We start from the raw sequence: 71,734 nt of genomic DNA, 5'->3' as shown, positions 1-71,734 counted from the left end.
AACCTTCTGATTCGTAATCTTTTCTTTGATCGGGTGAATCATTCAGATCCCACATTCTTTCTTTTAAGGGAAAATAAACCTTCACACAAGCATTAATCTTAGAAAGAAGAAAAAAATAAAGACAAGTAAGTTAGTACATAGATTTTTGATTTTGATTCACACTATATATAAAGCATGTGTCTGTTTTTGTTGTTCCCTCTTGACCGTACCTCTGTTTTGAAGAAAATATAATTGGAAATTTATAAAGAAAGGTTTATGATGTTGCTGTGGTTGTGAAATGAGAGAAGAAGAAAATAAAAAATCAAAGCTACGAGGTAGGTATTGAATTGAAAGAAAGAAAGAAAAGGTAATAAAAGAAAGAGAGAAGTTGAAAGATCTTTGTATTTCCTTTAACTGCCTAATACAGCATAGACGAGGGCCAGTTTGAGCAAACTTAGCTGAAACCACTCACTTTCTCTCTCTAAAACAACACCACTTGTTTGTTTCTTTATCTCTCTTTCTATCTATTTATTTAGCTTTTTTTATAACTTCATTCATTCACTGAAAAAATTGAACAATTAATTACAATCTATTTTTGTTTTGCTTCTAGCAAGAGGAAAGTCCTTCTTTTATTGCGTTATTATTATTGTTTCAAGAATCACTGTACTATGCCTACTAGTATTTAATTTATTTATTTCCATTTTTATATGTTTATTCAATGAAATTTTAAATACAAGTGGTAAAATTGGGGAAAGGAAGAACCATCTCTTTCTTGAACAACTTTCCCACGTTAACCAAATCGAAAAGCATCTATCTATCTAAAAAAAATCTAGTAATATCGTTTGTCCTTTCTCGCTCATCTCATATATATTTATTTATTTTCTCGCTCTACAATTAGATTAGATTACCCATTATTGGAAATAGACAATGGAAGGAGTCCAAAAGATTGATAATTATACAAAATTACCTTTAGTTAACTTAATGATTCGTTTCATAATTTAACTTACTACCAATAGGATCCACGCCTCCAACTATTTTTATCTTTTTAGGATTATGACTAAGTTTTACCATGTGGATGACACAGGGGTTAAAAGAGGAAAGTAATTAGGGATGGTGGTCGAGGGTATTTTGGGGAATAAGGTGTTGTGTAAAGAGAGAGAGTGTGTGTGTTTGGCATGAGAAAAAAGGAAATGAGAATAATGAGAAGTAAAAGGAAACAATTTCCAGAAAAGTCCAATCCAAGAGTACGGGAAGAGGGCCACCTTTGCCTATTTCGTTTCTTAAGCGACCAATACCCTTCTTACGCTGTACCTCGTATTTATGACCTTTTCCTATTACCTCACTCTCCTCAAACTATGCGTGTTGTCCCAACATTTCTTTTGCTTTTCTATATTTTTTTTAAAACAAAATACCTCGTTCAATAAAGCAGATCAAGACCTCAACTGGCCCAGATCTGAATAGTACAGCAAGCCCAAAATTGGGTGGGATTTCTTCAATCCAAACCCCTTCAAGATGTAGGGTTTTTCTTCTCTTTCGAGGTTTTTGAGAAGACTTTGGAGAGAAAATAAGCTTTTCAGAATTTACCAAAACAAATCTAGCAAGAGTATAGGCCAACATATAGGCCTGTCTATTGGTATGATTGAACGTAAAGATCTAAAACTTAATCCTATATTTTAACGCTCATGAAGGCACTAATCAACATAAACCTCAAAACAATTTTGTTTTTTGGTTAAACCCACAATATAAGATTTCCATGTCTATTTTAATTCCGTGTATAGCTCTTTTATTCATGTGTTTTATGTCGTACTGAGATGAAATCACACAATGTAATAAGTGACATGTCAATTAAAAGTGTATTGTGTTATTTATGAAAATTTAAATGGATAATTGTTTTTACCGTAAAAAATGACAACCAAATACATTATTTCGTATAGTACAATTAAAATTTAAAAAAAAAAACATGAAAAATCATATAAGACTATCTTCGTATAGTCTATACCATATTTTAATTTTTTTTTTTTTAATATATTCATCCACACATATGATCCTAACATAAGCTTTGAGTTGGATATGTTCACCCTCGATCCTCACTTGGTTTCCTATATGCCCCTCGATCCTCACTTGGTTTCCTATATGAGGAGTGTGACTACATATGACCATTAAAAAACCATATTTGTAGATATTCATCTGAAATTGTCACGATTTAGGCGCGTAGATAACCCCCGCTTTGATTGGATGTGGGTTATTTTACCGAAATTAAAATTCAGACGTGGAGATGGTTTTGAAGGTGTTGATATCAATCCCACACACACTAGTAATATTATTGTCATTTTTAAAAGGCGTGGAGAAGGTGTTGAAGGTGTTAATCATAATAATTATGACTTTTATATATATGAATGAGTGCGGGTGTAGATGCAGAAACCATAATGCCGCAACGCGAGGATGATGACTTGAATTTCACATATGATTAAATTTGGGGGGTGTAGATTTTCTCCGACTAGTAGTTTGCGGAGGTGGGGAGGCAAAACCTTCCGGTTGTCATTCCTTAGTGTGACTCAACCTCTACTAGGTTATTTTGCACCACTTTTCATAGTGTTCCAATTGTTTCAACCTCAAATTTGTAGCACCACGTCTTTGAGATATTGTCTGTTTTGGATCTACCGTGATCATTCACGGTTTTATCCTTTATGAAAAGACACCCCAGTGATTTGAGTAGTGTTAGAGTTGTTTATAAACTATCCTTAGTCTCGATTACCAAGCAATGTAGAACTTTTTAGTGTAACCAGAACAATACCTTTCCAGTCGAGGTCAAGGGGCTAAAGGGTCTATCAGTTATGTGGCAGATTGTAGAAACACACATGAGTTTGTTCCCGATTTGAGTAGTGTTAGTTATTAATGTAGACAAATCGAAGGGATACCGATTTTTGGGTCGTTGCAACTAGGTTTAGCCGTTGAGAATTGGGAACCCTAACAGTTCGTTGCAGGTTAAGATATTAGGTTAGATTAGTGTGAGAAATTAAATTGAGCTCCGCCTAGTCTAAAACACATCAATTTGTATATTTTGAATTTTAATAAGTCCTCACAAATTTATTATTGGAAAATCCTTGATGAATTGATAAGTTTAATTAGTACCAACAGTTGATACAAATATTTTAATTGTTAACAAAAACAATTTTTTTTTAATATACTGTAATCACATATTAATGTGCAAATATTTATATAGATTATCATTAATGTGATAATCATGATCATGTTACAACAATTTTCTATAAATTTTAAATTTTATTTTTTTAAGTTACAATATTAAATTATTACTGCTACGGAGTAATAAGATACAAATATTATAAGAAGCATATTAAGAACTTATATAACACAATAACATAATGTTAAAATATGATTAAATGTACGTTAAAATTTTGTTACACTAATAATACATATAAGTTAATTTTTTGGAATTTTATTTAAAAGTAAAAGATTAATAGGTAAAGAATTACGTAACGTTTGGATACTTGGAAAGATAAAAGAAAATAAAGCTTATAATTGAAAACAAGTTTTCTCAAAATTATTCCCCTCTTTGATAAATGAGAAAAGATAGAAAGGAAAAAATTAAAAGTGCTTGTGGGGCGTACTCAAAATGTATTTATAACTTTGGAGAGGAAGGAACACCGTGAAATTATAATTATGCCCATATAAAATTGTATTATTCTCATATAAATTTATTTCACTTTTTATTTTATTTTAATATTTTAAATTTATTTTCATCTTATGTAAATATATTTTTTCTTAATTTTATTACAAATAAATTCATAAGATTTTTTCACTAAAAATTAATGAGCTACATATTATTATTATTATTTTTATCTTTAATTAAATAATAATTAAATAGTTGTTAAATAATAATTTTATAAAAAAATTAAATAATTTTAACACAAACTATTAATTTGATAAGATAATTAAATAAAAAACTATTAATTAAATAATAATTTTATAAAAAAAATTATAATCATTTGATAAGATAATAAAATTAATAGTTGTTATTAATTTTCAGTTTAAAATTGATTTACACTTTACACTAACAACTGCATAGTCATTTTTCTATAAAAAAAATAATTGTTTAAAAAGGTACAAAAAGCATTGTTTTATCTTAGAATAATTTTTTGTATTCATGATTTTATTCAATCAATTGAAGTTCCATTCGATTGGCTAATAAAAGAAGGGGACCATTTCATTTTCTTTAAGTGGAGCGTAGAATTTCTTATGAATGAATACAATAATAATATAATTTAAATTCGTTAAATTCAAAAAAGACGAATATGTGAACAAATTCACATCATTTAAGTTAATAGTATAATATGACAAATGTCTATGAAAGTGACAAAATTTATATAACAAAATTAAAGTGTTTAAAATATTCATATATCTGTAATTATAACGTTAAATATGTCAAAATTATTAATTAACTATACAATGTATCAAAGTTTGATCTTGTGTTCTGAATCAAAATAATATTGCAACAAAACAAAAAAACAAATACATTTACAAGATGACCACAAACAAATATCGCACTTAGACAATAAATTTACAAAATAAACAAAACTAAATGTATAAAAACAAACTTTTTAGATTAAAAGAGAAAATAAATCAATTTAAAAAAATAATTTTGAGTAAAAAATATCATAAATCACCTCCTCTTTTAATAGAGAATAAGAAGAACAACAAAAGTGTGACTAAGTTTTGCTTTTTAAACGGTTAATTATTATTTTTAATATTCTCCATCTTATTATGATGACACTTATGTTTTGAATTTTAAAATATAGGCAATACACATTTCGACCATAAATAAAACTCAAATGGTAAAGATGTTGCAGGAGGAAACATTTGATATATTAGTCAAACTTCCAATATGCAATACACATTTGATCTTTATTACGAGAATTTTACCACTAAACTATTTAGATAAATAAATAAATAAATAAAGTCAATACAAAATTTATGAATTAATTTTAAAGAAGTTTATTGTAATAGTAAGTATAGCTCATGTGTCAGCTCCAAAAACATTTTTGATATTCTATAAATCATGTTGGAACTTCAAATATCTATATTTTAACATAATAATAATATACGAGTTTTGTCGCTAAACAACCTAGAATTTGGGTGAGAAAAAAAAAATAGCATTTTTTATTGTTTTATTTGATTTGTTAAAAAGGTCGTACATGAAGAGGATGTCGTGTCAAAACGGAGTCTAGAAACACCCAAAGAAAAAAAAAAGAAAAAAATAGAAACGTGGTGATCCGTCCAATATTAACAGCACAGCACTTATGTCTCTTTCATGAGACCACTCAATGAGTGGAGACGAGAGAGCAAAGAATTCAAAAGTTTTAACCTTCCCGTAATGGAAGTGGGACGAGGCTATCTTTGAAGAGCTATTTTCCCTAAGTGGAAACAGTACCAATTATGTGGGCCCTATTCTCATTCAATTATTCAAGCCCAGGCCCACATCTTTCTCTGATGTTCAGCAAAACGGTACCACAATAGGCCCACTAGCTTTATTATCCTTTACCTATCTATACTATCCGACCTAACTTCTATTCCAACATTTAAAATATTATATATTACCGCACCTAACTTTTGTTTGACTATTTTGGCACCAAGATCATAAAACACATATAACGGTGTCTGCAAAATACAACTCTAAACTACTTAACAAAAATGGATCATTTAGGTTCCTTTCTTTTTTATCTGTCCCGTGCTAAATCAATTGGGGGTCCTCCTCAACTTCCTCAATCCCGTTCATATATATCATTACTTCCACAAACATATAATACATGCCATGTCTTTTTTATTTTTTTTAATTATTAATCTTATTTCAAACACATTAAATAACAAGTTTGTGTAACTCTTCTAACGGCTATTCAAATATTTATTCTCTATATTGTAAGAGTCTAATACTTAATTTCTACTAGAGTTATAGAGTCTAGTATTTAATTTCTATTAGAGTCAATCTCTATTACGATGTATTTGTTTATTTATTAATTTAATTAATTTATTATATATATGAACAAAAATATTTTGATTGATGTCTTCACGATAAATCGTAACTTAAGATAATCGTTAATTGTTTAATGGTAGTCTACATCGAAGATATAAGTTCCTTGTTTGTATGACATGTTTAAAATATTAATTAGGGTCACACTATTACTTAATAAAGAGGTCATTACATCGACAATAAAAATTGAACCATTTTAAAACTAATTTTTTCATTTAATTTTATAAAAACATTTATGTTTTTATTTTTTGAAATGTGTGTATTCTATTTTGATTAAATAATTTTAAAGTGTATAATTGTCGTTAAGAGAAGATGAAATGTAAAGTTAATGAAGATATATCTAAAAAAATATTGAAAATAATTTTTGAATGTTTTTATTATTTTTTAAAATATAAATAATTATTAACTTCAAAAATAATTTAACTCTTATTAATAAACAAAATTAACATATATTTTTAAAAGATAAAAATAGAAAATATCTTCACAAACTAAAATAAACAAATGCACTCTATTGTTTTTATGCTTTTTTCTAGAAAAGTTTTGATTTCATTAAACCCAACGAATTTTACTTCAAAACTCGACTTCTCATCTCTTTTTGACATTTCTTTCATGTTTCATTTAGCTTGTGAAACTACAAAATATAATTCAAGCAAAAGTTAAAATTGATAAATTTTTACTAATTAACTAGTAAACCATATTTTGGGAGTTTTTAAATCTCAAGTCATAAAACAATGACCAATTGAATCTGAATTTTCATGTGGACACCATATATGGGTTCAAGTATACAAAATCTAGATTACTATCAAAAATAGCAATGTGAGCCACAAGGAGTAGAAGGATAAGTTAGCAAAGTTCTTTGTATTTACCTCAAATTAATTATTACTTATTTTTTATAAGCAAAACCCATTACAAAATTACAATTTCATACACTTTGTAAACAAAATTTTATAAATTAATTATAATAAAATTATTCATTTGTTTTTGCAAAGGATAAATCTATTAACTTTTAATATGTTATGATTAATGCACACGGAAGAGAAAGTGCATTGGCTTTGGCAGCATATATCTTATGTTTGGTACAAAAAGCATACTTTTGTGTAATAAGAAAGTAAAAAAAAGAACATATTCAAAATTTCGAATATAGTAATTTGTTCTTTCATTGACATTAACAAATGCGAATATTAATGGAGTGGTAGGTGGTAGCTTGGTAGGCATGGGCTTATGGCTTCATATGTAATTTCTGTATATAGGAAGATAGCCATTTTTCAACCATTAAGTAATTTGACATTTTTAGAAAGGAAACCAACCAACCAAGGAATCCTATGAAATGATAATTATCCCCTTTTGTCATATCTTTACTTCTTCTTGTGTCTGCCTTTGTTATTTGACAAATGTTAAATATAAACTTTTAGTACTGAGATGTTAAAAAGTATTTTATATATCAAAGATAAAAGTATAATAAATAAATTGTAATAATACTTTTGGATTCTTTAAGTCATGCCAATGTTAAGGTTCGGATTTGATGATTCATGAGACACGAGGATGCAAGTTGTAAAATCTTTCCATTATCTATTTATCTACAAGACAGAATATGGACCCGGTTCATATATGATCACAACTCCACAAAGTTTCATCAATCTCATTGACATTAAAATCAAGTATATTAAAAACAAAAAATAAAAATTAGAGGACACAAACTTAAGAAGAAAAAAAAAATTAATCGAATTAAGTAGGTTTGTTGACATTTGAACGAATATTATGCATTAACTGAATTAGATAAGTTAGAATCAAACAATTCATAAATTATATTTTAAGACCATTTGCATTCTATGTAACTTGCACCTCATATTTCCTACGATTAAATATTGAATTTCCTTTTACAACCTCTGTTTTATTTTATTTTAACAAAAATTTAATTTTTTCTATCTTCATAAAGTGTTTTTTTTTTTCAAAATAAAAACAGTATTGTTAATAAATGATAATGAATTTTCTTTCTCTCACCTTTAATCCCAATCAATTAACAAAACATTATAGTCAATTATCAGTAAATTTTAAAACAATCAATTTTTAGAGTTAATTTATAAAATAACTCAGAAGCAAACACTCCAACCAACATACTTTCCTTATATATGTTTTACAAGTTGCATATTTGTAGAATATTTTTTCTTATATTTTCAAGTTTCTATTATTTATGAATTTTTGAATGTTAATTTATTAAATTATTCAAAAAAATTAAAATTAATTTTTTTACATATAGTATAGTTGTAGAACTATTTTATTCTAAATTTGAAATATAATATGTCTGTACTGCAGGGTCTGCAAATAAATCTCTCATGTTGGTGTGGTTATAAGTACAAAATTGAGAAGTCAAATAAAAATTTGGTGATGCTGAAACTTGTGGCAAGTGACGTTTTCTTGTTGTAAAGAAATTGTATATTGTCCACAAATGAAGGGTCGGGTCATTAACTGTTTTGGTCCCATATTGTAATTTTTTCATGTTTTGTTATTTGTTGTTGATGTGGTAACAATACTCTTGTAGAACTTTATATGAGATGTTGACCCAAAAATAAAAAATAAAAAACATGATATGAGTGTTACATTATGGGTGTACGGCTCATACTACTTGTCCTTTGCAATTGCAATACATGTGTGTGACTCATCCTACCATTTCTTATGCTTTGATTGAGGCTTTATCAAATATTTGATTCTTATGAAGAAGCATTGTATCACCCATTGCAAGAATCACTTTTTTTTTTCTTCAATAAATTTTACCTTCTAACTTAGTAACAAACAAATTTATGCTGTATAATATATGTATTATGTAACATTGTTTGATAAAATTGACTTAAATTTTGTGTTGTGAAAAACGTTTTTTTCCTGTCAAAAGTAAAAATAAATAAAAGCGCTATTTACTGTTTTGAAGAAAAACTAATAATTTATATTAGTATGTTAGTAGCACCTATGGCGTGTTCCTCTTTGTATACGTAGAAATTAAAAATAGAAGTCGTGTATTGAAAGAATAATTTTGAAATTTAAAAAGAGTTGAAAATATAAATTTTAATATATTTTTAATTAACTTTTTTATATTTAAGTGTTCTAAAATATTTGTTAACATTTTTCAATTATATAAAAAGATTAAAATAAACAAAAAGGATATATTCATATTGATTTTATGCAAAGCTTGTTCTATAACTGACCTCAATAACTTTTATAAGTAACTCACCAAATTAATATAATTTTCAATTTACGAAAACAAAATAGATGATTTAAAAATGACATACATAGGGCCATCTACTTATATATATTTTCTTTTACTTTTTGACAAAATACTAATTATTATATCTGAAAAGGAATAACAAGTAGAAGTGGGCCAACTCAAATAAAATGATCACATTTTTGTCGGTAAATACCCAATGAATTGGATGAACATCAGAGCCCAACAATTAACTTCTCTATAATTCTAAAGCCCATTTCCATTGCGATAGCATGTTCTTTTATTTGTTATTATTTAAAAACTTAGTATTAAAAAGATGCTGAGTTTTGATTGAAATTATAGAAATTGAAAAAGTGTCACATCACTTAAAATTGTAAAAAAAGAGAGCGTTTAAAATTATATATATAACTATATTTTTATTACAATTTACATCAGTTAGAAATATTTATTTTAAATTATATGTGACTTTTTTCTTTCTATCTTACTTTAGAGTTTTGTGAGTGTAGTTGGATTAAGTGTGTGAGTTATTTAAAAGAAGTTTATGTGTTGTAATTATTTTTATATAGTATTATTCTTTAGTCTTGAATGTTTTTTTAAATTTCTAATTTTTACGTTATCTTTTTGTGTTTTGATTATTATTTCAATTTTTTATTAATTTATTTTATAAAATAAAAATTCAAAAGAAGGAGATATTATACATGTTGAAGGCCTTGTCTATAAAAGTTTCCACTAATTAATGATAGGGATTGAAATCTATATCCTCTTGTCAAAATAAAAATTATTGACTGATTGAAATCTAAAATGAATGGTGTGTTTCTACATTATCCAATCTACAAAAGTTAATGTACTGGATTTGTTAACCTGTAAACCCTACAAAATACAATGTACTGAGACATTCAAGCCATCTTGTAGGTTTTTATGACATATATATGTGTCCTCGGTGGTCCGTACAAGCTAGCTAACTCATTTAAAGTAACTATAACCACACAAACAAGACGTACGGAAAAACATTTTGACATTTATCAATATATATAGTACGACAGTCAAGTCAACATTAAGTGCATGCAACTAACTTGCAAGTTGCAACACAACCTTGTGGCAAGTTGGCACAATGGAGCTTTACATAAATGCATTAGTTTCACACATGCTTTATATCTTTAAATATTGTTCAAGTGGTAGAGGTGACACTCTTGAAAGTTGAAAGAGTTTGAGAACCATGTTTAAGGTTCAATATCTGGCTACTTACATTTTTTACTAATAACCAACACTTACCTATAATTTTTTAATTTATTATATTTATATATTTATTTAGTTCTTGATAAAAAAATGCACCACAAATGCTATCCCTAATTATTAATTCTCTATTCAATCGGATACATAATATATTTAATACTACAAGATTTAAAGTGAAAATATAGTTTATAATTAAACAATTTATACGGTTGTGGGAATATCTAGAATGAAATATGAATAATTCGGTAGTTGTGACTTGATAGTAAGTTCTTCAACGGATTTTAGATAAATTTTAATATTATTTTATAATTTAGGTTGAGTTGAGTCTAACTGATCTATCCTACAAAATCGACTTACAAGGTAAATACAGACTTCACTGAAAACACATTTTTAAACTTTATCTTGTTCAATATAAAATCATTTTTAACAAAATTGTTGAGATTACTAATAATTAACTTTTTGCATGGCTGATAAGCCAAATTTGTTATAGAGATTCTGCAGGGCTATATATGTGAAAGATAGTTAGATAAATTCTTATGTTTTTCTGAAAACGTGATGTATATATATATTATTTTTTTGACGTGAAAACAAAACGTAATGTATATTCACCTGTACTATAAAGTGAATATAATTTATTAATTTTTGAAGTACTTGATTCAACTTGTTATATTTTTTGTCAAAAGAGGTTTCATAAAAGGAAACTGGGCCGAGCAAAAATCAAGCCCATCAACTTGTTAACTGTCACAATCAAGTCAACTTCGGCCCAAACATTATATGGACCTAAACATCGATTCTGGAGTCTGGACCCAGCAGAGTCAACAGATTATGGAGTCTTTTTTGCCAAAAGTATCTTTTGTAAAACAAAAAAAGTGAACCTTGATCCAAGTAACCGACCAAAAATAATAATAATTTGTTCGAAGTAAATGGAATAATTGTTTTCAACAAAAACATATAATTACCAATAAAATAATTATCATACACTAAATTAATCAATAAAAAATATTATATTTTCGATACTAATAATAAAAGGAATACTCATATTTGGTATGACTTATCTTTTCTTTTCAAAACACCTTTTATAAAATTTATTTTATACTCTCGGTTTTATTTTATTTTGTCATTTTTCAATTATTATTTAAAATTCAAAATTAGATAAAAAATATTATTCATAATTAATATATGTTAATGAAAGTAACAGAAAAGCGGACGTGTACAGGAGTGAGAGCATCTACAACGGTGAACTCAATATGGGTTCTTTAGATGGGGTCCACTGTGCCACATCATCTTGAAGCAATTCACTCATTTTTTACTCCAACGGTGAACTCAACATGATTCAAGTTCTACTATGCCACATCACCTTAAATCAACTCATTCATTTTTTACAGTTTAACTTTTAAAAAATCATATTATATTTCATTACTTTAATTTATACATTAATATTTAATTTTATTATAACTTAAAATATTAATTTAAATGGAAAAATAAATAAAAAAGTGTAATTACTTAACTTCTGCTTTGTTGTGGGTTCACCGTTGGAGTTGTGCCAAGGTGTCATCACGGTAGAAGGAACGGTGCTTTTACCTTTTTTTTCTACCTTTTTTTATTTATTAATAATAATAAATTTATCATTTTTTATTAATTTATAGCCGTTAACTTTTTTTAATTTATTAAATAATAATAATTTTGTAACCATTAGTTTTTTTGTAGTTAATATATAACTGTTAGCCTTTTTTTTCCCTTTAATTACGATTGTTAGCTCATTAATAGAAACAATTTATTACTCATACTTTTTCTTCACAATTTTTGTTACAGAAGTTTGTTAAAGTTTTTATTAACGTACTTTTTATTTATTTTTCTATTTAAATTAATATTTTAAGTTATAATAAAATTAAATATTAATATATAAATTAAAGTAATGGAATATAATATGATTTTTTAAAAGTTAAACCGTAAAAAATGAATGAGTTGATTTAGGGTGATGTGGCATAGTAGAACTTGAATCATGTTGATTTCACCGTTGGAGTAGAAAAAGAGTGAATTGCTTCAAGATGATGTGGTACAGGACCCATCTAAAGAACGCATATTGAGTTCACCGTTGGAGATGCTCTTACTAACTAAATAAAAAAATATCCATTGCTATATAACTAATTTAAATTTAGATAAATCTAAATAATAAATTTTTAAAAATGTTACAAACCATATAAATGCTTTTTTTAAAAAATTATATTTTTCTAAAATCAAATAGTTTTTTTTTTATTTTATTTTTCTTCTATTTGATCATTTAATTTATTTTAAGTAATAATTTGATATTTTAGGCCTTAAAATATCAATAATATTATTCTTTTTAATAGAAACTCAAAATTTTTGTCATCATCTTCAAACAAAACGCATAAAATTGATTACAAATTTCAAGAAAATCTTTATATTGATCAAATCTATAACTCAAATATCGAAATAAACTCATATTTTCATTTTAAACAACATAAAATCCATCAAATGAACAATTCGTACTTTAAAATTTGATGTCAAAATTACCGAGACAATATATTCTTCTTCTTACTGCTCTTCTTCAATTCAAAATCTAAACCTAAATCTCAAATTATGAATTTAAAAATATGATTACAAGTTTTTTGAATTTTATTTAAAGACGATAATAATTTTTCTGAATTTTTGAAGAAAAAAAATATTATTGATATTTTAAAATATAAAAAATAAAATTATTATTTTAAATTAAATAAAAAATAAACACAAAATTAATTATTAAATAAAATTAAATTAAGAGATGACAAAAATACTATATATTAAACCCGTTAGTATCCTCGTTAAATATATTTATATTCTTTAACCTTGTCATTTCATCCCTAACCCCCTTTAGCTCAAACCAATTAATCTAGGAAACATTTTGTAAATGATTGATCATAATTAGTTATCCTATCAGCACTGAATTTATTGACGTTACAAACTTTTTTGAACTAGAGTATCAAAGTATTTTAGTACAAACATTTATTGGGTAAAGTGTTGAAATGAGTCGGTTACATTAGGATGCAAGTTGAGTTTTTGACAGTTAGTTAATTAAGGAGGAAATTGGCATTGTGAGGTGTTGTGGTAGATCGACACGCACGAACAAGCAATCAACAATATCTTGCGGATTAGAGTTTGAGAGAGTTTTCTCAAAACCTCCAAAACCCTCTTCAATTCTAATTATTATGAACTCGGTTACTCTTCCTTTCCCTTCACTCCCCTCCGCCACTCATACCCTACTCTCTAATCCACGCGCCACCGTTGGTTTCAGCTGCTTCCTCACCTCCGCTCATCTTCCAAGGCTTCGTGGCTCGCACCTTTTCGCTGCAAACTCCCTCACTGCTAATTCTGTGCCTGTATGTGTTCTCTTATTCTTTAGCTGACAATCATTTAAGAGTTAGGAAACTGTATGTGTCAGTTAAACTGTTAGGATTTCAAATTTATTAATATAACTTTTTTGGATTTAGTCTCTAGCGTTTTTATGCTAATACCTATTTAGTACATAATTTTGTCAAATAACAGCGCTATGGCACCATTGCATAACATAATTTGAATAAATTGTTATTTTCCGCGATCCGTAGTTGACAACACTGTTTTGGATCTAGTGTTGTTATGTGTTAATAGATAAATCACATGTATTAGTTATTTCTATAACAAAAGATAAACCAAAGTGAAACTATTTTCATATACTATCTTGGAGAGCTTATGGAACTAAGCAAAAAGCAATTTGCGAACATGTCATAAGTTGTTTCCATAAGCTCTTTTGAACAGTCTCACAAGTGTTTATCCACTAGACTCTAAATGTATTAACCCTAGTTTGACATAGCATGTGTTTTAACGCAATGTGCAGCCAAAAAATGGAGTGTATACTGTGGGTGACTTTATGACAAAGCAAGATGAATTACAAGTAGTGAAGCCCACAACAACTGTGGATGAAGGTATAATTTATACCTACTTGAACACTCATTTTGCAACATTTTTTCTTTTCTTGTCTTCCCTTATTCTTTCTTTTTATGGTTTGTTTGTTAGTGGACGTGGGGTTCTATGTTTAAATTTCTAACATGTTATTTTGCAACAGCTTTGGAAGCTCTTGTTGAGCACAGAATAACTGGTTTTCCTGTGATTGATGATAACTGGAAGCTAGTGAGTTATGCCTACCCGTTTTTATTTTTGCTCATATTTGTTGATATGTTTATGTCTCTGGTGTACTTTTTCATAAAACTTGTGGTTTCCACCTTCCTTTTGTCTTAAATATATAAAATACACTTACATGTAATTAAAAACCTGCATAATAATGTGGCTTTGGATATTTAAAATCTGGCATCTTCTAATTCATTCCTTTCTTGTCAAACCACCTGCCTAATCATGTAGCTTTGAATTTTTACAAAGGAAAACTTTCAAGACCTTCTAATTCTGATTTGATAAAGAAGATGCCATTTTAAAAAACTGTCAATGCGAAAAAGAAAAGCTTCCTTACTGGAAGTTATGTTGGCTAAAATTCAGTTGAAGCTGATTTTAATGTATCAGAAGATTCTCTATGTATACTGCTTGTTTATTTAACTATAGTATTAATTTGGTACAATAATTAAGAGGTATACTCCCTTAGAAGGAAAATTAGAAATCAGGCCAATAAATATAGTTTACTAGGCAATATATCCTTCTAACAATTGAATCTGATAACTTTAGCCTTTGAATATATTCATTATTGCTTATGGCTTAGTTCGTTCTATTCTTCATTTATATAAAATATTTTGATGCAATTAATTTAGCACAATATTGCTGGATAAATTGTGATGGAAATTATTTCTGAAAGTTCTTTATGCTCTGCAGGTTGGTGTTGTTTCAGATTACGACTTGTTAGCACTGGACTCTATTTCAGGTAATTGATTTAAAAAAAAATATGATCTGTTCTTATTTGTTGGAAGCTTAATTTTCACCACATTGAGAAATTTACAGTAATTGTATTTTCAGAGTTAGGATACTGTGATTCTTTTTTTTCGTGGCAATTTTAATCTGTTCCTATTCCCAAGATGGGGTTCGGAGCTGAAACCAAATGTGCAATGCTTGTATCAGGTCATGGGCGAACAGATAACAGCATGTTTCCAGAAGTTGATAGTACTTGGAAAGTATGTTAAAGCTTCTTTCACTTATAGTTTAAGTTAAAGATTTAATTGATATACACTATCAGTGATTCGGTGTAAAAAGGTTTTACACATGCGTCCAATCATATTTCACTATTATGATACTTTGTTATATTAGTTCCTAAAATAACTTCATGAATATCTATGTGATAAGATATTACTGGATGCATGTGTGAAGTTTTTACACTAGCATTGCATACCAATTATACTCTGTAGTTAATTCATATTTACTATTATATTTTAATATTTTCTGGACTTACAGTGCATATCCACGTTAAGGAGACAGAATTTTGTGTTGTCAGTACTAAAGATTATGGAACAAGTGTAGTGTTACCGGGATTATGTTTTTAAGGGTGCAACGGGTTGGTTTGTTCGATTTTCAGTGGAAAAAATCCAAACCAATCTAATCTACACAAGTTGGTTTGGTTTGGTTGGTTTTGCTCATTTTTTCTAACTGGACTCAAACCAAACTATCCCTATAATATACAAGTTGTTTTGGGTGACCGGTTGAGCTTAAAAAAACTGTGAAAATGCAATTTTTTTACAGAATCCCTGCATCTATCACAACCACAAACCAGAATATTGTCTATAATTTAAAATACATTTATAAACTGACAATACAAACCAACATCAGGGATTTGCAATGCCAATCTAAAATACCAACCAGAATTTAGTCAGTCCTCTAAACCATAAAACTTAATACAATCCAAAATAGGCAGTAGCACTCCAAAATACAAACCAACTTGCAATGCACTCCAAAGTACTCAAATCTTTAACAGAAACCAAAATACTCCAGAATATACAATCTATCTAGTAGAATACAAAACAGTCCCCCTGAATGACTTAATAGTACAAAATACATTTCCAATTTCAAGGCACTACATTGATTTCCATCAGCATCCTGAAATAGATAAATAGTTAGAACTTAGAACATTAAGTTTATTTCCAACTTGAATAGATCAAATTAAATATATCCTTAGATTGTAAAAATCACATCTCTATTTGTACAAATGAAGCAAAACATAGATCAAGCAGTGGTAAAAAAACATAGCCAAACAAGCAAAATAAATGAAAAACAAACCAAATCAAGTAACTAAATGAAGAATAAAGCCAGATCACACAAAACAGCTAAGAACATAGCCAAATCAAGCATAACAATGAATAACTAGTAAAATGAAGAACAATCTAAAAGATCTAATAGAACCCTAAACTAAGAACAATGTTTTCATGAACGAACTCAGACCAAACCCACAAAAAAACTATAAGGTGTGGAGTGGAGACGAAATGAAGAAGGAGAACTGGTGTGGGACGCCTGCGATACAGTGGAATGCAGACTAAGGAGAAATGGACGGCGGCGTGAATGTGTGGGTGAAGGACGACGACTAGACAGAATTCGTGGGTGAAGGAGAACTGGACGACAGCATGAAAGCGAGCTTGAGGCGGTGGTAAAGGGTTTCTAAGTTTGTTTGTTTGGCTAAGAGTGAGTGAGGAGGGAACTTTGGGTTTTTTCTGATAGTGCAAGACTGAAGAAGTTTGGGAACTTGGGCTGGGTCATATACGCGCTGGCTTCAGATTTCTTGATAAAAATACACTTGTAGCATAGTACTCGGATCAGGTGATCGGGTACTCTGGTTTAAAAACTGAAACTTGCCGCCATACCAATTACACTTGGTTCTAGGTGGGTTCAGTTTTGGACCAGAACCAATAAAATACAGATTTTTCATGTTTGATAGGTTCAGTTTATCAGGTTCAATGGATTTACTTGGTCCACTTACACCCCTAGATGTTTTGGTAGTCAGACCTAGTACACTTACAATACAACATATCTTGGTGTTTTACATGTGTTCCAAACAACTTTCTGTAGGAAATTTTGCTCTGTCGTGGTAATCCCTCTCCCTTCCAAAACATAGTAATAGTAAAACTAGTCTGGTCAAGTGCTTGTATATTTTTTAGTGCATATTATATGAATTCAATTTAATTAAAAACACCTCTTTAAAGTAGAAGGAAAATGAAGCTACATGTTAAGCTGACTGACAAGTGCTAAACATTTCAATGTAAATAGTTATTTCTGAAAGTCCATCTTGTTTATTGAGACGTGGGACAAATTATTCGAAACCAATTGATCTACTGCTGCTGTAGGCATGTCACTTCTCCCCCATGTTTGCCTCGTTTGCATTGATTTAACTTGGAGCAATAATAACGGCATTGCTTTGGGTGGAAAGGAAAAACAATAACTGCATTGCACGCTTAACTTAGAAGAATTGATGTTGATATGATATAGTACATGCCATAGGGACACGTTCAACACGGAAAAAGCCTTTTCCTTTTAAATGTTCATGTTTCATAGATGGTAGTGTTTGCATTAAACTAGATGTTCTGCATTGCTTGTAGATATTCTAATTACTTATTAATTCAAGGTCTTAAATGTGAATTTCACCAGTATTATTGTGCCTTGCAGACTTTCAATGAGGTTCAGAGACTTCTGAGTAAGACCAACGGGAAGGTGATTGGTGAATTAATGACCACTGCCCCTATGGTCGTTCGGGAGACCACCAATCTTGAGGACGCTGCTAGGTTCTTCTACACTTTCCCTTAGTGTTTGTTCATTTCAAAAAACATGTTTTCTTTTCAAAACCTGTTGGTTTTATGTGCCTTGTCAATGTTGATTTTTAAATTTTTTGTTTTACTGTCACTAAAAGAGCTGACCTTCGTCTAATATATTTCTTCAGATTGTTGCTGGAAACAAAATTTCGACGCCTTCCAGTTGTAGATGCCGAGGGTAGATTGGTAAGAGACTCCACATTTCTGTTCTCTGTTTTTTTTTCCTTGTTTTTCATGTTTGTGAAAGTTAATGTTTTGAATGTGATAATATCTGAAGGTTGGGATTATAACAAGAGGAAATGTTGTAAGAGCTGCACTTCATATGAAACGAGAGAGCCAAAAGAAAGCATGATATGATAGGGATTTAGAAGATCATTCCAAGAACTTATTGCTTGATTTCAAACAATTATTGGATTGAAGTGTTCACACGAGCTTGCTTGAATTAGAAGTAAAATTTTGGCTTAGGCATGTATATCTTATTATTATATTCTTTTGCCATCACACGAATGTTTGTCATTGAAAATATTTTGAAGAGAAGCAATTATTATTTCCAATGTTCACATTGTAGTATAAGTGATAAGGACCACCTTGGTGATAATGATGTTGAAATGTGAATTTGTTGTATTAATGATATCAATATTCCACGTACTTAGGATAATTCAAGACACAAATGTCGACCGGCATTAATCTTCCCTCTGCCCTACTTGTAAAATCGTTTTAAATCTTTTTTGTGGTTGAGCTGAAAAGATAATGGGTCTTGGGTCATCACGGTTGAGAATAACAGATTGGGGCCTACTGTTTATATTTTATGTTCTCACAATAATTGATTTATATTTTGCGCAGATTGAAAAAAAAAACAAGTGAGTGTCTTAATGTATATGTTAAGAAATTAAATATAAAAATATTATTATTAGAAATTGTGTTTTTAATTTTTAAATTTAAAAATTGTTACTTCCAATAGAAAAAAAAGGAAAATACAAGAAATTTGAAAATCATATATTTTTTAATTAAATTATCTATATCAAATACTCCTACTAATACATTTATTATTATTATTGTAAGAGTTTGATTGATATATATTGTCACGTTTTCTAGTGTGTATTAGTATATCACAACCACAAACGAAGATAGTTTTAAATGTAACTTTATTAAAAGTCAAATATGTTTAATAGTCAATTGTGATTGGTTGATAGTATAAAAATTCTTTATATTTAAATTTATATAAGTAAAAATATTTTTAGCATACTACATGTATAATTAATTAAACATAATTAATATTTTAGTATACTTTTTATATGGTAAATAGATTAATTATATTATTGTGAGAGGGATGGAGTGTAAACTGAGATAATTAAGTGGTTTTGTTTTGAATTGTCTAATATTTCCCAAGTTTTCTCCCTGTAAAAGTTGTTTGTTTGCTACCTTATTCTATTGCCTAATTTGACCATTCATGTTATTTGGTACCCTTTCAGTTTAGAAAAAGAAGAAACTTCTTGATAAACGAGCTTGAGTTTCTTGTCTATTTCACCAAGTTTCCAATTGGACATTTGTCTTTTACCGTAGCCTTGTTACCTTTCCTGTAATTTTTGTTTTTTCTTTTTTGTCCTGTGCAATCGCCGATGAATCTTTTACTATTAAAAAATAAGAGATCAACTTTTAATTAAAAAAAATTTATATTTGGATGTGTCTCAAAGTCACTTATCAATATTTTCTATTACTTAAAATTCATTTATTCTAATAAATTTAAAAAAAATTAAAAGTTGCTTTGTATTAATTTATGGTAGTAAAAATCACTTTTAATAAACTATTTGTTATATAAATACATATATTTTTTAAACTATTAAAAATAGCTTTTTATTTAAAGTAATTTTTAAATTATTTTATATTTACATTTTATAAAAAATTATGACAAATGTGATACAAATTTTGAAAAGTGATTAAATTTTTATAGGAAAAAAAAAAAAAACTGGAACAAGCAGAACTTTAGTAATTAATTGAATAATAGCACACTTAACGTCAAGCACGATGTAATCCACACCACACCACAACGAAAAAAAACACATTAAAATCTCTAAATCTCCGCTAATGATGGATTAATCCTATTCCATAGGTAGATCATAGAAGGGATGATAGATATGATATTATGGAGTACAGCTCAGATGAGACTGAAATCAGAAATTCTGTTTGAGTATTTGTTAATCAAATTTAAAAGCTGTAATTTTGCCTTCACATGGAGACATCATTTTCTTGTCTTTGTTTTTTATATTTGTGTTTATATAGTTTATCGATGTATGAGAATTTGACTAAAATATAAACCGAGACGACAAAACCGATTAAACCGACCCCATTATCCATCGTTATCAAAACAGAAAGAAAGCAGTGGACAGAGCATTTTCCTTACTGGCCCATTCCATTTTCCATTTCACAAAATACTTCAATTAATAATCACAAATGGAAACAGTGTAAAACCAGAAAAATACCTAACTCTCTATCTTATCACTTTTATTACTACTTATTATCACTTTAGTGGTTAGCATGGCTCACTCTCTCCTTTGCACCCAACTGCTTGCCAACGTAGGCCATTCATGTCCCTACCCATTTTTTTATATCTAAATCAAAAATTAGAGACTAATCTTCTCCTTAGTGTAGAGATTATGTCATATAATCTCGGCACTGATCAGTGATCAATCAATTATAGTGACACTCTTCTTTTTTTCTAAAGAGTCCCTACTCATGTCTAATGTTTTTAATTCTCATCATTCTTATTTTGGTGATCCTCAAAAGAATCACCTAACTCATAGTAAACCCATGTTCCAAAATTCATAATTTCCACCGACTTTCTTTACAAGAGAAACAAAAAAGTTGTTTTCCAAAAAAAAAAAATGTAATCAAAATCAAAACGGAATAATAGAAGATATTAGAAATTAATCAATATAGCCCAACAAGAAATGAAGCTAAGTAAAGTGAAAGAAAAAAAAACATTCCAGAGATAGAAAGAAAAAAAAAAACAAAAGAAACATAAAGTTTCTCGTCACTACTAACTAGTAATTAATTTACATTTAACATCTTTACAATGCCAAAATTTCTTCTGTAAAATCTAAAAATAAATAAATAAAAAAAAGCCAAAATAAAAAAGATAGAAAAGAAAATGAAAAGAGAAACAGTACTCTAGTAATCCACAGTCACCAGGAACCAAAAGGCTTCATCAACAACATCACTTTTTGCTTCAGCCGTCGCACAAGCACCACGGCGCATGTTAGCAACCACCCCAACAGAGAAAGAAAAAAAAAAGAATCACTTTTTGTTATTCAATTAACATCCCACTCACAATCCGAATTTTCCGGTTCAGGAATCTTGTTCAAGTCAACCCTCTCCACAAAATCACCAGAGCCACCACCACCGGCAAGTAACTCCGGCGCCGGCATAACACGGTGGTTATGGTTATGGTTATGATTATGATGATGATGAGTAGCTTGAAGAGCATCAACCCTAGCACCAACTTCAGTAGCTTTCTTTCTAATTGAAGCAGCCGACATATCAGAAGCAGCAAGAACGTTGTTGTTTTCTCCGGCGAGTAGCTCCGGGAAGTTAAGACGAGCAGATGGTCCCCGGAGATAGAAAACGGCGGTGTCATAAGCTCTAGCGGCGGCTATAGGGGTAGAATAGGAACCAAGCCAAATTCTTGAACGTTTATTCGGTTCTCTAATTTCCGCAACCCATTTTCCCCACTTTCTCATCCTTATTCCTTTGTATCTTCTCTCTCCTTCAACGACACTTCTCTTTCTCTCTCCTTTTCCACTTTCACCTTCCATCTTCTTCTTCTTTCTCTCTCTCTCTCTCTCTTGTTTTTTTATTTTTTTGTTTGTTAAAGAGAGAGAGAGTGAATCTTCATGAAAATTGAAAGGGTTTGTTGTTATGTTAAATTGGAGAGAGTCTCTCTCCCATTAAGTTTGTCATCTGGGTGAGCTTACACGTTTGTTTGGTTTTTTTCTTTTTTTCTTTTTCAATAACACAAACCCTTTTATATTCTTTTAATGCCAAATCAATTACCAACAAGATAATCATTCTCTTTTTTATTTTTATTTTTTTATCAATTTAATTCACCGACAAAATCACTCTCGCCTTTTTTTTATATTCAAAATAAATATCCTATTTTTGTTATTACCTTTCTCTTTCATTTTTTGGTATTTATGATTTTAATTCCAAGCCGTCCCTTTAACGCAGGTTGCGGAAGTCATATCATTTTTTTTTTAAGATGAAGCTAAATCTGTATTCAAAATTTTATTAAATCTATAAAATATTTTTCTTTTTATTGTTTTATGAGATAATGATTCGAATAACATAAGATTTTTTTTTTTAAAGTCTAACTAGTTGATCTGATATTAATAACTCACTATATTTATTTTTATTAATGTGTTAAATAACTTTTATGTATTAGTTTATGATATGTATTTGATCTATCGTAATTTTTTTTAGTTAATAATTATTAAATTTCTTAAAATGATAAAATTTATTAGTATAAACTTTGGCCTAGAAAATAAAAAAAATGATTAAAATTTAAATTTCTTTTAAATAATTTATTTTAAAATAATTTACTTCTAAATAATATTTATTAAGGAATCTCATCACAAAATTAAAATTCATATCATATATTCCATGTCCACGTCCGCTATGTTTATTTATATCAACTACTTTCTAAGCTCATAGTTTTCTTTAGATACAACTAAATATGTATTTTAATTTTGTATCAAACTTTCCAAACCTATGCATATAATAAATAACACATAAACTTTAATCGGCGAAGGTTCAATGTATTGAAATAAACACCATGTAAAAAATTTCTACATCTTATGCACCGTGTTATATAGCATCTATAATCGTCAAATTTCTAGAATTTTTTCTTCTAGATTTAATGGTTGTAAAAGTCACTATATGGTACAACTAACATTCACTTAATATTTGATCTATTAAATAAGTGGATAGGGTGTTTAATTTGGAGTATAAAATTACATATATTAAGAGAAGTTAATCTAATTTCTATATATTTAAAAAGTTGTAAATAACACTTACGTTTTTCAATTTTATGAGATGATTTATCAATGTAATAGTTTTTATTTTGGTGAAATGGTTTATTAATGTCTGTTGTCAGTATATATGGTTTGAGATGAAAATTGATATATGAATGTTTAAAAAAGAGAGTTGTTGCCGTCAGGCATGATTCTAAAAAAGAAAAACAAGTTGCTGTGTGTTAGTGGCACAATAATAAGATTTAATGAATGCCAATCTGGTGTTATGATGGTGAGCGGTAATGAAGTGGGTTCGTTGGTGTCTTTTGTGGGTTAATAAAATAAGGATATAAAGGACAAATAAAATCAGGAACAAATAAAAACTATACTTTAATTGGTATGTTGCTTAAAAACAAAATTTTCGTGTGTTTCTTTTCTTTTAAAATATAATAAAAATTATTCAAAAATATTTTATATATTTATTTAAAATTTGAATTAAATATTTGAATTTTAAGAGAAAATAATATTTAAATTATATTTATTAAATTATGAATAATATTTAAATTTTATTATAATTATTTATAAAATTTCTTAGTTAATTTAGTATGATTTGTTGACTATAAAAAAAATGACACTAATAAAAAGAAATTGGTATATAAAATATTTGGCATCATTTTCATTATTAATGTATAGTTTGATAATAATTCTGAGTGGGCAGAGAGGTAGGTCGGTGGTCGGTGGATAGATACCGTTAGCAATTGACTTTCCCTTTCCCTCCACGCAATAACGATAGGACTAGATTCCCCATTTTATCCTTTTTTAAACTTTTCTTGTCATGCACTTAGTAGGGGTTTTTTCGATATTTTATATGATATTTTCAATGGCCCATCATCTAAAGTTGTTACCCTCCTATAATCATATTAATGAGCGGTTTAATTTCCTATTAGAAGTTTATGTGCTTGCTCTTTAATTGTTCATTCATTCACAAACTTTACCATTAATTTGGAGTGGGAATAGTTAAGAATTTATATGTGAAAATTGTGTATTTGACATTTTAGAATTGAAAATTTTGAGATTTTTTGCCTAAATTTTTTTTAACACGTAGATACACATTGTTTAGTTGAGGTGAAAGCAAGAGGAAAGAAATTAAGAAAAGGGAAAATTTAAATCTCAATAAATTTTCCATTTTTAATTGTAACAGAAAAATGAGAGGAGAGAAGAATAAAGTTATAGGACCCACAAAAAATCTTTCCCTTATAAATAAAAAAAGCTTAGGAAAGCTGTATTTTTTTTTGCTTAAACGGGTTTTTTAGTACCTTTTTTTCTGCAAATTGTGCCAGTTACTTTTTCACATTATACATTGTGATGTTTTTAGTATAATAATAACATTGTGTGGTCTTTAGTAAAAAAAATTGTGTTGTTTGTATTAATTAATATAATAATAATAATCATAAATTAATGTATATATATTTGATTTTATGGAAGGAAATTTTTATCATTTTATTAAATAAACATCTTTTTTTTTTCTTTCATTGTTGTTCTACTTTCAATTATATCAAACAATTAAAAAATCACTTTACTTTTTTATTCACGTTCCTTTAGTATATTTTTGCTCTTACTTTCTTTCCATTAACAATTCAAATAAAGCATTAATTTTTAATATATTTTTTCCTTCCTTTAATATATTTTTTCTCTTACTTTCTTCCTCAGTCCTCATCCCAGAGTTGTGGCTCGTTTGGATTCCACATTCCCCAAAACTATAAATCCACCAAATACAAACACATTATATACATATTATTTTTAGTGTATTACTCCATCCAGCCTTATATGTAATCAAAAGTGAGTCAATTATATAAATTTAAACTAAATGTATTAATTTTTGTTTATAAATAAAGTTTGAGAGATATTTAATTTTGTTTTTGGAATAGTCAAATTTAATTTCTAACATATTTCGAATCATGATAGAAAATACATAGACCCACAGTTATGTAAAAGTTCAAACTGAAACTTTCCACAGTCAAAACATTGAAACGTGGATAGAAACACTTACTTCGACCATATATAATTAAGTTTTATATAATGTGATATTTATGTCTAGAATTGACTTTGTATTCAAAATTCATTATAACTTTAAATTAGAATTTTAAATTTTTGTTCTACAATTAATTTTTAGTCCATAATTTTTCCAACTCGCTTTATACGAAGATAGATAAATATAAATAATTATATTTAAATCACTTTTAGTCTTTAACAATATTATAAAATCAATGCATTAGCAAGGGTTTGGTCCCTATAAAATATTGATGGGTTTGTTCTTGGCACAAACAGTGAATGCATATGGTAAGTGTAACATCCTCTTTAGCATAAATAATTTATAATAATAATAATAATAATAATAATAATAATAATAATAATAATAAATAAATAAAAGAAAAAGAGAGGGATTACTAAATTATAGGAAAAAGAAGAAAACAAAACAAACCAAAAAAAAGGAAGAAGGGAGGAAGAGAGAAACACAGAAACAGAGAGAGAAAGAGGGAGAGGAAGAAATGGTAAAATAGAGAAGAAGAAAGAGTGAGAGAGAAGAAAATAAGGAGAAGAAGAAAAAAAACATAAAAAATATTGACAAAACCAGAAAAGAGAAAAAAAAAGTGCAATTATTGCTAGAAGTCAAGGTAGAAAGAATTGAGAGTACAATTATCTTCTTCATTCTTTTGGAAGTCAAGAGGTGAGTTTCTCTTTTTCTATTTTTCATTCATGCATGTATGAGATAATGTGTTCCATAGATTAGAGATTTGGGGTTTAAGAGTTTGAAATGAATTTAATTTTATTCTTAGTTGAATTTAGGGATTTTGAAATGGATGATTAAAATGATTTATTCATGTGAAGTTCTACGACTAAAATTGAGAATAGATTATTGTAGTATTGAGTTTCCTTGATGACATGAAATTATGTTCTTTTGATGTGTTTGAAATTAAAGATCTTGAGTTTCACTATTGTGATAAATTAATTTGAGTAAATTGAAATTTGTGATGTTGTTTTGATGTGTTCATTTCTGATTTATTCATAATTTGTAGCATTATTGTTTGCAAAGATTGTTAGGAAATTAGTGTGATTGAAGAAATCTTGTTAATTTAAAATTCGCAGGACATACGTGTGATGTTTTAGTCATAACTTTTTCTATAGACCTTAGTTCTGAATGATTTTTAGTTTTTTGGAAACTAGACTCAATTACCTTCAAATTCGTGATATTTTATTCAGTATTGATGCCTAAAAATGAGTTACAAGTTAGACCAGAGTTGTTGTTCTATTTTTTTTTGTCATTGTGTATTATTTTGATAAACTGCAAAAATTAGAGACTTAATAAAAAAATGAAACTTTATTTATAAAGTAGACAAAACTCAATTTTGCGTTGTTATAACATAAATTTGGTTAAGTGTGTGGCAGTCTTTAATATATTTATTAGTAGATGATGTTGTATATGTGTGTGTGGATTATTAAGATGGCATTAGTAAAACTAATGTAGTCTTTATGACATACTTGTTAGGTAGAGTTTAAGTCATTAGATTACTCACGTCTAATGGCTTAAATTCTTAGAAAGAGTCAAAACTATACATAGAATAGAAATTCATAATATAAATATATCTTTGAACTAGAATGTTAGTTGATTTGATTTCATTCATTAGGATCCATTGAGATCTAATCTCATTATACGTTATTTAAATGTTTTACATGTAAAAAGGCTTAGATCAAGAGTTGGAGAAATGAAGCATATCAATTTATGTTATAGCCTGCTTAAAATTTCGAGGGAATTATTTTGAGCCATGGATGTGTTATGTACTCCACTTTTTTTTTCTTTGAAGGATTAGTATGTGTTTTAATACATTTGTATGATTTTATGTCGAAATTTGTATTAATAATTCTTTTGCCGAATTATGTTAATGCTCAAGTTATATTCTAGACAATTAACTTATGGTATTACAGTAAGAATTCGGTTTTGTTTCCTATTTACGATGATTAGTGAACGATAACTTTCAAATTAATGTCTATTAACTAATTAATTAATTAATTATTTCTAACAAGTTTTAACTAAATAATTATTCATAACAAACCATAAACTAACATTTGTAACACATCTGAATTTCCATTAAGTAGGTGCTTAAAGGAAAATATATTTTTTTGTGTGGAGATATCCTTAAATCTTATTTGAATCACTTGTCTAATTACATAGGATGAACGTTTCTAAGGCTATGTGGGTTATTGAAAGACGGTACTTTGGAGAGTATTAATTGTTCACTTCCCCAATAGTTGCAAGGACATCTTATTGCCTCTATATAATCATTATAAGATTTGGTGAGAGTACGCAAATTCTTTAGTTATCTTTCCCTTCCTCCAATTTTAGGTTCAAAATAAAAAGACATGTTCTCGGTTAAAAGCGTATATCATTCTATTAAACATTGGGATGACAATAATTCCTCTCAAAATATGGTTTATAATGAAAACTCTCGAGTTTTGCCTAAACTATATAATATCATAATTTTACGAAAGCATATTATTTTAACTTGGAAGATTTTTATACAATGGCTTATCGACAACAAAAAATAAATGATTAAGAAATGTGTCCTTTTCGATCTTTTATTCCCTTGTAGTCATGAGAAAGAGGAGAATATTGATCATAGTTTTAAAAATTTCTCGTGAGCTCAACAACTTTTGGTGTCCTCCCCTCCTCTCATGTGTGGTTTGATGATACATTTCTTATTTTCAAAGACCATCTTGAAAATATCACTGTCCGATCCTCTTCAAAAGTGAATAAAACAATTTTATCATTATGCAATCTTGTTAGGTATGTTTAGAATAAACTTTGTTTTGAAGGAAAAATAATTGAGAAATCCAAAATATTTCATAGAAGCTTGAAAAGTAATTGATGATCATAAAATTAACATTGAACACCCAAATGGTGGTTGATCCAAATCAACCTTCTCCCCATCCTTCCAATAGGTCTCCCACTTCTCAAGATTGGTACAAAAGTAATATTGATGTTATTGGTCTGAATAATAGTTTTTGAGGGAATTGTCACTAATATTAGAGACGTTGAAGGATTATCTTAGTTTCGGTTACTTGGAAAATATTAACTTTACCGGACTCACATGTAGTTGAGGCGCATGATTTTCACCTATCGATACAATTTGTACTTACTATGAGTTTTTGTAATATCGTTTTTGAAAGAGACTTCTTTAATGTGATTCGAGCAATGAATAACTCTTTTGTTGAGAGAGTTCTTATATATGTTAATTTCCTTAGTGTTGATTGTTGTGACATTAAAATTTATTTTTCTTATTGCTTAATATAAGTTTGGAGTTACTTTTCATTCATCAATTCTACTTCCAATAAAAGTTTCGGCGCGATATTGAGAAGATTCAATTAATAGCTTCCATATAAACACACGAATTGAATGTGATTTCATCAACTTTCAAATACACACTAAATTGTGCATGTGAAAAGAAATGTAAATGTCTTTACACTTCTTTTAGCTAAATTTATTTTACCCACACTGCATTATTTAGATGGAAGATTATTCGCGTTGTATCATTTATTTTATTGTAACTGATTTAATTGTATATTAAAATTAGTTTTTTGTAAAAAAAACATATGAAAAGAAGAAAAAATAGCTATGCATGCATCTAGGAAATCGCTTTAGTGCCAACAAGACCCCGGAAGTTGGAAAAAAATGTAAACGTGTCGGAAAATGTTGGAACACAAGAGAAAATAATGAGCGAGTTTATTAAACTTTATTTATGCATATAGCAGTATCAGAATTTGCTTTTTTGTATGGATAGGACAAGATCTTGGGGAGTTAATTAATACGGCTGTTTTATGGTTGAACCAAAAGTCAAATATTGGTGAAAATTGATAGTTGTGGTTAATTGTATATTTATTTATTTTAGGCAAAAAGTGTATTATGAAAAAATATATTCTAATATGTCTTATTAAAACACTTGTTGATATATTAAAAATAGTTATATTAAAAATTATATATTTTAATTTTCTGAAAAGTTAAAAATTGTTATTTTTAGGAAATAATTATTATTTGGAAAATATTAAATAGCACAAATAATTGATTTATGAAAAACAAGAATGTTTAACTCTTGTCTGATTGATTTTTTGGTTTTAATATATTTTGAATTTTTATTTATTTAAAATACATGAAACCTATTTTGCCGATGAATTTGCATCGATAGTTCTCGTTCGGACTATATAGTACATCTATTACTATTCGTAAAAAAATTTAATTTATATATGTTATTAATTTAAAGAGTTCTATATTGATAATAAATCACAATTGTTTAATTATATATAAAATATTTAATTTTTATAATAATTAATTATAGACTACCAGTATAATTGATTAATTGTATAAAAAACTTACACTATCAATACATAAAAATTAATTTTCTTTTTAATTAAGAATCCTTACCATGTATCGTAATGCACATGTTAGCGTAACTGACAATAAGATTAAAATGTATTAAATATTGAATTTTGCTGGTTACAATTGCCCCAAGAATTTAACAATGAATTTGTTGATGAAAATGGTATGTAGAGCATTTCAAAGCGTATTGTTACATTCGTCTTTAGGTTCGATTTATTCTCATTAATCGGATGCAATTCACCCCACCAATCGGATACAAATAAGATGACCAACAAATTTTCTTCATGACACTTTGAAAAACTTTGATAAGATTTGCACTAACACAACAAAAATATCTTCCAATAGTAAGTTACAAGAGAATATTTATTACATTTCACTCATGCATTAGATAAAGATATGATGACTTTTAATATAAAAAATAGATGAGACAAAATGAATAGCAATGATAAAAATTCGTGTACTTTTGGCTTGCATAATGACAAAATTTATAGAAAATTACATGTCACTCAAGAGGAAAAGATGCAACTTTTAGTTTATGTCTGCCATTTTAATTTCAAGCAGTTATATATACATTTAACGTTACAACATTAATTGAAATGTTATGTTGCTGTTGGATTTTGAGTGTCGCGGACTATGTCTCGCTCTCTATAAGACGTTTCGCGGCACTGTCCAAATTATGCAAGGCAGACGTTTCGCAAGTGGCTCGAAAATTAGGCGGGCAGAATATAAGAGGGAGAAAATAGAAAGTTGGGAAAAGCATCCAACTTTGGTATACTTTTCACAGTAGCTTGAAACTCATTATATAGTGATGGAAGCAAAGTCACATATGTTTTCTAAACAATGTGGGACTTTAGTATGTATAGAATTGAAACTATAAAATATGATAGTTTTTCAAAGTGAGATTTCAAAAAATATTCTTTTCAATGTGAGACTTGAATTTTTAAAAAACATGTTTCTTTCCACTTAAATTTACAAAAAATATTTTTTTCCAATGTGGGACTTCAACACATTTTTAAATTCACACTATAACATACTTATGTTCCTAGTAGAAATGTCATTCTTTTTCGCGTATGATATGAATGGATTCGTATCCCAAAGACACACAACCACTAGTCTAACAACATAAATGAAAAACATATACACATACATATGCATAATATTTGAAAATTTCTCACATTAAAATAGGGTGAAAATTATGAACATTATTGTAGTTCACTGTTGTTTCTTAATTTTTTTTCCCGTCCTATATCATTAGTTGTTTTTTTTTAGAGATATAATTTTCATTTTGTTTTTAGAGATATAATTTTCATTTTTTTATACAAAATTTGATTAAAAAAATATAAAATGTAACAAAGTACTATATTCAAAATTGAAAAAAAAAATTATGATTAACACAAATGGTTGGAGATTCCGCTGCATCCACTTAAATGGTCATAAACATTTAATTATAAAAAATAAATTTCTTCAGCCTTTCTCTGATTTGTGGTATGAAAAACATTGTTAGTATTTCAAAAGTAGATAAAAATGTACTAGGAATAAAATTGATTTAAATAAAAGGCTATGGTAAAAATCAAAAGCAATGCAATTGAATCCTTTTCTACATTTTCATGTCTTCTTCTTAGACTAGGTGCATGATTGCATGCATAGCTTTGGCCTTTGAACACATCAAGTCTCTCTATAAGAAAGTTGATTATTTTCTCAATTCAACCGAAAGTTAATTATATTCAACTCTAGTATCTCTAACCAAAAATTATAGTTAATCATTTGAGAAAGATCAATTAAAGATTTGACATCTTTAAATAAACATTCTTTTATATGCAAAGACTAAACATTATTTCATAATACATCCACTAAGAATAAAATATATGACCATATATTTACATCGAATTTCTTAATTCATTTTTAGTTGTATTTTTCAATAAATTTTTGCTATTTATGTCAATTCAAAATTACATCAACAATTTTTTAATCAATTATACTATTATTTTATATATAAATTAATGAAGAGTAAATAAATTAATGAATCAACTAAAATAAAAGCATATTCAAAATTAATTTATTAATTAATTAAAATTAATTTTTGAAAGAAAATCGGAGAAGAGAAGAAGTATATGTTTCACAAGGTAAATATAATGTGTTGCCACAATACTGTTTCTTGGAGTAGCACTACAATTCAATTTCAATTTTATAGTAGTATATATACCTTGCCCCAAGCTCATGAGTACAAACGATGAGTTAATTCATTATTGACCCTAGCTCATATGTTAGGGTGACAATAATATTTTGTATTTAAAAAGATCTGATAAAGAAAATCCTCAAAATTAAAAAGCACTTAAAAATATATGAGTTAATTAGAGTTTATAAATTCAATTTTTTAAATTTATTATTTAGATTTTTTTTAAAAAAAAAGTTCAAGAGAAAAAAATTCAACTTTTTTTGGAAAGGAATTTTAATTTTTTAAGAATATTTTTTTGTTGTTGAGAATTTAGAAAAGAATAAGTAAAATTGATTTTGAGAAGTTTTTTCTTTTTGATATTTTGCTTAGAAAAATAAATTTTAATTTTTTTAAAAAATCTCAATTAATAAAATATTAATATCATATATTCTTACATTTAAATTTACAAAAAATAATAAAATAATAAAATAATAAAATAATAAACAGAGTCTTTAAAAAATGATCTTAATAAAAAATCTGATATTAAAAAAGATTTAATATTAAAGAACTTAATAAAAAGTTTTTAAGATGAAGTTTGGAATTTAACTGATGGCTTTAATTGCAATACATATATACCCTTTTACTGTTAGTGAGCTCCACGTGATTCAGATGATGTTAGCTTTGTATAACCAAAAAAAAAAAATTAAATAATAATAATAATAATAATAATAATAATAATAATAATAATAATAATAATAATAAAATAAAAAAGTCCACGAGTCTTTCATTGTTAATCCAATAATCAAAACAATGTTAGTCTTCAAGATGAATAGAAGCATATCGGGGAACAAAATATCAAAAACATTCGAGAAGAGAAGAGATGAATGCAATAATTCATAATTATGTCATGAAATAGATAATTTGGTGATTGTTGCATGTTCACGTGATCAACTATTGTAATAAAGACAATTCCATAAGTTTTGGTGGTTTGGAGGAACAAATCAAATGTAAGCACTCTGTATGTCCTTTATTTCTAAAATATGTTATTTAAATATCAGAAAAATATTTTCAAGACACAATTACTTTTACGATTCTTTAACTTAATTTGAGGTAATATTTTGATCATTTTTTTTAATTTAGTTTTTTATTTAATTTCAAGTAATAATTTGATCTTTTATGTTTTAAAATGTCACCAATGTTAGTATTTTTTTACAAAAATTCAAAAAATTCAAAATTTTCAAACAAAATCCATAAAATTAATTATTATCTTCAATATAAAATCAAATTTCATCAAATTCATAATTTAAATTTTCAAATAAACTCATATTTTCATTCTTTATTTGATGTTATTGTAGATAAAAATATGAGTTTATTTAAATATTTGAGTTATGCATTTAATAAATACATGAATTTTTTTGAAATTGGTATTGAATTTTTTGGATTTTGTTTGAAGATTTTGATGAATTTTTTAAGTTTATGTAAAGAAAGGATAATATTGTTGACATTTTAAGATATAAAGGATCAAATTGTTATTTAAAATTAAATAAAGAACCAAATCAAACAAAAAAAAAATTAAGTGTTACCTAAAATTAAATTAAAGAACTATCAGAAAATTACATTTGAATTTTGTCCACAAACACTAAAAGATACCCTATGTGAAAGCATTTCAAAGGAGATGAGGCCTACCTCGTTATTGGAAATGAGAAGTGAGAGTAGTTTTAAGAATTTGAAATATAGTTGTAATAATTTTATTATAAAATATATTCCTTAATTATCATGGCATATTCATCAAGAATCATGAATGAGTGTACCTTTAGGATCAATGAGAACAAGATATAAAGAGAGAGAGTCCTAATTAGTAGAAAATGGAGGATAAGAGCAAATTGCTCTCTTTTCTTACTAAGTTTGAAGACTTATTTAAACATTTGATAAAACAACAATTAAACAATTTAAAGATTGAACGCCATAATTTCTCATCAAATATAATAAAATAATTAAAAGTGAATGCATGATTGAGACATTGAAAGAGTCGTCGAATTCTTCGTATTATTTATTTTATTCTATAAATATTAAAAATGTGAGTATTAATCTAGTCTATTTAAAATAAAGCTCAATACATATTCACCAATTATTTGATGTTTAATAGCATTGTATCTCTAAAAATGCAAGATCAAAGATGTTAACTTAAGGGTCTTTTACCAACCATATCCATGACCCACTTCTTATTTTGGAGCTGAGTAACATTCTATACACAGCACAAACAAATAGGGAGAGATGTGATCTCTTAAATTATCACCAACCTTGATGCCTCCCCATTCAAAGCTATATTAGTTGTTTCAAGTTCTTCAAAAGTCCCACATTCAACAGTATTTCATGCTCAAGTTTCTAGTTAAGTCTATAATTGGCTTTTCCAAATACACATTGAATGAATGAGTTCTTCTGTTATAAACTTTACAGTCAAAATTTAGCATGTGAATGACAGGTTAATTATTAAGTGTATTTTGATGTTACAGTATGATTGACAAAATTACGATAAACCATGATTAAACAAATTTTGCTACAAAACTAAACATACATTAAGTTGCTTTAGTTTGTGTTTGCTTACTTGTTTATTACACTAAGCTTAGGCATTTTAAAATATATATAAATTTATCAGTTTAAATTTCTTTCTGGGTTAAGTCAAGTTTATCAAAAAGTAAAGGCTTTAAAAGAATTTAATTTAAATTTAAACGAACCAAAGAAATGGAATAGTGTGTGGTGAAGAAATGGAGTATTTTCATATAAAATTTCATGTCAACCTCAACGCAAGTACTTGCAAGATTCGTTTGGTGCTAAATTGATATTTTCCTTTGACTAATGCGTGTGGTAAAGAGCATCCTACGTGTATTATTAAAAAATAATTGGACTAAAATATTTTTTTTTTCTTAATATTCATTTTTCTTTTACATTTCTCTTTTTAATTTGTTTTGATCCTTTAATTTTTATTTTAGTCATTTGTCTTTTCCTTAATAATTATTTTAATCCTTTATCTTTCTCAAAATTATACAAATTTATCCTTTTGTTAAAGATTAAAACAAACATTACATAAAAGATAAATAACCAATATAAAAAAATAAAAAATAAATCATCAAAATGAAAATTAGATAAAAAATAAACGACTAAAATTGTATTTTAACCAAATAATTATTGAACAAGCACATTACAACCATGAATCAAAAATCAAAATGTCAAATAAATGTCTATTGACTATTGCCTATCAAATTTATCATAACTTACTCGAAACAAAACTTAATCTTGACGAATCCACCAAAAGTTGAAAAGTACTGGCTTTTATATGAAATTTACAGGGGGTGGAATACTAGAGAACTTCATCAATGTGGAACTCTCAAATACTATGATAAATACAAGAGTATAACTCTCAAATAAATACTGTCACATAAGCTAAATTTTTTTGGTCAAATTCACTCAGCTTCCATTCCATTGCCCCAGCAACTAAAAATTCATAACGCAGCCCAAAAGCAAGTGTGTATCTATCAGGAAATTTACTATTGATTTCTTCACTGTTTACCTTTCCTTTTGTTTTTTTATTTTATATTTTCCGGCACATAACTTACTTCGGCTTCTTCCGCATACCCATCCGCGATTTAGCATATCTAAAATTACTATTAAGCAAATACCATTATACTACGTGAAGTAAAGAAATGCAACCAAAAATTAAAATAGAACCCAATAAAGAAAAGGATAGAATTTAGGTCAAGTTGTTTAGGTTGTTATTCACTAAAAATATAAAACATCCACCAACTACTTCCACCTATTTTTAGGGGTTATATCTTTTTTAACGATTTTTAGAGTATTTATGAATATATTTTATTACTTTTAGTGAGGAACATAACCAACTTGACCTAAACAACCTGACATAAAGTTTTATCCTAAGAAAACACTAAGCTGGTAACCAAAGGATACTCTAAACGCATTCCCTCGTCGACAGGTGAGGAATGAAGAAGGGTGCCTTGCAGACTGTTTAGGGCGCCAGTTGAGCTAGCAACATCCTGCATATGTACGATTAGCAATCAAACTGCGAATAAACATCCAAATCTAATCATGCAAATCAAATATGGCAATATATTTATCATCTAGTCTAAGCAAAAAGATCATAAACCACTTTTATGCATTCTTTAACATAAACCAAGTTTTTATGTTAGAAGTTAACGTCACTACAGATTCTTCTTTTAATGCTTTTTTTTTTTTTTTTGCAGATAGACAAGACAAAGAGAATTCATTTTAAAGTTGAAACAGGAAGTAACTTGATGACTGATAAAACTACTCCTATTTATGTAATTATTATGTGTAGCACAAAGGCAAAAAAAGAGAAACCTGGAAATCAACAAATGCAACAGGAGCCCCATATGTGCTCTGCATCTTCAGCTTCAAAAATCCAGGGAATCTGATAGAAGATGCACATAAAAGATAAAACAATTTCCGCTTACACAGATTTACATATAATAAAGTACTTCACATGGTTCTTGGTCACTGACCTGGAAAATACTTGGATTAGCTCTTGTTCATTGCAAGACGGCCCCAGGTTAGCTACAAATAAAGTAGCGCATGGGGTTGTATTTTGTGGAATGTATGGAGTTGAACACTTTTTCTGTCAACACGAAAAAAGAAATGCAGGTCTTAAAATGATATATACCATATATAGTCTCAAATTTTCCAGACATGAGAAGGAAAAAAAAACATGACTGGACATGGCAATTCAAACATTAGACACATACTGACATGCACTGCATAAGAATGAGCCAACCAGCATTTTATTTAATTAATGATTAATGGAAAACAAATGGTTGATGGGTGTTGAAGAGTGAGGCATAGCTTGAAGAAAATATTACAATCAAGTGGCATGGTATCATGTAAATCACAATAATACTGAGCAGCCTAATTAAATAACTAAAGAACGTGAAATATAAATACACTAGAAGGCAATGAACCCATTCGTAATGACCGGATACACCCGGTGGCATGGAGCACAAAGAAATGGAAAAACTCAGTAAAGCAAAAAAATCAGCTACATGTCAATAGCTCAGAATTGCATTTCCAAATGTGATGGCAGTTTTAATATATATACGGATTAGACAGTTAAACCACACAAGCTTTACTACTGTCTGGAAAAATGAGCTTCTGAAAAGTTTGTTAGCACCATAGAAGAGAAGCTAGTAGGATCTTATCTTCAGTGATTTGGGATGTATTGAGAAGACCTATACAAGAACCGATACGAAAAAAGACCAAATAGGTGAAAGTACAATAACTAAAGACAGGAAGAACATGATAAACTATGGGTCAAATCATTAAGAGAAATTTAGACATAAAAGATCTATCTTTAAGCCATATAAGTGACAAAACTGTTGATATAATTTGCTTCATGTAGCTTCGCCCGACCTGGTGGGGAAAGATTTGATGGTGGTTGATGTTGTATTAAAAGTTGTATAAAATATTTTATAAGTATCCACTTTCCACCCAAGAGCTTAGCTCAAGTGGGCCACCAACCACCAAGTCCTCTTGTGGATCAATGAATCCCAGAATTGAAATTATGCCTATACTTCGGCATGCCATCTTCTCTCCACATCCGGACATAGTCATCATTAAATCATGTCCCACACCACACCAACAACCATTTCTAGGTTAGCAGCAAGGTTATGAAAATGGAGATCATACCAAGGATTGGAGGGGCGATAAAATATGAGGGCTCAGAAGCTTCTATTGAACAAAAAAAGGGCAACCTAGTGTTACAAAGATCCTACCATGACAGGGTTAAGGAACGGGTCGGACCCACATGACTCTACTGTAAGCAGTCTTTTAGAAGACCCAGATTGTGGGGTATACCTAGTGAGAGCAAAACTAACAAGTAAATCTAAAGGGCGACCTTGTGTTACAAAGGTCCAGGTCTTGTAAGCAGCCTTTTACAACACCTGCATCGTGGGGTTTACAATCGGGATCAAGAAGGGTAGCAAAACTGTTAAAATTGTTCAATCCTTACGATGTTGACCACACAATTTAGCAATCAAGAAAAGAGTCAGACTGGTGAAATCATTGTTTGAATACCATCAACAACAGAATACTACTATTATTTGTCTAATAGTGGAAAAAGGAGCAAAATGGAATATAACTCAACTAAGAGTTGTATGACTGAAAAAACTGCTCTGTTCTCAAAGTCACTGCCTACTCTCAGTGTAAATATAAATAGCGAATTAAAAAAGGGTGGTGGATTTCCCATGCCTCATAAAGATCTAAAAACAAAAAGAGAAATGATATTTGACTTTTAGGCCCTGTTTGGATAACCAGCTAATTAAGCGATTATCATATACTTGTTTATGTAAAAGCTAATTCTATAAAAAAGAGAAAACAGATTGTTATAGAATTAGCTTATACAAAAGCACTTATGGTCAAGTCATAAGTTGTTTCCAAAAGATTTCTCAAATAGTCTCATAGGTGCTTATGTCAATAGATAAGTTCAAATAAGTCAATCTAAGCAAGTCCTTCAAAAAGCTTTAATCCAACACCAACTAAAAAGACGGAGAGGCAAAAACAAGGTTTTGAATTCAATTACAGCCACAACAAGTGGGGGAGACATGTTCAAATCAGCAGCACTTAATGTTCAGCACAGAAAGATATAACCATTTGAACCATATAATAGTGGAAAAATAAATTTAAGGTGATGCAGAAAACAAATGTATTGAGTACTTCATAACACTAACCAGGTTTGGAAATAGGTTGTCGTTCACAGCATTCCCGTCAGCATTTCCATGACTATAAGTATAACAGATAAAAACAATTAGGCCATATCGCATCACATGAAATACAAAGGCAACAGCTACCCCAAAAAATTAATTGATACTTCAAATATATCGGTTATTTTCTTCTAATGGAGGAAGAGTTCCACATTTGAATCTCGAAAAAACTTTGGAAATTGAAAATTGTGCTATATTGGAGCTAGAAGCAACCACTTCCATATAACAAAGCTGTGATTAAGTAGTGCAGATGACCTTTGTGCAGGTGGATAACCAATCGTGTTCGTGTTGAATGCAGGATTACCCATTCCAGGCATGTGAACGCTGCTAACACCTGCTAGTGCCGAAGAGTGCAAAACATGTGCAATGTGAGCTCATAGATAAAAGTGTCCTTTGTGTGATCAATACTTAACTGGTCTACAAGCAAGATATTAGACATTGAACTGAACAAAAGAATACAATGGTAAACAGGAAAAAAGCCCAAACAAGTAACATCCATAAAAAACATCTATGCATTTATCAAGAATCAGCTTACCAGACTCAGGAGTTGCCCAAGATGGCGCTGATCCTCGAGCTTTCTTATCTGAGCTAGCTCTCTCATCATCTGCTTGTCAATGACAATGGCAATAATCAGTCACGCCATATTTATTTGGAAGCTCTAGAAATAAAATGAGGCTAAAGAATTATTTTGAAGATTTCAGCAAATAATCACTCCAAAAGAAACCTACTACATGCCTATATGGATATGAGGCATTTTCTGCCAGCCTAAATCATGCTGCATAATAATCAAGTTATTTGGGTGATATTTTAAAAATCAACAAAATTCAAAATTGTTTATGCTCCATGTCAAACGTGATTTTAGTGAAAATGGAAGTGTTTGAAATTTTGAATTGAATACTACAAAAAAAAATTGCTTTTTCCTCCAGGCCTCAGTTTGGCAGATAGTAAGAAAAGGTAGCTTTCGAATTGAGTTGAAAAATTGAAAGATTAACCACTTGCCTTCAAACACAAATGTAACTAAAAGTCTAAAACAGCTTCAAAATTAATTCCAGCAGAAAAAGTGTCAAATAGTTCCCATAACCCACAAAACCCATCTAATTTTACACTTCAAATGTAGTTCTATTCTAAATGGCAAAATAAAGAAATTAAAACACACACCTATCCTTGCACGTTTAGCTCTAGAGTTGGATTTAGCCAGATCAATATAAAGCGTAGACCCCTTTTCAAGATCAAAGACCATCCCCTACAAACCACATCAATCAAAATCTTCAATATTCATATATAAAAACTAAATGACCAATATAATGAGTAAATCAGCATTTCAGTCCTCGAAATTGTGAGAGTAGAGTAATTCAGTCACTCAAATTTAATAAACAGCAAACTATTCCCTTAAACTAAAGAACACCAATCAATTTAGTCCCTCCATCAAAATTCTCTAAAGATAACATCAATCAAAACCAATAAAAGGCACAAATTGAGTTGAATAGTCTCTTACCACTTCAAGACAAACATAGAGCTTTTAAAAATAGTGTTAAATTATAAAAAATGACTAAATTAACCAATGTTTTCCAATTTAAGGGACTAAATTGCTATTTCACCAATTGGTAGAACTAAATCAACCCAATAATTTCAAAGACTAAAATAATCATTTACTCTCAATATATTCATTAATAATAACAGTGATACAACATAATATACTCACATTAAGAGCATGCATTGCCATGATTGCAGATTGCTGATTCACAAACACAGCAAAAGCAAATGCCTGTCACAACAACAACAACAAAAAACATGTCAGAAAGATAAAACATCACACAACATGTTTAACTCTATCTAGATTATACCTGCGAAGAATTGTTAGGACTCCTAAGATGCGATGACTCGTAACCAGGAAATTCTCGAAAAAGATTATAGATTTCGCGTGGCTTTACATCTTCGGGAAGACCAGCGATGAAGAGTGTGCGAACTTCGTTTGATGAAGATAGAGGCGGAGAACCATAATAATTGAATACGTGTTGTTGTGGATGGTACTGCGGATGAAGGTGGGGCGCCGGCGGGAATGAAGCGCCGGGTGGCGGTGGCTGAGGAGGCGGCGGTGGATAATAGTGATAAGTAAGAAGATTGGGCGGTTGGATTTGTCCGTAGTAGGCTGCCATGTCGTCCATTGAAAATCGATTGCAAGCTCACACAACAAGCCCTAGAATTTTCTCTGACACGGAAACGAGAACTATAATTATTATTTTTTCAGTTCTTGTTTTTGTTTTCATAAAACTTATATTGTTTTTGCTTTGGTAATAATCAATTGGTTTTACTTTTTATTGTAGGTCACATGAATTTACTCTCCTCTAAAGTGAGTCTTCTTTAGAGACTATATCGAGTAATGTCACTCATAATCAATGGTTGTGATTTTGTATATATATATATTATTAATTATGGATAATTATAATATTAATTATTAACTTATCTATTTTATCAATTTCTCATTTTAGTTGAGTCAAATTCCAATTTAATAAATATGTATTATTGTTGTAAATTATTTTTGTAGACGAGATAGTAAAAACCGCCTAAAACTCATACATGATTGTTAAGTTTAAAGTTTAAATTCGGGAAATGAAGTTCAACCTAACAATATCGACAATTGTTAATTGAGTTACGACTTAAACACTAATAATGTAAATTAGTTTTACACTTACCTCCCATAGAAATTGTGTTTACTGATCATGTATTCACTGTAAATAGTTTTACAGTGACTTATAACGTTAGTTATTGATTATATAGTTATCGATTAATTAAAGTTACAAACATGAGATGAAATAATAAGTTCAATTATTCATATTAATTGGTGTATAAATTGGTTTACAATGACAGTGTATAGTTCTTTTTCGTATATAAATTATCTATTTTTTGATGTCATAGGATTAAAGTTTGGTATAGTGAAATGATCCGATTAAATAATCTATAGGTTAATAGATATGCATTATTAGTGTAATAAATAAACTAATTTTACATCAACATCTAAATGATATTATCCATTTTCTTATGTCATGACATTAAAGTTGAGAAGTTGTACGAAGTCTACGAATTTTATTGAGTACGGCACCACCGTCCAATTATTTATGTTATATCGTTTTTTAAATATTTAATTTAAATTAATTTATTTTGTTGGTTTTCGTATATTTTCTCCACTATAGATAATTATATTTTAAGTGTGTCAGACACTAAGTACAAACTATATCTCTCAATTAAAAACGAAACTTAAATTCATCACGTTATGACAATCTAATTCGTTCCACTAGATCCAATCATAGTTGATTATTTTTAATTAGTTTTACCTACAATATATCAATATCCAACCAAACTGAAAGATACTTAAAGAATTTGTTTTTTTAGGTAAACTAATTTTAATAGACCATTAACAAATCACAATGATTTATAACTAATAAGTGTATTTAAAAAATTTATGATTAAAATCGAAAAATCATTTTATTTGAAGGTGAAAATTAATCCACGGTGTAAAAACATTTTGTATAAAAAAATTATAGTAGGTTCTTGAAGAAAATGTATTTGTATGTTTTATACAAATATAAATATATTTGTTGCACCAAAAAATACATATATTTGTGGGTAATTTTTGCTGGCCCATTGACAAGGTGGCTATCAGCCTTGAACAGATAGTGTTGCTATTAGCGCCCATTGCGTTTACTAATTTACCTTATTTTTAGATAGTACTTTTGTTATTTATCCTCTTATATTTTTAATATCTAAAAAAATCATTTATGCGTCTTAAAATATATTTTTGGTCAAAAAAATAATTTTTTTTTCAAAGTCAATTTCTGAAGTGTATGTGGAGAGTGCAAAAACCAAAATTCACTTTAACACATGTTGTTTTTAGAGTTTTTTTGGATTATTAATGATAAAATAGTTTGAAATAAAAATAATCCTATTATATTATCTTTGACTTTCTCCACTTTATTTATCAAACCTCTCTCATTAATATTATCAATAAAATTAATAAAAAATGAACATTTTCAATAAATTTTTCTTAGTAATGCATGTATAATTATAAATTATTTTCAACTACTTATCACTTTTCACTTTAGAAAACAGTTACTGTCTGAAAAATCTGAAATGTAATAAATGGTAGGCAAAGTAAAATGTGCAAAATGTAATCTTAAATTACTAAACAGTAGACAAAGTAAAATGTACAAAATGTAATCTTAAATTACTAAAACGACATATAAAAAGAAATAATTTTTTTTCTTTCAAAAAATGAGATGCATTAGGTAGGGAGGAATAATTAACAATCTGGACTCTTATAATAATATATTAGAACTTTGAGCCCTTGTCTTGGCTATTCATTTTTATGCGGCAGAAAGGAGTCACAAGGCTTGTGTGTGAAAATTGACTCAAAAGTGGTTAGTCTTGTTAAGAATGGTTGCATTAATTTTATTTTATTTTATAATAGGTTTGATACACCTACTATGTCAGAAATTGAGCACTCTTTGAGTGAGTGTGAACTCCAAGGTAAGATAGAGAAATTAGAGGGAATAGAAACTTGTTAATATTCATCATGACAAATTATTTCCAATACAAGGTATTTAAAATGGTTGGTTGTTAAACAACCTTCCACCCAACTAACAAAAATTCAGGAAACGAAAATACAGAAAGCAAATTCACATGGAATGCATTATTCTATAATCTACATTCAGTGCTCATAGTCCTTCCACCACTGAGGCCTTTTGGACTGACACTTTCCAAGGTCTTGGGCTACCTCTTGAGTTTCACCATTTTTATCCTTGGGCCTTGTTGTATCTTCTTGTGTTGGGCCCGTATTTTCCTTGGGGCTTGTTGAATCATAGCCATAGATTGTTTTATTTGGGACTTTACCCCTTCTCTAGATAATTTGTTTAATGTTTTTCACTTTTTTGTTCTCATATTTTATTCTTCCATAACCTTTTGTGCGATTATAAAACCTAATTGTAAAAAATTATTGAATGTTGACTTAGTGGAGGGAGGAAACATGTATTATGTATCAATGAAAGAAAAACACACATATTTACTTTAAATTCTTTTTAAATTTTCTGGATACTTAAAATAATACACCACTTAGCATAGACTTGACCGAGTTGGTCGTATAATTGCACATGTGTGGTGGTCGATTTGCGTACGTTCTCTCCCCTTCACAAAATTATGTACTTTTTGGGATACTCACCAATTGACATACCTCCACCTTATAGACACTATTCGTCTTATTTCTTCTATGTGAAACTTTTTTATTTTTTCATTGATATCAACTAGCTTTTATTATTTTTATAATCATTTCCAACATTTATTTATTGTTTTTAAAGTTCAATACAACAATAATTATTATTCATGTTTATTTATATTTTCTATTTTAAGGCTATTTAAGTGATAAATATATTTTTGTCAATAAATGAAATGACGATGAAACTTGCAAACAACATGCAGCCCGAAATTCAAATTTAAAATAATCTAACAATATTGACATTTGTTAATTAAATTAAATTTTATAAATTATTTTATGATATATTATTTCTCAAAATTAATTTTCTAAGTTCCAACATTTAAAAATATCACAATTGATAACATACTCAAATTAATTTTTAAACAAAACTAATCCATATAGAATCAAGGCAAACTAAACTCAAATTCGATTTAGTTCAACCCATTTTTAAAACTAAAAGAAGGGAGAAATAATAAACTTACATTTTTTTTTTCATAATAGTACTTTAAGCTATACTTTTTAGTTTTTATTATAAAAAGGCCCACGTGTCCCACTTTTTCAAAAAAAGAAAAGCCCTCGCGTCCCACGATCGGAAAAATGTCATTTTAATAATCTTTGATGAAGTAAGAACGAGGAACTAATCATCACTCTCTTGCCGATCCAAACATGAAGTAATATCTTAAATATGATTCTTTTTTCTCTTCACATATGGGCTTTTTTAGTTTATATAACTTTTATTTACTTTTGTCCTCATATATATATTTATTTTGTTTTTTTTTATTATTCTTTTGTTTAATCCTTGTAAAATTAATTTTATTGAAAAATAAATTATATATGGCTACAGAGAATTAAATTTCATATGATTAAACAAATTTTGAAGTGTATTTAAAATCCAACTCCTCGTATATAATGGAATCACATCTACTATATAAAGAACAAAAGCTACAACAAATCTTTGCAAAAATAAAAAATAAAAACTAGAATGACACTGACCATGGAGAATCAAAATTCGTCGAAACTAAAATCAATTTTCCTTCCATTTCTGTCAACAAGTCACATAATTCCCTTAGTAGATATGGCAAGACTCTTCGCTCTCCACGATGTAGAAGTAACCATTATCACTACAAAATACAATTCCACCATTTTTCAAAACTCCATTGATCTCGATTCATCTCGTGGTAGATCCATCACAACCCATATAATTGATTTTCCATCATCCAAACTTGGTCTTCCAATAGGAATCGAATCTTTCAATGTCAACACACCACGTGAAATGATTCCAAAAATCTACACGGCAATTTTCATTCTCCAACCAGAAATCGAACATCTTTTTAATGTTTTAAAACCTGATTTCATTGTTACTGACATGTTTTATCCTTGGACAGTTGAAGTCGCCGAGAAACTCGGGATTCCTAGGATTATGTTTCACGGCGCAAGTTATCTAGCTCGCTCTGCTGCGCATGCTGTGGAACAATACGCACCCCATTTGAAAACTCAATCCGATACTGAAAAATTTGTTATACCGAATTTACCTGATGAATTGATGATGACTCGTTTGCAGTTACCGGATTGGCTTAGATCACATAATCAATACACTGACTTAATGAAAGTGATTAAAGAATCTGAGAGAAAAAGTTTTGGTTCTGTTTTTAATAGTTTTTATGAACTTGAAAGTGATTATTTTGATCATTATAAAAGAGTTATGGGAACAAAAAGTTGGGGACTTGGTCCTGTTTCTTTGTGGGTTAATCAAGATGATTCAGATAAAGCTGCAAGAGGGTATTCAAAAGAAGAAGAAGAAGAAAAAGAAGAAGGGTGGTTGAAATGGTTGAATTCAAAACCAGAGTGTTCTGTTTTATATGTTAGTTTTGGGAGTATGAACAAGTTTCCTTTTTTACAATTAGTTGAAATTGCACATGCACTTGAAGATTCAGGTCATAATTTCATTTGGGTTGTGAGAAAAAATGAAGAAAATGAAGAAAGTGATGTTTTTTTGGAGGAGTTTGAGAAGAGAGTGAGAGAGAGTGAAAAGGGTTATTTAATTTGGGGTTGGGCCCCACAGCTTTTGATTCTTGAGAATCAAGCAATTGGAGGGTTAGTGAGTCATTGTGGTTGGAACACTGTTGTTGAGAGTGTGAATGTTGGGTTACCAACAGTTACATGGCCTTTGTTTGCTGAACATTTTTTCAATGAGAAGCTTGTGGTTGATGTGTTGAGAATTGGTGTTTCTGTTGGAGCTAAAGAATGGAGGAATTGGAATGAGTTTGGAAGTGAGGTTGTGAAGAGGGAAGATATTGGGAATGCTATTGGTTTGATGATGAATGGTGGTGAGGAAGAAATTGGTATGAGAAAAAGAGCTAAGGAGTTAAGTGTTGCTGCTAAGAAAGCTGTTCAAGTTGGTGGTTCTTCTTACAATAATATGGTGGAATTGATTCAAGAGCTTAAGTCAATCAAACTTGCCAAGGTTCAAGCTTAGTGGTATTGTTGCTAAATCACTTTTTTTGTTTTCAATGTTTCTCTTTCTTTTTGTGGATTTTATGTAGTGCTGTTAAGTTTGGAATAAATTTAATGTATTAGAAATTAGAACATGATAATAAATACTATTTCTTTTTTAAAATAATTATCTCATTTGTTATTTTTATTTATTTTAAATTATTTATTATTTTATAATGTTAATATAATATTAATTAATTAAATACATCAATTTTTAAAAATAAGAAACAAAGATAATATTATTTTTATTCCTTTTATAATAGATAATTAAATTATAATTTAATCAACAACAAAATTTTATATTTTATCTATAATATTAACTAAATTCAATAATTTTTATTAACTAAATTATCTTTTATAAAAAAAATTATTCTAATAGTGGATATTTTTTATATTCAACTTTTTAAAAATGACAAAAGGTAGTAAATTAAAGTTTTCTGCGGGTTAGAAAAAATGGGGAAGTAAGACCCATTTTTCAGATTTCATTATCTCCTAAGCATAAGTCTCTTTCCAATCAAAATACAGATGAGTTTTTCTACAAAAATTCCGATTTTAATTTACTATTAAAAAATTATCAATTTACGTTCTGTCTCACTCTCACATATGATATTAATAATTATAGAATAAAAATATTAATTTATATGCATAGTTAATGTAAAGTATTTTAAATTATGATATCTATAATATTAATAATTATAATAAAATTATAAAAATATAAATTTTAATTTGTATGCATATTTAATGTAAAGTATTTTAAATTATAATTAATTATGTATATGATTTTATAAATAATTATAATAAAAATTAAATATTAATAATTATAATAAAAATTAAATATTAATAATTATTTAACAACTTTGATTAATTGATAATGTATAAATTTTTTATATTAATTAAATTTAAAAACAATATTTTTCAAAATTTAACATTACAACAATTTTTCTTTTAGGTATATTTTCTTTATCTTTATATTCAAATATCATTTTGTTGGTGGATTACAAAATGAAATTACTAATATATAGATACAAAGATATCGTAAGATCCAACAAAGATGCGAACACTCGAGAACCACGAGCTTCTGCAATTGCCCCATTTTCCAAGCGTTGAAGAGGTATTATTATAATAATAATAATACTCTGGTGTGTTTGGCGTGGGTGATTTAAAATTCCATACAGAAACCGTATAAAAATTCATGAATATATAATTCTTCTCACTTAAAAACAAAAGTAAAATTTAAAATAATAATAATAATAATAATTCTCACTTGATTAAACTAGTATAATCTATAAATGTACTACTTGTTTTTTCTTTATCTTTATTATTAAAATAATTTAATCTATGTGCATAGTGATTATCATTTTTATATTTTTAATCAATCATAATATATATCATGTAAGATATTTAATTTTTACTATAATTATTTCTATAAATGATTATGATATGTTAGACTATGTAAACTTTTTTACCAAATATTTAAATTTTAGTTCTATTAAACTTTGAATAGTGATAAGCGGAGCTTGACTAATAAGCTTGAAGTGGCCGACATAATAATATAATGTATAAATTAAATATACAAATAACATTATATAGCAAAAAATTAAATTCTAATAAACACAAAGTGAAATATCAAATAATTTAACTACATGACTTAAGAATACCTTAAAGTAATGATCTACGCTCTTTAATTAACTTGAAATTATCAATAATAGACTCAGAACTAATACTTGCAGCAAATTCCCTTTCAATATATATCGTCATGCTATCTGCCAAAAAGTCAGCTTCCATCTTGTTTCTTAAGACGAGTCATGATAAGACGAAGTAGTCTAACAATCAAATAGAAATTTTGCGCCTTTTCAGTTGCAACCAAACATGAGCACAATTCTTGAATAGTTGATAAATTCTTGAAATTTAAATCTTGACGAGCATCAACCAAGAAATGTTGGAGTTGAAATTTCAAATTAATCTTCTCTTGCATATTGAAATCCCCAGGGTAATATTTTTCAACTAGAGTGCAAATTTTTTCAATGTTAAAAGCTTTATAATTATCCTTAGGAGTCAAAGCACAACTTAGAGTTAACAAATTCATTGCTTGCTCACTAAATCTGTTATTCAACTCTTGTAATTGTTGATCAATGGCAGTAAATAATATTTCAACTCTAAAATAATGCTCTATTGTAACTTGACCTTGTTGAAGATGAGAGCGTCCAAATCTTGTTGTTGAATGAACATCGTTGAGATCAGGAATTTCAATATCATGTTTTTCACAAAAAGTCTTCACTTCAGTAAATAATGCATCCCAACCATCTTCTTTCAATGCTTGAATAAGAGACTTTGTAGTTTCAACCAAACACATGACATTAACTATATCCTGAGATTGTTGTTGTAAGGCTTGACAAAGTATATCAGTTATCCCCATAATTTCTTTCATCAAATGCAAGATAAATATAAAGTCAAACGACTTCAAATAATTATAAGCACTATCAGCATCCCCACGTGTAGAATAATTTCCTCTTTCATTTGTAATTTTTTTTAAAACAATACAAATTGCCTCATACATATTTATCAAGCTACAAATAGAAGAGAAATGTGATCGCCAACAAGTATCGTTAGCTCGTTTCAAAGTACCAATTTGATTTATACCTTTACCGGTTACAATCTCATCAATTTCTAGCAAATGTGCAATTTCCTCTAATTGAGGAGCTTGTAACTCTTCATGACGCTTAGTAGAAGAACAAACAACATTAACAACAAAAGTTAGCTTCTCAAAAAATTTATGAATTGGAACAACTTCTCTTGATGCAGTAACCAAAGCAAGTTGCAATCGATGAGCAAAACAATGGACATAGTATGCATAAGGACAATCTTTCATAAATACAGCTTGTAAACTGTTCCATTCTCCTCTCATATTACTAGCATCATCATGCTCTTGACGCATGTTAGAAATATCAAGATTGTGTCGAGAAAGTATATCACATACTTTATCTTCGAAAACTCTAGCAACCTTAAAAAGATGATTCTCATTTTCTTCAATTCTTGAATTCTCGGAGATAGTTTCAGACGTAGAAGTTATAATTTTTTCATGTCTTTCACCCTCACAAATTTTCCTCTTCAAAAAAGAATCAATTCTTTTACTACTCTTCATTCTCAGAAACTTCTCTAAATCAACCAATTAAGAAAACATAAAACATATTTTCAGTGAAAATTAATGGAAACAAAAATCGAACACTGTATATGGACAAAAAATCGAACACCTTATGTGCAGCAAAAAAATTCAAAAAAAATCAACACTAACATCTAATTTAAAACAATCTAATTTGAAACAAACTCCAAATAAACAAGAAAACAAAAAAACTCCAACCAAAACAATTCTGATTTCTGATTTCAAAACAAAAAAACTCCAACCAAACAATTCTGATTTCTGATGATAATACGAATTAAAAACCGAACCTTTTGAGTTTTGAAGAAGGATCAACCAAAGCGGGGGCGAGGGCGACTGAGCGAGATGCAAGCTGATGAATCGTGTGTTTCAGAGCAGGATCGTGTTCGCACTTCACAAGGCAAGGCAGGAGGGAGAGGAGAGAATTAGGTTTAAGGTATAATGATAATTTCTTAGTTTTAATCAGGATATTTTAGACATTTTATTTATAATTTTTTTATTTGTTAAAATTCATAAATTCTAACAAATTTTACAATAGATATAAATTTCAATCAATAAAAACGGAGAATGCATTGAAATATGTATGATAGAAAATATTCACAAACTTTTCTTCTAAATCTAACATCCCTTTATTTTGTGTTCCCCGAATTGATCTTTGTTATTTTTTGTTTTTATACAAAACACACAAAAATGCAAGTCTCAATTTATCGCGTAGATTTTTTGAACATTCTTTAATTCTTTTAATGGAATTTTTTAAGAAAAAACACAAGTGTTGACATTCAGTTTTGTTTATCCAATAGAAAAAAAAAAAAGCAAAGAACAATTTCAAAAGAGGTAGAGAGAAACAAAGTCAGAGCACTCTCCCCTTCCATTACTGACTTGATCACATTTTAAGTTATCAAGCGCATAAACTATATTTATATTTTCTGAAGGAAATTATATTTTAAGCATTTTATTGTAGCCGCATCACTAATATTTAAAAGAAACCTAACTATCCAACCAAAATAAAAATACAAGATATCTCACTATTTTGTTCGGTCAAACCATGTTTATATACCTTAAATTCGATAAAGATACAGACACTAATCGTTCCACTCTATGAACATTAGAGGCTGTTTTTGATACAAGAGATTTGAGATGTCAGTTTGTTTTGAAACAATTGTCATTTTAAAAAAACAAATTGTGCAGTAGTAAATTGTTAACTCTTACGTTAAACGTTATGTCCCGTATTTAAAATTGATACCTTACAATTATATAATTTAATTAGTCGTATTTACCATTGCTTTTAAGATTTAAAAAAAATTATAACATCTATACAACCGGCCATTTATCACAGAAATGCCCAGGAATACAAAAAATGATCATTACATTTTGCACATGTAACGAGCAACATTCGTCGGCAGGAATTACATCCATGTGTCACACGCACACTCACGATACATATTCCAAGTAGAGGCGAGCAACATGTTACCTCAATTTCTATCAGCTACAACGTGAATCTTAGAACCAAGTAAGAAAAAGTGAAAAAATAACATGTAACATCTTACAACTTAACGGATAACTAATTTTTTGAACAGTCTGCCCCTCTTGGTTTATTGGGGAAGGAATCAACTAGGTCAATCAAGCGGCAGTCACAGCACATACCACTGAAGCACATTATCAGGAAAAATGCTTCAACATTACCTTGTTGACAATTCAAGTTGCCATGGGATGGACAAAGGTGAGAATTGACAAACCAATTGGCCAATAGATCTCTTATAGATCTCCATGGAAACAACATATTAAGAATGAAAAAAAAAAGTTCAGAGCAGCAGTCACATTGCCATATAATAGTAAATAATACATTTCTATAGAAATGTACCACCAACAAGTATTATTGGTTGACTTTCATTGTTATATATTAACACGTTATCCAGACCTGAGAATAAATAAAAATAGTTAAAACCAAGGAGTCTGCAAGTTATGGCAGCCAACAATCACAGAACACTTTTAGCACCGAGCAAGAAATAGCAAACAACATCTACCATACTATTAAGAATTCCTAAAGTGAGAAAATATATAGCACTAGAGAAGAGGTGGGTATTGCTTTGCTTGCTGCTTGACCCTTCTTTTATACTCCACTACATCCTGCAGAAATATTATGATGTAAGAACACACCTTTGGTAATCACAAACAAATTTAAGCGCCCTCATCTAATTGGCTATAGTTCTACATAAACTAGAGGAGTGCTAACAACACACATTTTCTAACACTATATTTGATTGGTTAAAATTCACATAGGTTGCACCAAATTTTGTGGGCCCCATGTTGATTTTAATCCATCAAAGAGAGTGTGTTAGAAAGTGTTTCTTGAAGAGAGTGTGTTAGAAAGTGTTTCTTGAAGAGTGTGTTGCTAGAATTATTCAGCATATTAACAATTCTTAGGAAGCAAGGGGCCGCATATCCGAAAACTTCAGAAATTATCATTTTGACCCCTCCACTTTCCCTTGAGTGATTATGCCAACTGTTATTTATGAGGATGACTATATCATAGCCACAGGGTTTCCATAGGAAAATGCAGGGATGTTAGGTTATATCTACCTGGATGAATAGATGATAGCCTTCTGTTTGGGCAGGGTCAGCAGGATTTGGCTGATCTAGCAGGTCTTGGATACCCACAAGAATCTGCTTCACTGTTATAGCTGGTCTCCACCCCTAAAAATGTAAGAATGATAAATAAATCTACACATTCTGAAGCATGTGAAATGACATTATATTGGTTTCAAACGGCTATACAATCTTCAAAAGAATCATACTTACACTATCCTCATTAAGTATAGACAAGCAAACAGTTCCAGATGGATAAACATTAGGGTGGAAGAAACCTTGAGGGAATTTACACTTCGGTGGCTTGCTAGGGTAGTCTTCACTGAAGTGCATAGTCAGTGGGTAATAGCCACCTTCCCAATCGGTCTGCAGCAAATGGCATGTAAAATAATTAACATGGCAAAATAACAGAATTTAATCCAAGGCATGATCTCAGATGACAAAATTTGACATGCAGAATAATTAACATGAAGTAATAAATAGTGTCCAAACTACTGAACAAGACACTCATTTATTTGCAATAACCAAAGGCATGACACAAAAGAACCTTATACATTAACATCAGGTTTCAACTAAAAAATATTAACTAATTTCAAAGACATTGTCTATGTTGAATGCAAAAGAAAAAGACGGTTAATATTGAGCCCTCCATCAGCATATCATGTATGGATCTCATCCCAACCAGAAACATCAATTGTAAATATCGTTGAATATGTATTTGTTGAGAGTCCCATATCAGATGAGATATGACTTCAAATGTGCTTATAAATCCCTCACCTTACAAAGTGGTTTTGTAAGGGTTGAGTAAGATCCAACCCAAATTTTAAGAGTTTTAAACTAATCAGTTAATATTCAAGATAGTATAATTCAATTTTAAAAAACTGGTATCATAAATAATATATGGGTGCAGAAGTATGGATTATGTTGTCAGTCTCAGATAGCGGCGTGAAGCGCCGAACCCTAAAAGTGGGATAGCGGAATCGCGTATAGAGGCACGCAGGGATGACTGCTATTGCAAAGGCCAAAAAACAGAATATAAACTAAACATAAAATACAAAACAATATACAAAAATCCTATAAAAAATAGCAAAATGAACATAATTAAAAGAGTAATCACACTTAATAACCAAAATCCAACATCAAAATCAAGTTCTAATAGTAATTGTAATCAACAAAATAGAGAACACAGTAGAAGAAACAGAGCAGATAAAACAGAGTCACAAAAACAACAAAAACAACAGAGCAAGAACATAACGATGCTGAACAAAGCAAGAATGGAACAAAACAATGTTGTACGGAGCAGAGAACGAAAACAACTTTTTTTTCATGATGCTGAACCAACCCCTTTGCAGATTTATAATAATAAAAAATTAGGACTTAAGAAATTAGGACTTAAGTGGGTGCGGAGTGACCTAGATACCCTTAATGAAGAATAAAAAAATAAAATAAAACTTGTGTTTTTAAAAAAGTCCTAGAGCAGGTCTAATAGCGGGTGGGGCTGGGATGGCGGGTTGCAATGATACCGGATTCGCGGCCGGGAGCGCCGTTACCAGAGAACGCCTTTTACTGATCGGTGGTGTCACGGCCAGCACTCCACCGCATCGAGATCGCGCCGCGATTCTGTTTTATATTTTCAATCCTAATAATGGATGGGTGCACCTTATATTATGGTTGTAACAGGGCTTTATTTGATGAGTAGGTAGTTAGGTGCCGATGGGTTTTATCGTATGTTTGAATTTTCCCTCATGGATTTGATAGTAATGGATAGCCTGTGATTATCAAAGATGTGATGACTAATACGGTTTACGAATGGTGACTGTATACTGATAAGATTTACAAATGGTGACTATATTTCACTCTTCTTGATTATATGGTTCAAGCAAACATTAGGTGTGATGCGGGGGTATTAATGTTCTTTTTCAACCTTCTTTCATCCAATCACCCGACCCCCGCTATTAGATTATTATTTGATAAATCCATCAAACCACAAATCTAAAACTCTTCGGTGGTTAAATAAAAGTGAAGTGCATCTTGTTTTACTATCCTTCTGTCTAAGTTTTCATTGGAGGAATACATTTGTAATTTTAAAATTCATGCAATTACATGCAAAAAGAATAAAAGATAAATAAGCAATGACAATGAGCCATAAAATGGCACTACGAATGAATGTCGTCGCGTCAAACATATGACTTTGTCATCGCTAATTTTATTAACAGTGGTAAGAAAAAAGTGTCTGCAAACACGTTTCAGTACTAGGAAACTTCCGATAATAGACTGTTAACTAGAATATTTTCACCAACAAGGCAACAATCCAATCCTAGTTGTCATTTTACTGTACTATATTTACAACCGAATCATTGGTTGTTCTTTACACAGCTAAAGCTCGTGCAAACTAAAATTCAATCCCTCTAACCTCTCCCACCATTCTCTCCAAGTCTCCAACCTTGTCTCCCCTTAATTTCCCTCTCTAGTAAGATTAATACTTTAAATTAAAATAAAAATCAATGGACGAAACTAGCATAAAAATTAGGCCAAATTAATATAAACTAAGGTATTTTTCTGGAATAACAGGAACCAAAGAGGAATTTGCCAATACAAATATAATTCAAACATTGAAGATTAAAAACAAATGATGTAGAGAGAAATGAAAGTACCCCAGCCTTGCCAGGAATAGTGCAATGCCAAACCATCAAATTAACAGTGCCATCAGGAAGAGTCTCAGGCTTGGCAACGAAACCCTAAATTGAAAGGAAAAAAAAAACACATGAAATTGATAAGATATAGTATAGTATAAGCTAATTGATTAAAAACATATTAAAAATATGATATGGTACGAACATGAGGATGATTCTTTCGCCATGACTTTCGTTCTTCTGCAAGGCGACCACGAGCAATACCAGACATTGTTGCGCTTCAGAAATTATAACTCGATAGTAATCTGATAAACCCTTTGTTGCAGAAGAGGCTCTCTATTATCTTTCTCTGACGAACGAACTAACTTCTTCCCCTTATTCTACTGCACTGTTTGCTTCTAGAACCTTCTTCGCTCCCGATTTCGTCGTCTTTCAATTAATCTAACTTTAATTATTTAATGTTATGGGAGATTAGTATTGCTGAAACCACGGATTAGTCCCTTATTTTCTCTACATTCTCTTAATCATATAGGTAAGGATTCAAATATTGCCTCGCTGTCCTCGCGTGAGAATCACGCCGACCTGACCCCACACGCCTTCACGTGGGATTTTGATTTCGTGGCGTCAACAATCCATCTTTAATATCTTCCGCACATTAAATGGGTTAAATTCTCGGGCCCTTCATTTTTTTTTTTGGTTTTGTTTTTATTTTGTAATCAATTTCCACTTTGTTATAGTCCTTTAGATATCCTTTTTTTTTTTCTATGATAATTATCATTGTAATTAATTTATGCATTTCGAATTTATGACGTTTAATTTAATAATATAAATAATTATCTTAGAATTTAAGTCGTACTTTAAATATCTTTTTATTACCTACTTAATTTATTTTTGATAATCTTATTAAAAAAGTATTATTATATTACATATTATTTCGAGACTAACGTGTTATTTTATATGTCATTCTTTTATTATTTTTTTATGACTTTTTTTTTTATTGAACAAATTTTGAGAGAGGAAAAATAACTATCATTTTTCAACTTTTTTTATTTTATTTACCAATTCCATAAAGTTACTATCACTTTCTAAAATAAAAAAAAAAATATAAAAAAAAAACAGATTCAATATCAATATTAGGGAAAATGAATCTTATAACAAAATTTTAAAATATTCAAACTCTATATTAAAAGTGAAGAGACTATAAAAATAGAGAATAATTCACAAAAAAATAAAATATATATTGAAAAAAATTATATGTTTGATTATGATTTATTGAATGATATTTTTTTGTTTTTCTTAATTTTTGATGTACAAAGAAACCCAAAAATCAAAATAAAGAAAGGTGGATTTCAGTTATTATTCTATATCTTCTTACTTTCTTCTTTGTTTTGGATTTATTTCTCATATTCGAGTATATTATGAGTTTGAAAAAGAATAATTTGAGTTTTGTTTAGTTAATTTTATTTTTTTTTCAATATTTTCTTTTGGAATTGGCGATGTTAATTTAAGATGAGATAATTTATGTCACATTTAAAGTGGTTAATTTGAGTTTTGTCTAGTTAACATAGTGGCTTATTGTTGAAAGACACAGAAAAAAAAAACAAAAACTTGAGATAATTTATGTTACATTTACAATGAAGTAGAAGCGAGGAGAATTTGATTTTATGATAAGTTTAAGATGAAAATGTGGTTTTGTGTGATGGGGATGTTATGTGGGGTGTGGATGGTTGAAGTTTGAATTGGGAGTAAACATTTGTGGGCGAAATGTAGGGTTTACAGTGGTGTTGTTGCGATTTTAATAAAAAGAAATGGTGTTGTTGGGTCCGCAAAGGAGAGAGTTGATATTTTGTGATTCAAATAATATAGTAGCTAATGGACCAAAAGGAAACAATAAAGGCCTAACGACGGACCAATTTCATGAAGAAGGGCACAAGAGAAATCTCCATTATTTCTCACATAATTAACTAACAAGTTAACACATTTGTTTCCCTTGCAATAAATAGGTACCACGGAGAAAGTCCAATCACTCAAATGAGGAACTTCAAAAATCATAAACACAACTTTTTTTGAGAAGCTTGATATATTGAACAAAGAGAAAAATAATTAATTTGGAATAGGAAGAATGATAAAGGTTGATTAATTACAATGAGTGTATAATACGTTTTTTGTAAAGATGTTAAATGAGTTAGCAAACCTTAATTAACTTGCAATTAATCTACACAATCTACCTACTATATATCTATAATGTAATCCATAATAATCTCTAAATGGAAAGACAATAAAGATTTACATCTGTATGGTTCAAATCATTATTAAAAAAAAAAATATTTAGCAACACATTTAAAACACAATACAATCCAAATAAATAAAAAAACTACCATATAAACAAATGGAAAGATTTCTATAAAGTAATATGGGAAGATAGATCAATATATTATATCACCAACGCGCTTTAATATTTTAATTGATTTTTATTTTTGTATTCTTATCACATCAACAATATATCATATATATCACATTATTTAATGTATTTTTTTATTTTTTATCTCTCTAAGTATGTATTGAATGGATTGATGTTCACCAATATTTTTTATTTATTTTTAAGTATGAGCTATGATATTAATAGATTATCACTACTCAAACAACAGTTTAATTTGTTATTTAGTCTTCAAATTTCGAATGAACGAACATCCTTGCATGCTTTTATAATTACTAAAAAATAGTACTACTATATATTTTAATGGTAAACTTTATATTTATTGAAAAATTACAGCCGTAATAAGATATAATAATTGTGGAGATCGTAATTAATATCTAAATAGAGTAAACATTATTTATTTAGATTTAATTGTCTCTACAATGTAAAATATCAAAATCCAAAACGTTTGGTGATGATAATTTGGAAGAATTTATAATGAATAGTCTATATTATTTAAAAAAATTAGTTAGCCACATTTTAAAGGAACTCTATGATCATTTTAAGTAATTAAGATTAATTGTAACCGAAGCAACCCACCAACGCATTTCGCTGTTGCTACCTAATATCATACGGTTGGTGTCACAATGTCGTGAAAACTCTTGTTGGTCTGTGTTTTATTATTTTCGCAAATTCAGCAAAGAGAAAATATCTCGTTATTTGTAGCAATATGATTCCATATAGCACCAAAACTTGTTGCTGGTGACGCATGAGTAAAACCTGCCATCAAGACGAATAGATATATACTAATACTAATGTCACTCTCATTAAGAATTTACATTTCACACTAATTGTTGTAGCAAAAAAATAGATATTGATATCATAATTGGGTGCGTTTATTTGATCTTAAACAAAAATATTTGTAATTTAAAAAATTTAGAGATTATTTTGTAGATATTTATTTAAAGATGTTTTTGATTTCCGTTTGTTTACTATTATTAAAATGATTTTTAATATGTTTGCATACAATTATATAAAAGTGACTTTTTAAAACTACAAAATTACTATACATAAAGTGTATAACTTTTCTAATTATCATTTCTTATACACATTTTAAAATTGATTCAAATACTTTATGTACACATCAAAAAGTAATAAATAAACATACATAAGAAGAAGAAGAAAAAATTGTATCAACAAATGAAGAATGTAAAAATAAAATTATTCAAATAAAAGATATGGAAACGGCAAAAATACAATGTGGAGAAATTAGAAAGGAGAATAAAACTTACTTGATGAAAATCTATATCAAAATCTCCTATAAGGAGAAAAAGGGTCACAATGTGTGTGAAACCATAGAGAAAACCCTATTAAAAATTGATGGATAACAATTTTGAATTTTGCAAAAAGGCTAAGAGTAATTACATAATTTTTTCTCATTAGTGAGTTAAATTCCATATATTTAAATTTGTGATATCTTTCTCTCTCATCTCTCACAATTAGCGAAAGTGAGAAGCTACTATTTTTATTGATTCGTTTTTAGTCAAAAAAAATAATTCTTTTTTAACAAAATAATTTTTCAAACCGAACACTTTAAAATAATCTTACACATGATTTTTAAGAGTTTAACTGTTATTTTTTATATTGTCACTTCATCACAATTATTCATGGAATTGATTTTTTAGGTAGTTATAGTAAGAATAAATATTTTTAACGATCTAATAAATTTGATTAATGTAAAAACTATTTATATTTACATTGTATATAAGTTAAATATTAACTTTTAATTAAACATTAGCATCTAGATATTTGAGTAAGTACTTTACAAAATAATTTATTTTATGAATTATTTAAATAATAAGATTTGTATGCGAGTTTAAGATTTGATATATAATTTATTTAAATAATAGTTGTGTATATGTGAGGTTTAAGTAATTTTTATCATTTCTACTAGAGATCGATGAAATAAAATAAATAAATAGTGATATTTGATTAAATGAATGAGTAAAAGACAATAATCTTATTAACGCATATTTTTTAAAATATTTAATAAAGTAAGTAAATAGTGAGATTTGATTAAATCAATGCGTATTCCATGCACAGTAATACTGTTAATGCATATATTTTTTAGATCAGCTGTCAATACAAGAGAAGAAATAACTATAGAAAAACTAATACTACTCTCTTTATTTTTTAACCATTGTGAAAATTTAAGGGATATAGATGTCAATAAAACCATCAATATAAGAACGAAAAAACAGTCATAACTACCAAAACAAGAAATACCTACCCTATAATATAAGAAAAATATATCTACCTTATAAAAAGATATAACTACCAAAAAACCAATATTTTAAAAGATTTCTTTTGACAAAAAAAAGGAGTGGTCTTTTTTTTAAAAGAAAAGATTTTAAAAGTTAAAAACAGAAAAAAAGAAAGTTTTTAAAAAAATTAGGAATCGAGAACTTACTATTTCATTAAAAAAAACATGTGACAACTATTTATTAATAATAAATATAAAAAATTATGGGATAAATATTTATATATGATACATAAAAAATACGGTATAAATATCTATCATTGATAAATATTAAAAAATACGAGATAAATACTTATAAATGATAAATAAAAAATACAAAACAAATATTTGTAAATAGTATATATATATATATATAATTATAGGACAAATATTTTTTATCGATACATAAAAAAATACGAGACAAATATTTAAAACTGATAAACATTAAAAAATAATAAGACAAATATTTATCATTGATAAATATAAAAAGTGCGAAATAAATATTTGTATAATTAAAATGAAACTTTTTTAATTTAAAATTTAAAAGATACTTATAAAATACTAAATACACGTCAAGGACACGAGTTTTTGTTGTTGGTGTAATTCAATAAAAATAAATCGATAGTCAATACATATTCCATGCATGACACAAGTCAACATACTAGTTATAATATTGATTAATTTATTAATCATTGTACTTGAAAAAAATCAATTATTGAATTGGTTAATTTCATATTTTCTAAGATATTATTTAATAGAAGTAAAAAAAGAAATTATTAAACAAATTTATTCTTACTAAATACTGTATCGAAAGAATTTTGAACAAAGTCAAATACTAGTGTCCCATATTAGATATGTTCGTGTAAGTTTTTTTTTTATGATTTTTGTAATATTTTATTTAAAAAAATTAAATTTTTATATAAAAAATTGATTTAAATAATTTATCTTAAAATATCATTTTAAATATATCATCATTTACTATAATTTTTTTATAATAAAGTTTCAAAAATAAATAAAATGAAAAGTTATTTTGAATTTTTTTTATAAAATTCTTTTTTGAATGATCTTTTTTTTAGAATGTAGTTTTTATGATATTAAAATATTTAAAATTAAAATAATATTTTTAATTAAAAAAAATACATCGAAATCAGATTCTATTATTTTTAGGTAAATTGTCTTAAAAGAGTAAATGTATTAATCAAATAATTTGTATTAGGTTTTCGTGCCAAACAATATAGGTACAAAAATGGAAAACAGATATAGACACGACATAATTGATTCAGTTTAGGTATTTAACCGCTAGTATATCTTTACAAGATTTTGACACTTACTGTTTCCCTCCTTTGAATTTGCATTACATTACCTCTCCTAATTTTAGAAAAACATTACAATTTAACATTAATATCGTGAATTGGGAAAATGAAGAAAAGAAGGGGAATTTCCATAAACGTGGAATTAAGTAAAAAGTATACGAATGAAGTACAACTATGGCGTGGCATACAAATTACAGCAACAAAACAAAACGGGAAAAAGAGAAGACAAAACAAAAAGTTATAATGCTCGGTTTGTATTAGAAAACGGAAAAAAACAACTAATTCGATTCTCTATCTCTATGTTGTTACGAGTAAATTATTATATTTTTTTACAAAAAGAAAATTCAACCATTCATTTGCCTTATGCATTTTGTTGTATTGCTTTAATCTGAAAAACAGAAAAGCAACTCCACGATAGAAGCAAATTGAATCAAAATTTACACATATACCCTTAGTAGAATTATCAATTTTTTTCTCCTTTCCACGCTTGGTCATAGCTCTAGTCTGGTAAATATAAATATAAAGACTAAAGAGCTTAATCAATTTACATATAATCTCTTTCTATTTCTTTATTTTTTATTTTCAAATTTCAAATAATACACAGTCAATAGTCAAATTATTATTAGAATTAGAATTAATTAAAATAACAAAATTGTTTAATTTATTTATCCCTTAAACTCGAAGAAATGTTAGCTGATTAAATTACAACACTACCAAACTAAAAGCCAACCACCATCTCTGTCTTTGTTGCTTCTTCATTCCCTTTCCCTTCACAACGTTGTTGCTACATAACGCAATTCAAATACCACCCTCAACGCAACTCAAACATTCATATAATAAAATATAAAATAATAATAGTTATTATTATACTCACAAAACCTTACACACAAAAAAAAAAGTTGTGTGAAAAAAAAATGAAGCTCTCAGCTTTACAGCAGAGTTACATTAACCGTCGAACAAACAGTTTCAGAGGATCAACGCCGTTAGATTCGTCCGGAGACGGCGCCGTTAAGTCACCGGCGACAATTTTCTGGCTAATTTTCCACGGTGTCTGCTGCTTAATCAGTCTCGTTCTCGGCTTTCGATTTTCACGCCTTGTTTTTTTCTTCCTGTTCTCAACTTCATCAACTAATATCTACACTGTTCCGTTTAGTTCCAACGCCGCAATCACCATTCCCGTCGAAGTTCAACCGAATCCCGTTAACAAAACCACAATCGTTGGTAGTAGAGTAGTAGTCGGACGGCACGGGATCCGAATTCGGCCGTGGCCGCATCCGGATCCTGTTGAAGTGATGAAAGCGCACGGGATAATTGAAAGAGTTCAAAAGGAACAGAGAGCGTTGTTTGGTGTTAAGAACCCTAGAACGGTTATTGCGGTTACGCCAACTTATGTGCGAACTTTTCAGACGCTTCATTTGAGCGGTGTGATGCACTCGCTGATGTTGGTGCCGTACGATCTGATTTGGATCGTGGTGGAGGCTGGTGGAGTTACCAATGAGACTGCTTCTCTTATAGCGAAGTCTGGACTTAGAACTATTCACGTTGGGTTTCATAAGCAAATGCCGAATTCTTGGGAGGCTAGGCATAAAGTTGAGTCTTTGATGCGTCTTCATGCTTTGAGGTTAAATTTTGCTTCTTTTAATTCATGCTTTCATTTACTTTGCTCTTGTGATCTTATTTATTATGGTTAGTAGAATGTTTATTCAGTATCTTTCATAGGATGAGTGGAGTGCTATTGTTCCCACTAGTTAGTGCTGTAACTGTCGTGTCTTGATCCATTATATTATGGAGAATCACGGTTAAATATAGCTGATGTGGCTTAGTTGCGGTCAAAATTGAATGATCTGTTTTCAAGCTTGATATTTTGAATTATACAATAAAAATTTGCATTTTCTGGACTATCGGATCTTAATTGAACGGCCACCAATATCCCGACTGCATGAATATGGGATCCCCTGATCGTAGGGAATCTGAAATCGTGCCTAGGACGTAATCACAAAATGCAGTGACATTTATGTTTTTCAAAAGAGAAGAGTTTTAGCAATTTGCTTTTCCCTCTTTTTTTTATTTCTTTGATGTCTATCATCCTTACATGAAACCTTTTGCTGATTTTTCCTTGTGATGGAACAGAATTGTGAGAAAAGAGAAGCTCGATGGAGTTGTGATGTTTGCTGATGATAGTAATATGCATAATATGGAGCTGTTTGATGAAATTCAGAGTGTGAAATGGATTGGTGCTGTTTCGGTTGGAATACTTCTTCATTCAGTTGATGCAGCTGAATTTTCGTCGTTGGCTCAAAGAGAGGGAGACGAGGATGCCACGACAATGCCTGTGCAAGGTCCTGCTTGTAATGGCACTGATAAGTTGGTTGGGTGGCACACCTTCAATTCATTACGATATACTGGAAGGAGTGCAGTTTACATTGATGATCGGGCACCTGTCTTACCGAGAAAGCTTGAATGGTCTGGGTTTGTGTTGAATTCCCGGTTGGTTTGGAAGGATGTTGATGATAAGCCAGAGTGGATTAAGGATCTTGATGCATTGGATGGGGATGGTGAGGATATAGAGAGTCCACTGTCTTTGCTCAAGAGTACCACTGTGGTAGAACCACTTGGGAATTGTGGACGCCATGTTTTGCTTTGGTGGTTGCGGGTTGAAGCTCGCACAGACAGCAAATTCCCTGCAGGGTGAGTCCCCTCCTCTAGATTTTAAACATTTCAATTATGCCCCTAATTTTCATATGCGGATTGATGTCTTACTTATATGTCTCGGTTGTAAAATAAATTCTGCAAACCTCCCCGCACCAACCCACCCAAAACCTCAAAACCTCAAACTTCTGCCTAAAATTTGGATTGTTTGACAAATTTGAATATTTCTGAGATTTATTTGTGTTGGGTATGTGCAAATGGAAGAACACTGGACGATTAAGATTTTTGTGGTTAGTGTGAATCTATATTAATGATTATCCTAATAGGAATAGCTGCATGCACAAATATAGGGCATCATGTGATCTTCTAGGATGATTATTGTATTCCAGCTTATGTAGTTCCACTAAAGCACCAACTAAGATGGTTACAAGAACATTGCTAAAAATGCAAACTGCTACCATATTGGGGTAGAATTGTTATAGACATCATACTGCTCCCCTTCCCCTTTATGACTTCCCTGTACAGGCCTACAGGGTGATTGTCTAATGCATGGTAATTAGTAACTGCATAATTTTCTGCAGTCCTTAGGGGGTTATTGCATGAAAGTGTTGAAACTATGATGCACGATTTAAATCTCTGGACTATGTTGCGGTGTAGATAGCAGACTTTCCACACATCAGCCATATCAACACGCCATTGTAGCCTATGGCACCGCCAAAAAACTTCCATGCCATTCAGCTATCGACCCCAATTCAACAACATTTTTTCCAAGCCACCTGTATCTCTTTGAACTAGAAGAACCAAAATGATCACAAAGAGGTTGGAGTACTAGGAAGTTATAATCTCTATTTGTACTTTGGGTTAATTGATATATTTGGATATAATGATTGAGTGGGTGCTACGGACTCCAGTAGCACCCAACTGCAGGAAAATAGGATTTGTTAGATTGAATTTGGTGGTAAATTTCAAAGTTAATGTTTTCCCAGGCTTCTTTTTATTTATCAAGTCAGCTTTTGCTGATTGCATATTTCCCGGCTTCTGAAATTTGCTTTTTCCCTCGGAAACTAAAACCCTCTGTCAAATAAGTGTTATTCCTATATTATCTTCCCTATTTTCTGTGAGATGGAGTTTATTTCTAGGTTCTTCTTATCAGTCAGGTTTTTGCACTTGTAATTTTTGACGGGTCGTCCAAATATTACATGGATTTATGTACACTCAAAACTTAGCCTAGTATTTATTAGCATATTTGATTTTTGGGTCCTGTCCATATCCCTGACTATATGATGCTATTTAATGCAGATGGATAATTGACCCTCCATTGGACATCACGGTCCCATCAAAACACACACCCTGGCCAGATTCTCCGCCTGAACTCCCATCTAATGAAAAAGTTTTCGCTGGCACAGAAGAGCAACCGAACAAGTACACTACAAAGACTAAAACACCCCGATCCAGACGCGGTAGAAATAAGAGAAGGCATGACACCAAAGTGATTGGTGTACAGACCTCTACACATTCCGAACAAACTGAGATGTGAATTAGTGTATCTGAGAATTTACTGCCTTGTGTTTATACAAGATTGCTGGCCTTCCGCAACAAGAATTTGGATTTGATTAAATCGAGAAGCTGATGTCCATCGATACATAAATCGGCAGCGAAGGTTTGTATGATTGGCCAGCATATGTGCATTAGAGTCTGATTTTCACCCTTTTTTTACATTTTTTTTTTTTTTTGTAATTTCTCTTATTTTATCTTGGAGGTGCCATATATCCATTCCCATGAAATATTAAAGGGAAATATCAACTTAGTTTTGCAGCATTGGCTGGTCTTGTGGGAAACATGTAATCAATTTTATTCGATGTTTATACACATTCTTCTCAATAGTATTATACAATTCCATTTTATTCTTTCGCATGCAGAATCTGTTATTCACAAACTTATACATTGTAATAGCCCCTCACGCACCATCCCCAATAACTAAATTCTCAAATAAAACTTGAGCACGTGACGTGAACTTTAAAACAAAGCTAGAGTTGGTATACCAAAAATAATCAGAGAAAAATTACAATATAACTCAAATATTGATTAAAGGAAACTGGGATTAAACATACTATACTTAGTGATGTTAATGAGCACAGCAAATCAACTGAATATATTTCTGACGCCTACTAGGGAAGTGGGATATTTAATGGCTACATGATTTAGTTGGAAATATATAATAGCCATTAACAAAGTACACTTTACAATTATCGATTGAGTTATTATTACAAGATATCAAGAGACTTATTTTATGTTATTGAAATTTGTAATAAAATAAAAAGAATAAAGGATATGAGCATATTGAGTTAAGATGCTAGTTAGCAATACTGCATGTCAACGTTGGCACGAATAGATTTTCTAACCTCCAAGTTGATGACTCTACACCTAAACATAAGAACTTGAACGGATCAAAGAAGCACATAGGTTTAAGAGTTGTGGCTATTTGCTTATCCAAGTTATGATTAACAAGGAGAGGCAAATTTCGATTTCTTTCACGTTTCTCCCACTTTTGTGCCTACCTGCCCCTTATTTGCTCCATGCAGCTAGTTAATAATTAATAATTTGTTTATTTCAAAAGAATTTTAGATATGATTTTAAATTAAATAAGATAATATAGATTTATTTATTTAAAAAAACAAATATATTGGTTTGAAACCACATCAAATGATTGCTTTTATAAAGAAATGAATTTAATTGTTTTAATTATGTAACCGTTTGAACGTTTACGTTTCATTTCAATACCATTGATTGTATTATGTTAATTGTTTCGAACATTAAAAGTTATATAAGCAGATTCTTTGGTCAGGGTTTTGAAATAGCTATGAAGAAGAATTAGAGTTATTTTTGTTTTTCAAAAGTTTTATAGTCTTTCATAAACAAATCATTTTCTTCTAATTTTTTTCAATGGTTAACAATGACTTTATAGTCTAGTATATTTGTTACCTGAATTTTTACTCGGAATTGATTAACAATGTCTTTATATTCTCGTGATTTTACAGTTTACATTGTATGTTTTATGTAATTGATGGACAAAATTTCCGAATATAACTTAATAAAAGCAAATGGGACCAAGCGGAGGTAGCCACTATAATTAATACATGTGCATTTTGCAGAATTATTATTGTTCATTATTCATCAATTTAGAAAGCTCTCATAGAACTTGGGATTAATCTGAAGGGCGAGAGTATTAATCAAAGAGCTAATATTTGATTAAGAAAAAGTAATTAAAACTGTGTTACAAAGCAGCAAAGTTGAAGATGAGAGTGTCAAATCAATCATACATGTCAAATAAAGAGAAAAAATGGTTAACACATAAGAATTCTCAATTTATAACAAGTGATAAAAGTGGATTATGTTCCTGCTCATTGGATACAACAGTTTTTGACATCTGAAAACATGTTTAGGCCACATTTATCCCTCATCTAATGCTATACAATATTTTAAGGCCTTTTTCAAAATAAATGACATGCTACATATTAATATATTATATTATTCAACTATTAAGAATGAAGTTTAGAATATAATAACACGTTTAAAAGTTGGAAGTTATCATACTATCTAGCTCAAAAAGGGTCCCATATGAGCTGCACAATTTGCCCAAGTCAATGAATGCCCTTTAATTCTATAATCATACTTGACTCGTTACCTTCCAACAGAAACTATTCAATTTATCTGTTTCTTATTGGATATCATATCAATTATCATCCATTAAAACATGTAACAAGAAACAAAAATATCAGCCTTCTAAAAGAAAGAAAAAAATGGTAGCTGTTTTCAACAAATAACTATTGAGCTGGTACCTTATCACCCTTAAACTCAGAAACCTTAGAATCAGGAATTCCATTATCGTCTCCAAATTCAGGTACTCAGAGATATCTTATAATCAGGAATTCCATCATAGTCTCCGAACTCAGAGAAACCAACTCACAAACCCATCTTTGCAACACATAAAAGGTATATTACGAGTATGATGCAGCTTAAAGATTGTCTAATGGAAACAAAGCATATTCCTTGCCAAAAAAATCAGAGCACAAGAGTCATGTACCATCGAAGATAAAAGTTATTCTGGAATGCAAACAAGTATAACTGAGTGTGAGACTGTAGGTGTATTCAAAGTCATAGGTTTTATAAATAGAATATCAGCAAAAATTAGAACAAAAACAAGATGCTGGAAAATCCATTAAACACATTCATGACTTGTAATTGCATCAAAAATAAAAGAACAATTTTACTAAAGTCAAAAACAGTATTTCTGAATCTCATATCATACTAGGAACAAAAAACTACTTAGCTTCGGGGGGAAGGAAACCATAAAAAATTAACTTAGACAGGTGGAACATCAAAATGAGCTTATTCCCATCCTGTTGCTGGCACAGATTCAATTCCAGCTGTAGGAATTTGTTGTGGTGGTGGAACAGCTTCACCCCAGTCTCCTGCAACTGTAGAAAACTCTATATTAACAAAACATGAAGACATAAATTCACCAGCATATACTGAATCTATTTTATCCTGCCAAATCTAAATTCTAAAGGAGACAAAGCTATATTAAACATTTATGCATATGCCATCAATCACTAAACCATTTGCAGATCAGGAAAAACCCAAATCAAAGGTAAAGGGTATTACCAAACAAGTTGGTTCAAGTTGTTTCAAAGGTAAAGTGTAGTACCAAAAACAAGTTGGTTCACCGGAATATACTGTTTGGTTCAAGATGTATAAAACAGAAGATAATTTTGTACCAGCTTCTGGGGCTGCCCAGTTGACTGCAGGAACTGCCGGAATAGGTTGTGGAACAGCATCATTCCATGGTTGATCGATTGCAGCGGGCCACTGACCATCAGAGGGAATAGCAGATACATTGAAGTCAGCAATGGCATAATCTGGTGCAGCAACTTCATCCTCCTCTGGCTGCTTGGCCTCTTCGGGTTCTCTGTAGAAGAATAGATCGACCTGCATCAAAGAAAACCTGAGACAATGTACTTGTTGTAAACTTCCAATTCAACCTCGAGATATTGAAGACGAAGCCATGTGTAGATAGTTTATTAATTATACATAGTCTATTAATTATAAACACAATTCAACCTCGAGATATTGAAGACGAAGACAATGTACTTGTTCTAAACAAACGGAAGAATACATAGTCTATTAATTATAAACACAAGAAATAGTTTACCATAACATCCCATTTGAGGCCAGGCCTAATAGTACCACGCATCTGCAACACCATCCTAGCCAAAAGCCAAAAGAGACAACCAATGCTATGCTTTCCCTTGTTGTTAGCAGGAATTCCAATGTCAACATAATTCATTGGAGAATCGGTGTCACAGAAAGCAATGGTGGGAATATTTCCAAGAGCAGCTTCCTTGATTGGCTGCACACAAGCAAACACAATTAATTACTAGTACAAGACAAAATGAATGGAACTAATGATTGTATCATTAAAAGAGAAAGCAGGCAAAGCTAACATAAAAACTCGTAAAGGGGAATGCCCAATAAATAATAATCTAGGAAATTAATCAAACATATAACAATAAATTGTATTATCAACAGAATCAAGTGTAGCAAAAATAAATTTTCGAACATCAAGTAAATGGTGAAACCTGGTGATCTGTTCTTGGATCGGTGAGGATAAGCAACCTAGGTTCACTGAAGGAAGTTTGTAGCTGATTGGTGAAGGTTCCAGGAGTGTGCCTTCCAGCAATAGCATGAGCTCCAGTGTACTGAGCAAATTTGAGAACAGCTCTTTGTCCATAAGGTCTTGCAGATTGAACAATGATGTCCTGAGAATTCTCAATGGCAACAATGATCCTAGCAGCAAGGTTAAGTTTATCCCATGTCTTTCCAAGATTTATGATATAAATACCTATATCAACACACAAAAATCCAATCAAAGATCCGATTTGCATTCTGTAAAATACGGATTAACAAAACAAAATACGGATTAACAAAACAATGAGAAACAAAAAACAAGTAAAGCACCTCAGATCCTACTGATCTCGATTATCAACTAAGTAATTTCAAATACTTGAAACTATATAAACTAAAAAAGCACAATATTAGAGGCTATAAATATCCTTCATACATGATAAAAAAAAACACATTGGGATATGAATATTACCATCATTGCGGCGTTTAAAAATGTAACGCTCCATCTGGAAGTTACAGTTCTTGGTACCGAGGTGAACATCGGCAGCCAACATCATCTGGATGTCAGCTTCCTTTTGAGTAAGCTGACGGGAAGGAGCAGTAGTGGTAGCCATGGTGGATGCCGGTGACAGAATACAAACAATCGAAGTTCGCGGCAGCAGGAGACAACAGGCAACGGGAGGCAACACTAGGGTTTCTTATAAAAGGGATAAATATATATAATGGGTTTATCATTCTTGTGGGCTGATACACCCGGCCCGGGTATTCATACAACTATAGACAGTTGCACTTGTTTCTCACAAAACTCAACCCATTGCGATTTGTTAAGGGGTAGAATAAGAATTACAAATTATTACTTTAAATTAAATTAAATTATGAAAATATAATCAATTATAAACAGTTAAATATAATTAAATTAATTTTACATCACTAATATCAATTTTGACTTAAACAAAATCAATTTTAACTTTAACTTTAATTCACTTTTTAACTGAAATTAATTTTATAACATAACCTACTACATACTTGATGGATGTTGGTGAAAATATGGCACATCCTTTATCTTTAGTGAAATTATGAGTTGATGAGACCCTTAGCAAAATGAGGCATGCCTTGATTAAGTAAAATCAATCATTAAGATTTATAGTCGTGGCAGAACCATAATTAATATTTAGAGGAGTCTGAATTAAAATTTTAATATTTATATAAATAAAAAATATTAAGATTTATAGTTGTGAAAACCATAATTAATATTTAGAGGAGTGTGAATCAAAATTCCAATATTTATATAAATAATATATATATATATATATTACTTTCATAGATATATGAGAAGGTATTTCTTTTATTAAAAATTTTATAGACTAAATTCACTAAAAAATTGCCTTTAAAAATTATATTAACAATTAAAAGACAGTTTAAATATCAAAATAATTAATAAAATATACATTTCATTATTTTGTATGCATCTATACATTATAATAAAGCAAACATGAGACACGTGTCAACAAACTAGAGTGTTAAGAAAATATAAGTTTCTATTAATAGAAATAGTACGTGTTTATTCTTGAGAAGTTAATGGCCAATTAAAAAAATAAAATGAATGAATTAAAAATAAAAAGCTTTTTTTTTAAGAAAAGCATAAAACTTCTGTTACATCACGATCTTTGTCCACGATACAATTTAATGGTCAATTAAAAAATTAAAAATAAAATACAATACACCACGACTTACAGTTTTTTCATGTATCCGTTGAGAAGCTAATGGCCAATTAAAAAATAAGAAAAATAAATTAAAAATAAAAGATTTTTTTTAAGACAAAAATAAAACTTCTATTACATGAGAAATGGAATGACCAATTAAAAATAAAATATAATGCACGACCTGACATTTCACATTTCACGGTTGAGAATTGAGTGGTCAATTGAAAGGTAATCTATACAATATAATATCTCTTTTTTTTAGAATAAAATTAAACTTATGTTACACGACTTTGTACATGCGTCAGTTGAAAAGTTAGTGGCCAATTAAAAAAATAAAAAAATAAAAATAAAAATAAAAAGAATGAATTAAAAATGCATAAATTACATATGTGGTCCTTTAACTTAACTTCAGGTAACGTTTTAGTCCTTTATCTTTTTTTTTTTCCCGACTTGGTCCTTTATTTTAATTTTAAGTGACAATTTGATATTTTATGTTTTAAAATTTCAACAATGTTATCATTTTTTATACAAAAATTCAAAAAAAAAAATCAATCAAAACTCATAAAATTAATTATGTTCTTCAATATAATATAAATTTCATCAAATTCGTAACGCAAATCCTCAAATAAACTCATATTTTCATACTTTATTTGATATTGTTAGGAATAAAGGACTAAATCGGGAAAAAAAGAAGATAAAGGACTAAAACGTTACCTGAAATTAAGTTAAAGGACCACAAATGTAATTTAGCCAATTAAAAATACACTACATTACTACTTTGAGGTTTAACTGTTGGGAATTTAGTGGCCAGTTAAAAAAGAAAATAACAGCAAAATACAGTCACTAACACCACGACTTGACAGTTTTTGTAATTGTTTTTTAAACATTACTTTAGCAACCACCCGCTTCAAATTAATTTAATTAAAAAAATTATTTTATTTTAC

General features: G+C 29.2%; 9 protein-coding genes and 1 long non-coding RNA gene across 16 annotated transcripts in view; 3 read left to right on the top strand and 7 right to left on the bottom strand.

The window, feature by feature from the left end:
* LOC101512375 (floral homeotic protein APETALA 2-like) overlaps positions 1-546 on the bottom strand; it is a 3,875-nt gene extending 3,329 nt beyond the window's left edge. The window contains exon 1 of one of the 5 annotated variants that reach the window (XM_073364471.1): positions 1-546. This exon is cut by the window's left edge and continues 475 nt beyond it. In XM_073364471.1, coding sequence (XP_073220572.1) covers positions 1-55 — 55 coding nt within the window. In that variant the 5' untranslated portion in view covers positions 56-546. The other 4 variants (XM_073364472.1, XM_004511845.4, XM_004511844.4 and 1 more) reach the window with 4 other exon arrangements.
* A 12,900-nt stretch (positions 547-13,446) lies between these two features.
* LOC101511834 (CBS domain-containing protein CBSX1, chloroplastic) lies at positions 13,447-18,893 on the top strand. The gene is made up of 8 exons (XM_004511843.4): positions 13,447-13,849; positions 14,344-14,431; positions 14,572-14,636; positions 15,324-15,372; positions 15,567-15,619; positions 18,093-18,208; positions 18,364-18,421; positions 18,513-18,893. Exons 1-8 carry the CDS (start codon positions 13,679-13,681, stop codon positions 18,585-18,587), a joined length of 675 nt encoding a protein of 224 aa, XP_004511900.1. The 5' UTR covers positions 13,447-13,678; the 3' UTR covers positions 18,588-18,893.
* A 2,247-nt stretch (positions 18,894-21,140) lies between these two features.
* Positions 21,141-22,243, bottom strand: LOC101511508 (ethylene-responsive transcription factor ERF011). The gene has a single exon (XM_004511841.4). The coding sequence runs from the start codon at positions 22,045-22,047 to the stop codon at positions 21,544-21,546; it is 504 nt and encodes a 167-aa protein (XP_004511898.1). The 5' UTR covers positions 22,048-22,243; the 3' UTR covers positions 21,141-21,543.
* Positions 22,244-34,970: 12,727 nt separating this feature from the next.
* LOC101511187 (uncharacterized) lies at positions 34,971-40,877 on the bottom strand. Of its 2 annotated transcripts, none has more exons than XM_012718953.3 (10): positions 40,456-40,877; positions 40,314-40,376; positions 39,770-39,854; positions 39,147-39,215; positions 38,867-38,948; positions 38,579-38,630; positions 36,362-36,474; positions 36,201-36,270; positions 35,790-35,875; positions 34,971-35,479 (listed from the first exon to the last, which is right to left on the bottom strand). In XM_012718953.3, the coding sequence occupies exons 1-10, from the start codon at positions 40,774-40,776 to the stop codon at positions 35,437-35,439; spliced, it is 984 nt and encodes a 327-aa protein (XP_012574407.1). In that variant the 5' UTR covers positions 40,777-40,877; the 3' UTR covers positions 34,971-35,436. The 2 variants fall into 2 exon arrangements, with proteins under 2 accessions (XP_012574407.1, XP_004511897.1); XM_004511840.4 differs by having other exon boundaries at positions 38,867-38,945; positions 40,456-40,876.
* A 3,887-nt stretch (positions 40,878-44,764) lies between these two features.
* Positions 44,765-46,454, top strand: LOC101510867 (soyasapogenol B glucuronide galactosyltransferase). The gene has a single exon (XM_004511839.4). It carries the CDS (start codon positions 44,839-44,841, stop codon positions 46,330-46,332), a length of 1,494 nt encoding a protein of 497 aa, XP_004511896.1. The 5' UTR covers positions 44,765-44,838; the 3' UTR covers positions 46,333-46,454.
* A 1,514-nt stretch (positions 46,455-47,968) lies between these two features.
* Positions 47,969-51,177, bottom strand: LOC101510546 (uncharacterized). Of its 2 annotated transcripts, none has more exons than XM_004511838.4 (2): positions 49,797-51,177; positions 47,969-49,505 (listed from the first exon to the last, which is right to left on the bottom strand). In XM_004511838.4, exon 2 carries the CDS (start codon positions 49,489-49,491, stop codon positions 48,124-48,126), a length of 1,368 nt encoding a protein of 455 aa, XP_004511895.1. In that variant the 5' UTR covers positions 49,492-49,505; positions 49,797-51,177; the 3' UTR covers positions 47,969-48,123. The 2 variants fall into 2 exon arrangements, with proteins under 2 accessions (XP_004511895.1, XP_027193257.1); XM_027337456.2 differs by having other exon boundaries at positions 47,969-49,500.
* Positions 51,178-51,333: 156 nt separating this feature from the next.
* Positions 51,334-55,246, bottom strand: LOC101510211 (SUMO-conjugating enzyme SCE1). Its single transcript, XM_004511837.4, has 5 exons — positions 54,931-55,246; positions 54,747-54,830; positions 52,306-52,458; positions 52,087-52,200; positions 51,334-51,633 (listed from the first exon to the last, which is right to left on the bottom strand). Exons 1-5 carry the CDS (start codon positions 54,994-54,996, stop codon positions 51,571-51,573), a joined length of 480 nt encoding a protein of 159 aa, XP_004511894.1. The 5' UTR covers positions 54,997-55,246; the 3' UTR covers positions 51,334-51,570.
* Positions 55,247-61,490: 6,244 nt separating this feature from the next.
* On the top strand, positions 61,491-65,306 carry LOC101509892 (probable beta-1,4-xylosyltransferase IRX14H). The gene is made up of 3 exons (XM_004511836.4): positions 61,491-62,374; positions 62,884-63,441; positions 64,702-65,306. Exons 1-3 carry the CDS (start codon positions 61,668-61,670, stop codon positions 64,937-64,939), a joined length of 1,503 nt encoding a protein of 500 aa, XP_004511893.1. The 5' UTR covers positions 61,491-61,667; the 3' UTR covers positions 64,940-65,306.
* A 1,611-nt stretch (positions 65,307-66,917) lies between these two features.
* On the bottom strand, positions 66,918-67,379 carry LOC140919033 (uncharacterized). Its single transcript, XR_012161616.1, has 2 exons — positions 67,242-67,379; positions 66,918-67,113 (listed from the first exon to the last, which is right to left on the bottom strand). It is a non-coding gene; the product is annotated as an uncharacterized lncRNA (long non-coding RNA).
* A 228-nt stretch (positions 67,380-67,607) lies between these two features.
* LOC101509570 (40S ribosomal protein SA-like) lies at positions 67,608-69,766 on the bottom strand. The gene is given in 5 exon segments (NM_001279168.1): positions 67,608-67,880; positions 68,181-68,391; positions 68,615-68,812; positions 69,042-69,304; positions 69,560-69,766. Coding segments are annotated over 5 exon segments (903 nt in total). The 5' UTR covers positions 69,702-69,766; the 3' UTR covers positions 67,608-67,791.
* Positions 69,767-71,734: the final 1,968 nt, after the last annotated feature.

Source organism: Cicer arietinum, chromosome 8 (genome assembly GCF_000331145.2).
Source record: "Cicer arietinum cultivar CDC Frontier isolate Library 1 chromosome 8, Cicar.CDCFrontier_v2.0, whole genome shotgun sequence".
Classification (NCBI taxonomy): Eukaryota; Viridiplantae; Streptophyta; class Magnoliopsida; order Fabales; family Fabaceae; genus Cicer; species Cicer arietinum.
Note: the sequence above shows the minus strand (reverse complement) of the source record. Positions and strands in the feature narration are given on the sequence as shown.

Coding starts and splice junctions, on each gene's coding strand:
- LOC101511834 (XM_004511843.4), top strand. CDS start 13,679: ATGAACTCGGTTACTCTTCCTTTCCCTTCACTCCCCTCCGCCACTCAT. Junction 14,432..14,571: donor CACAACAACTGTGGATGAAG/GTATAATTTATA, acceptor ATTTTGCAACAG/CTTTGGAAGCTCTTGTTGAG. Junction 18,209..18,363: donor AATCTTGAGGACGCTGCTAG/GTTCTTCTACAC, acceptor ATATTTCTTCAG/ATTGTTGCTGGAAACAAAAT.
- LOC101510211 (XM_004511837.4), bottom strand. CDS start 54,996: ATGTCTGGTATTGCTCGTGGTCGCCTTGCAGAAGAACGAAAGTCATGG. Junction 52,459..54,746: donor CTATTCCTGGCAAGGCTGGG/GTACTTTCATTT, acceptor CATTTGCTGCAG/ACCGATTGGGAAGGTGGCTA. Junction 51,634..52,086: donor GCTATCATCTATTCATCCAG/GTAGATATAACC, acceptor ATATTTCTGCAG/GATGTAGTGGAGTATAAAAG.
- LOC101511187 (XM_012718953.3), bottom strand. CDS start 40,776: ATGGACGACATGGCAGCCTACTACGGACAAATCCAACCGCCCAATCTT. Junction 36,271..36,361: donor CTAATCCAAGTATTTTCCAG/GTCAGTGACCAA, acceptor ATCTTCTATCAG/ATTCCCTGGATTTTTGAAGC. Junction 35,480..35,789: donor GACGAGGGAATGCGTTTAGA/GTATCCTTTGGT, acceptor TAGTAATTTTAG/ATATGCTAAATCGCGGATGG.
- LOC101511508 (XM_004511841.4), bottom strand. CDS start 22,047: ATGGAAGGTGAAAGTGGAAAAGGAGAGAGAAAGAGAAGTGTCGTTGAA.
- LOC101510546 (XM_004511838.4), bottom strand. CDS start 49,491: ATGAAGAGTAGTAAAAGAATTGATTCTTTTTTGAAGAGGAAAATTTGT.
- LOC101510867 (XM_004511839.4), top strand. CDS start 44,839: ATGACACTGACCATGGAGAATCAAAATTCGTCGAAACTAAAATCAATT.
- LOC101509892 (XM_004511836.4), top strand. CDS start 61,668: ATGAAGCTCTCAGCTTTACAGCAGAGTTACATTAACCGTCGAACAAAC. Junction 62,375..62,883: donor ATGCGTCTTCATGCTTTGAG/GTTAAATTTTGC, acceptor GTGATGGAACAG/AATTGTGAGAAAAGAGAAGC. Junction 63,442..64,701: donor GACAGCAAATTCCCTGCAGG/GTGAGTCCCCTC, acceptor TATTTAATGCAG/ATGGATAATTGACCCTCCAT.